Source organism: Sus scrofa, chromosome X (assembly GCF_054392235.1).
Source record: "Sus scrofa isolate SSC_HxYL_T2T_F1_AM1 chromosome X, Sscrofa_HxYL_maternal_Yorkshire_Landrace_v2.0, whole genome shotgun sequence".
In the NCBI taxonomy this organism is placed as follows: Eukaryota; Metazoa; Chordata; class Mammalia; order Artiodactyla; family Suidae; genus Sus; species Sus scrofa.
Genome location: NC_139401.1, coordinates 103,559,797 through 103,631,885, shown reverse-complemented (window position 1 = coordinate 103,631,885; position 72,089 = coordinate 103,559,797).

Here is a 72,089-nt window from a genome sequence, read left to right as displayed (position 1 = left end):
AGGAAAGCCTATATTAGTTGCTAATGTAAACAAAAAAAAACCAAGTAAATAAACACAATTAGTTTTATATGGAATTAAAATACGCTGTGATTTGAAGGGTGTCAGGAATGTTCCCTGACTCCAAATAACTTCCTATAATATCTTTACTTAATCCAGTAATATTTATTTTACTAGGTTTAACTATTACCAGTCCGGTAATTCTCTTTAACTCAAAAGTTCCTTTTCAAAGCAAGTCAATGATTATTTAGAGTAAATGATCCTATCAGACTATTATCACAGATGAGGCTGAGAGAGCATGAGAATACTGATTGCCTGTGGATGGACAGGATGTTTTTAAAAGGAGAAAAAAAAAAAAGAGGATTTATGGGAAAACACCTACTTTGCATGTTCATTTGACACACATTATTTAACTTTTAACTTTTGGTTAGAAGCTCATGCTTTAGTGTTAGTTCAGAGATTTATGACCTATTTCTAAGGTGATTGATTGTACTTCAAATGAGAAATGATTTGGAAGTCTGAAATTGCTGCGTGCCTAGACAAAATCATATATTATGGATTTGTTCATTTTTGCATTTTCGTTCATCTTTATATGAAGGATTCATAGAGGTATGTCACTTGATGATACTTTTAGTGAAGTTGCTGATAACTGTCTGTGCCACTACTATCTCGGTGGTCAAAACCAATGTATAATATGACTATTTGAAATGACTCAGCAGGTGCTTTATTGGTCCTGGTGGCTGGAATCTATCTGGTACAGCAAATCCCAAATACCAATTTCTAGATCCATATTTTTACAATAATTTGTCTACTGTATCAACAAGGCAAGTTTTACCCCTTCACAATCAAGAGGACTGAGACATGATGACTTAGCACCATTTTTTCACATTCTAGAGTAGAGACACCCCACTCAGTTTCCACTTGGTTCCGTATTCCATCAAAATGTCCTATTTCTTTTACAAAGTAGCCTCCCAACTACTAAAAGTAGCCTTAATAAGTATTAAAGACAGCCCTTTAAGACTAGTAATATCTTTAGAAGTAAGCATCTGCTAATATTTCAGCCAAGTCTTGGGTATTATTTTGATCAGTCATATCTCTTCAAGTATGACAAGTACCTAGGAGTATCAGAAGTCAAGTTGACATTTAAACAAAGTCTTAATTGGTCAAATATGTATTACACACCTTGAAAAATATTTTAGGATTTACTAAGTCTTCAAAAAAATCCTTTTTAATAGATAAAAAGTATACTCTCTGAGATATGCATGGATGAACACATATACAGAATTAAGCTTTTATGAAGAAAAGTTCTTGAGATGTATATTGACAACTGTTTACTTTTGCCAGTAAATCTGCAATTCACAACTTCCTCTCTAGAATTTTCGAATTTTGAAAATAGTAAAAAGCAAATAAATAATGTGATGGCTATTGAAATTACTCTTCAACTGAGTTTCTACCCATAGAAAAGGACATGGGAGAGATGAGTACTGAATTTCCAGTAACTGGAAAATAAGAGGTCCTGTGGATGCTAAACCACCTGAATATAGAGGAATAAATGTTGTAACACTTTGACCTCTTCTTACCTAGTGAAATGACTAAGTTACTACAAAAGACAGAAATTTGACCTCCACTGGGACTAGTTCAAACAATAGTTAACACTTCTGGAGGATGAGTCTCTTCGTCCCAAATAGGGAGAGATTGGAAATTAGAAATTCTTATGCAGTACTCCTGCAAGTTCCTTCAGATCTTATGTCTGCCTATTTATCTGCCTGCAGCTGCTTCCAGGGAGTAGTGCCTATCCTTCTCTTCTGCTTTCCAAACCTTATATTTCTTTCATTAACACATTTTAAAGAGTAAACAAATTGAAAGGCATTTCTAGTAAGTGTGATTCCCAGCTCCTCCTCTATATGACATGGGACACTTCATGAGGGTGTTTGATACAGAGTTAAAAATAGACAATATAACATACTTATTGAGATAGAGGCAAAGATGGATTTTTTTTCCCTATCAGCATAAGGGACAGCACTGATAATAGTCAGAGAGTCTCAGAATAAAACAGTAGGGATATCTGGGAGCTGAAAGATCATCATAAGGAAACAACATGGTCAGTAGAGGGGTAACATTCAGTTAAGTAGGGCATGGATTGTTGTGCTACTTGTTACCAAAAAAGAAAATAAAAGATTCCTCTTGTTGTCAGTGACATCCTAATATGCCATGGTGCCAAGGAATGTTTAACTTAGTACACACAGAGGCAACATCAAGTAACAAAAAAGATTTAAAGTAGAAAAAGAAATGAAAGAAGGTAGTAAACAGTAAGCTTTAGAAAAAAAAAATCCTATATGTCTGAGTGAGTTTATTATGTTCTCTGTATCTCAACCAATTTGTAACTGCAAGAGAAAAATTTAATTGTTCTGTTAGATTGAAAAAAAGACTTTGCTGCCCAAGTGTTTGAGTTTCTAAGATTAGAATTGAAAGCATTCATTCTATTTTTCTTCTCATTCATAAACCAGAAGCAACCTGTTGACCTATAGAGAGGAGGTGTTCATCACTTTTGGCTCCACTTTTTAGGAATGGGTCTCTTCCCTTAAAACACACAGAGAAGAGCAATGTTGTTGACAGGTAAATGGTTTAGGAGAATGTGTGTAGTTGTAACAGTTGTTGAGACTAAAAGGAAATATTTTGTTTTGGTTTCTCTATGCTCCAGCTGGCAATCCCAGGGCATATCTCCAAACATTGATTTCAGCATTATTTGGAAATTTTATTGTTACAGTATAACATTAGAGAAATTAACCAATATGTTGTCTAATTTTCTAGAATGTCCTTTTACCTTAAAATGCTCTCCATTTCAACAGAGACTTTATGACATTCATTGCCTAAGGACATAAAGGTTATGGAAGAAATGCAGAGGAAAAAAATAGCAATTTAAAATCTGTTTTGGAACTAGTGGCAGAGAAACCAGTTAAAGAAACTATTTTTGACTTCCAAAAGTCCAGGCATTGAGAATCAGAAGCCAAATCCATAAAATATTGATTTGGAAGAATGCATAATGATATACAAGCAAATTCTCTCACACCAAAGGAGATAAAAGATCCTCTGAACTAGAGGAGAGCAGAAACTATATGAAACAGAAGATAATGAAACTCTGGTTAGTCCCTCTAAAAAGTGATTCTGAGAATTCTTTTCCCCAAACTGTGTCCTTAGGCTGGGAAGAACAGAAACTGCAGATAGGTTTAGGGATCTGAGAGAAGAAAGGTTTGATGCTTTAACTTGAGTGAAGCCCAAGTAGGTCACAGACCCTGAAAAATTCTATGGCACAACCATGGTTCAGCAGCAGTACCTTAGAAATGGCAGTATGGTTCATCTAGGATAGAAGGCTTGAAATTGTTCCAGTGATTTCCTGAGGCTCAAAGAGGGATGAGAGGGTACACAGATATTTCCCATTTCCCGTGAGTGGAGAACATGGTAATAAAGGGATGACAAACCTGCAGCTAACAGAATTAGGAGGATACAGTGTCCAGAATGGACAATTAAGTGAATATTATATGGATTTCAGCAGATGCTAGAAAGAATATTTGCCAAGAACCAAGAAACAGATAGTCCTTTCCCAACAATGCCATGGCATAACATGAACTCAGAGATTTGATGTCACCCTGGGGAAGATGCAAGGTATGAGGAGAAAACGTAATTTGATTGAATAAAGCTTATATTTATTGAGTTTAGTTCGAATCATCTAAGATGAAGTGTTCAACCTCGGAGAGTATAAGGCCTCAGGAAACAAAATCTGTTTTAGGAAAAAAATCATTTTTCACATTGTAGTTTGTTTTATGATCTTCATACTGACTGCATCATATTCTACTCTATGAATAGAGGGTGTATGTGACACAAATTATGAGAGAGTATCAAAATGATTTCATCTAAAACCATCAAATATTGTGGAATTAACAAAACATTATCAATGACATCCAAGTAAACAGTGAAAGAAATGAATTACATTTTCAAGTTCAAATGACAGTAGTCAGTGTTCATTAATGGATATCTAATGGGCTCTTTTTTACCCAGTGCCTCAGAAATTAGGCTATAATGTGATATGACTTACCCTATTTCTCAGCATGGATTTTCTCCTTAAAATGTGACAGAATGTGACTTAGTGTTTTTAACATAATTTGGATAAATATGGAAGACTGTAAATTAAAACAGAAACTTTGAGAATATTTACCTGATATACCAATATGTGGTTATTATAATTATTAATAGTATTTTATATAATTAATATATTATAGTTTATATAATTAAATGTTATATCTGCCTTTGTCATTATAACTTGTACAACAACTTACATTTCCTACCATTTTTGCCAAGTGGCTCCAAAGCTGTAATACTGGCTCATCTAGAGACCAGACAATTGCTCTATTCTACCTAAGGAACAGGAGATACTAAGCTGTGAATTCAGGCCCAGGTTGGCCTAGGAATAGAAATATTTTATTACATGTGCGTACTATAATTTTTAAGCTTTGAATGCGATTAATGGATTTTTTTTGCCTTTTGTCTTTTTTAGGGTCACACCAGCAGCATATGGAGGGTCCCAGGCTAGGGGTCGAATCGGAGCTGTAGTCACCGGCCTACGCCAGAGCCACAGCAACTCGGGATCCGAGCCGCGTCTGCAACCTACACCACAGCTCACAGCAACATCGGATCCTTAACCCACTGAGAGAGGCCAGAGATCGAACCTGCATCCTCATGGATGCTAGTCGGGTTTGTTAACGATGGGAACTCCTGATTAATGCATTTTTAATAAAAGTTATTGTATGAATGAAGAGTTAGTTAAGCCTTGACTGTGTAAATTGGTTGGGAGGGACATTTTATATTTTTGGTTGATATAGCAAGGTATAAGCTTTTATATTTGTAGATAGCTCAGGAATTCTAGAACATGCATGCAAGTTATCAGGAGTCTCTTTTGCAAGAGTCCTGCAGGTCCCAAGGAAGAAAATGTGAAGGGGATTTTAATAACATATTTATCATGTCTTTGAACCCTCCAAATTAAGAACCTTGCACAAAAGAAAGGAGAAGGCCTCCAGAACCTTAAGCTACACTATAGGCATAGGTCTTTTATTTAATACACACACACACACACACGCACACGCACACGCACACACGCGCGCGCGCACACACACACCACAACAATAACGGCAACAACAATACTTTATACTACAATTTCAGGATTGGTTGAGAAATATTAGTGCTATTGCACAGTTAATGGATTTTGCAGGCACTTTCCAACAGAGGGTGCTGTAACCTAAAAGAGGAAGCTTAACTTCCAGGGTGTAAAAAAATTGTGGGCTCTTAGAAGCTGGGTCCTGATGGTTGATTGGAAAAGTTTCTTCTGCCCAGGACAGAAATCACTGTAAATCTTGCCTTAGCAGTTGGGATTTCGTGGCAGACTAAGAAGCCGCTTATAATACAACTAAGGCTACAGCACCAGCAAGGAGAAGTGGTCACGCTATGATCAAGCTCCTATAGGAAAATAGAAGACTGTGTCTTTTCTGGTCAATTCTCTTTCTAAAGGGAAATAAAAGGTAGGAGCAGGAAGGAGATTTCTCAGTCAGGGTTTCAGTAAAACTTAAAGGAGGTCGCATCCAGGACCAAATACATATGACAGTAATTCAAATCCTGATCTTTTTCAGTAATATGACCTTGGAAATCGATCTACATTTTTAAAAATATTAAAAGCAATTGGTTTCATAGTATGAAAAAAATCTGGGCAAAATAGATGCTTTGGAGAGGGTGATGGTAGGGTTTGAGAATGCCAGCAAAATTTGCTCAGCAAGTTCTTTCACATGCTCACACTTTATTTATTTTTTATTTATTTATTTATTTATTTATTTATTTATTTTTGCTTTTTAGGGCTATACCTGTGGCACAGGGAATTTCCCAGGCTAGAGGTTAAATCGGAGCCACAGCTGCCGGACTACGCCACAGTCCGGCATCTGAGCTGCTTTCACAATCGCAACTCACAGCAATGCCGGATCCCTGACCCACTGAGCGAGGCCAGGGATCAAACCCACATCCTCATGGATGCTAGTCAGATTCACTTCCGCTGCACCACAATGGGAACTCTCATATGCTCATACTTTAAATAAAGAAATAAAATCCAAATTAAGCAATTACTATCATTCCCTCATTCAATCATGTGCTAAGAAATTTTGGTGCATATGTACCACATTAGGCATCAGGAATATACCAATGACTTAGATGCTTTTTCTGCCTCCTCTAAAAACAAAACCAAATCTTGATATTATTAATTCTTCTCATTGCAGCCATTACCTGAAGTTTGACCTATAGTTAAGACATAGAGACATCAATATGCACACAAGATTTTCCTATTTATTTATGTTTGCATTTTGAGGAGGTGATATATACCAGCGAAACTCTGGAATTAGAGATTTTTCAGGTGCTTTAGAAAACTGTCTCAAGCATTCATGCACAATACCACAGGAAATTTAGGGAATTTTTTTATTGAAGACTCACAAACAGTAGAACTGAATCTCAGCTTTTCATGTTTATATATCCTCCCATTTGATCACTGGGAATGAGCAAAACTGTTCTCTAAAGCAAATAACTCCGTCTAGTAACAAACATCTATCTTGGTAGCTAGTAAAATTTCATTCTTTGCAATGTGTTTATCTCAAGAACAAAGTATAATATAGAAAAATACCCTCCTAACATAAATAAATAATATGGCACAAGTTAAAAGAGCACTTTTTCAGACCTGCTTTAAAGCCTTATGCTAAGAGAAAGGCTAGAAGGAAACTCAGGAATCTGGAAACTGGGAAACTCAGAAGAGATGTCAGTGGGCCACACAGAAAGCTGAAGCCACTGTCCTCTGTTAGATGTGCCTGCTGCTATGGAATGTGAACATGTTACCACTGACCTCACAGTAACATATTACTAGAAAACAACCTTGTACAGTCACCAGGCTGTTAACTGTTGCTCCTAAACTGGGAACAAATGGTTTTCTCTCCTGTTGGAAACATATTCAGGAGAGCATTCTAGGGTCCATCTCAGGACTGCAGGATCAAATTCACTTATTTTTCTTCACCATGTCTAATTCAGGCCACTCTGGCAGTACTTAAGTGTGTTCAGTTTACATTGGAACCTCCAGAAGGAACACCTAATCAAGACCTTTAATTAAAATAAAGATTTATAAACGATCTTGAAGGATATCCTTCAGTTATTCTTTGGCATTCTGTTTTTTAGGGAAAGTTACCTCAATTCATCTTACCTCCTAATACATATCTGTTGCCTCTCAGATTATTGCTACTTAAAGCAAGATTTTGTTGGTTGTTTTTCTGAAAAGCAGGAGACAAACTGAAGGCTGGATGTGCCCTGAGCCTTCTGGACAACCTTGAACAGAGTTATTTTCTTCTCTTGCTTCAGTGTCCTCATCTATTAAATGAAATGGTTGTACTAGATGATTTCCAGGGTCTTTATAAGTAGTAATATTTATATTTCAGTCTATAAACCTTTGAATTAACATATACACTCTAACCAGAGCTGTGTGGGGAATTTTGAGGCCCACAAACTTGTAGTAAAATGAATATTTAAATCCTCTCTCTTTTGATTTTTCCCTGGTCCTTTTTCCAAAACAAAAACCTAACACCTCATAGTGCTATGACCTGCTATGGAATCTGACCAAGTGGCAAGTGCAGAAAGCAGCAAAAAAAAAGCTACATGAGGACAGACACCAATTCTGCTGTGTTTTCAAAGATGGGGGCCCATGGAGCAGTACTACATCTAGCACCAACAAGGTGCTCTGAACAAGTTCCTTGAACAAACAAATTAGTGAATAAATGATATCATCAACTGAGAGAAAGGTAAATCTGATTAGAGAAAAGATTGAGCTGCTTGAAATGGACCTTGAAGGCCAGCTTAAAGGTCTAGAATCCAAAGCACTTTGATGACCTTGAATTGCCTTCTCCTCCAGGGAAATTCTCCTGGATTAAGTAAGAGTTTCCTGAGGTGCAAGAAGTGGGGAAGAGAAGACTTGTTACCTTCTGAGACTGGCTATACTCATCCACAGAATGTTCTTCAAGAAAGGTAGCTTTTTAATCCATTGTCAAGTAAGAGCTCTTTATTTTTCAATAATCATTGGGAAGTGAACTAACACTGCTGGAAAAGATGCAAATGAAGGTTTTCTGGTTCTATATTAAGTAGATGTTACTCATTTACAGGTAGCACAGTGCATTAAAAAAACAAGAAGCTTGAACATTGGAAAAAAAAGAAAAAAAAGCCCAATTTGTAATGACATATTTCAAGTGAAGGGCTAATTCCAGAGATAATTCCCAACCTGTATAACAAATCTGTTTTAATATTCTTAGGTATTTAGGTGAATGGAAATCCATAAACTGGTGATTAGATTGGAATGTTAACCTCCTACCACCTTAATCCATTTTAAGAAAACTAAACTCAAGAATAACAAAAGCACTCAACCCTACTCTTCTGATGTTTTAACTGCAAGGACATAAAATAAGAATGACGGAAGAGTTTATTATAGTTTTTCCTTGTCATTTCAATTTATACTTTTCTCAGCCTGGTAAATATATCCAAATGGGGAATGATCTATAGTTTATCAAAATCTCACAGTGGTGTCATGAGCAGAAGAAGTATATACATTTAAATAGGTTTGATTAATCTCTTATCCTACATACAGAGTTATAGCTTGAGTAAAGATTCACCAAACAGATACAATTTCCCTCAAAAATTCCATAACTTTTGTGGAGAAAATTTTTCCATATAGTAACAGAAGTGCATCATCTAGAGAGTGATGAAACTAATGTAGAGTATTTTAATCTGTTTTTTAGTTTCCGTCTCATAATTGTTTCAGAGACTGTATAAACAACAGAAGATATGAAATAGTTACTTCCATAATAATTGTCATGTCTTTAAAAATCTCACCCTTTTGATTCAATAGAGCTATAGTGGTGACCAGAACAAAGATGATGGCAATGGTCAAAACCAAACAAAGGTAGATTTGAAATTTTGGAGATAAGCCATTTCCAGTGCTCTTCCTTCTCTTCCTGACCACTGAATATTGGAATGTTACAGCACTCAGTTCTGGCATCTTTTTTTTTTTTTTTTTTTTTTTTTGTCTTTTTGCTATTTCTTGGGCTGCTCCCACAGCATATGGAGGTTCCCAGGCTAGGGGTCGAATCGGAGCTGTAGCCACCAGCCTATGTCAGAGCCACAGCAACGTGGGATCCCAGCCACGTCTGCAACCTACACCACAGCTCACAGCAACGCCGGATCGTTAACCCACTGAGCAAGGGCAGAGACCGAACCCGCAACCTCATGGTTCCTAGTCGGATTCGTTGACCACTGCGCCACGACGGGAACTCCCTGGCATCTCTTTATATTCTTTCTCTGGGAGGTCTCAGTCACCTTATGGCTGCAAATGCTATTTATAGCCCAAATTTCCCAAATTTCTATATCCATCTCTGACCTATCCTTGGAATTTATAGGTTTATATTCCTTAACATCTCTACTTGGATGTCTCATGAGCATAGCAAATTTAACTTTACCTCCTACCTTCACCTATCTTTTCAAAATCTTTAATATATACAAATGATGGAGTATAATGAAGGCCCTATGTTAAATATGAAATGAGGGAAGGTGTGTTTGAGAAAGTAACATTTAAGGTGAGACCTGAAGAATGATAGTGAGTCTGTCTTTCAAATCTCAGTAAATTCCAGTAAAATCTCCTAGTTTTTCAAACCTCATCCTACATACTTTCCTCCTCACTATTTTACATGTATAATCCATCAGTAAGTACTGCTATTTATAATTTCTAAATATATATCAAGCATATCCATTTCTCTTTCTCTCTACTACCACCAATATAGTTTTAGCCACCATCATGTATCTCAGAGGCCACTTCTAGAGTCTCTTAAATGGTCCTTGTACTTCTCTTGACCATTCTAATCATTACTGCATGTGAAAGTCAAGAGAGGTCTTTTAGAAATGCAATGGTATCATATTGCTTTATTGATTAAAACCCTTTCATGGCTTTTCTTCACCCTGAGGATAAAATCCAAATTAAAACTCATGGCCTACAAAGCCTTAAATGGTAACTCCCCTAAGTCCTTCTGCAACTCAGTGTGGGCCACTGTCTCCATCATTCATTTCTCTCTAGTAGGCTAGGCCTCTTTTAGTTAATTGAACATAACAGGCTTTTCCCAATTTCAGAGCTTTTATACATGCTCATCCTTTTATATAGAATATGCTTCCCTCTCTTGCTTCTATGAATAGGTCACTATCATCCTTCAGGTCTCACCTTAAATGTTAATGCCTCAAACACACCTTCCCTCATTTCATATCTAACATAGGGCACTCAGTATTCTCCATTATTTGTATATATTAATTTCCTTCACAGAACTTATTAATTTAATTATGCAATAAGTTGATTATTTAATTATTTATTTTCTGTCCCTACTACTGGAACATAAGCTCTATAACCTCAGGCACCATATTTCCTTCATTCACCAAGACATACTCATATAGCTTCTCAATAACTCAATAAATAAGTGAATGAACTAAGACTAGAATTCAATCCAGTATCCTTTGCACCTCATTATCTATATTTGAGTGCAGTCTGGCTCCACAGCATGGGCAATTAACTACCACATGATATTTTCTAAATGTTGATTTTGTAATATTCATAAGGCTTGGAGTTATCACTATAGTCCAGAATATTCAAGGTTAATTTCCTTGAAGTTTGGAGTTTCTCTCTCTGGGCCACTTGTGATGAACCTCATGTCACTATGACTAAGTCATCTGCCTTAGTGTTTTATTTGTCAACTTCATTATAACCCTCTTCTTAGTAGGGAGCCATGGCTCTGTGCTCATATCCAAGACAAAATATAGGTGTTCATTATTTTTATTCTGGAGAAGAGTGGAGTAAATAAAGGCCCATAAAAGTTTTTTGATAATTAGCGATATGACTGGTATTGTCCCAATTGAGTTGCTTAATTGTCTACTTTGAACAGATAGATATAGGTTTTTGTGGATATTAGAAACAAGTGTGTCATGCAGTACACTGACTCCAAGGAGTCTGAACATTTTTAAATGAGTGTTTAATGGCTGTCAAATAGAAGTGTTGAACTGGGAAACTCACCATTGTGGCAAGATGTCACAATTATTATCATTCCTTTATTAGAAGCATATGTTGGTGGACAAGGAGGTTAACGGCTCTGGCAAAGGCCACAAGAAGAATGAAAATTAGAAACCAAGAAAGACATCACATAATTTTCAGACTACCATAGCACAATTGCTAACTATGTGATATCTCAGGTACTTAGTTGACTTAAGCTGAACTACATTCAGGGGAGAATGAAAAATTGTTGAGATAAAAATCTATAAAGATCTCAGAACACCAGAAGACAGTGATTAACAATGGCTTGATATAAAGTCCACTTCAGGGCAATTATTGAAACCTATCCTTGGAGTTCCCATCATGGTGGATCAGAAATGAATCCGACTAGAAATCATGAGGTTGCGGGTTTGATCCCTGGGTTAAGGATCTGGCGTTGCCGTGAGCTATGGTGTAGGTCACAGATGTGGCTCAGATCTGGCGTTGCTGTGGCTGTGATACAGCAGCTGCAGCTCTGATATGACCCCTAGCCTGGGAACCTCCACATGCTGTGGATGCAGCCCTAAAATAGACAAAAAGACAAAAAAAAAGAAAAAAGAAAGAAACCTATCCAATTTGTCTGGGTTCAAAGAGTAGCCAAAAGATCTTATTAAGACATGGGCCACACCGTGACGTCTAAGTTTCAGATCCATTTTCCCAAGACATTTTTACTTAGTAGCTTTATAGGCACTTCTCACCAAAAATATCTAAAACCAATGTCAATAGCTTTTATTGCTCCCAAATATGTTCCTCATCCTGTTTCCTATACTAAAGTATGAAAAAAAAATCCAGTTTAAAACTTGAGATATCCTTTGTCTCCATACTGAAGATGCATCACAGTCATTTTGTTAAACAAATCCTTGAGTCCTCTTTCTCTTTCATTCTTATAGTCAATCAGTCAGCAAGCACTGCTGACTCTACTTCCTTAATATCTCTCTACTCCTTCCACTTATCTCCATCCCTTCGACACGACAATAGTCACTTAACAATTCTGCCTATTCTCAATAATTTACCATACTGCAGCCAAAGTATTTTACAATGCGGTATGATATCACTTATATGTGGAATCTAAAATATGACACAAATAACCTCAGCTACAAAACAGAAACAGACTCACAGACATAGAGAACAGACTTGTGGTTGCCAAAGAGGAGGTGGGAAAGAGTGGGATGGACTGGGAGTTTGGGGTTAGTAGATGCAAACTACTGCATTTGAAGTGGATGGGCAATGAGGTCCTACTGTGCAGCACAGGGAACTATATCTAATCTCTTGTGATAGAACCCGATGGAAGAGAGTATGAAAAGAAGTATATATGTGTGTGTGTGTGTATATATATATATATATGACTGAGTCATTATGCTGTACAGCATAAACTGGCACAACACTAAATCAACTATAATACTAAAAAAAAGAAAAAAATTAAAAATGATGATAAGAGTGACAATAATAATAAGGTAAGAGTAACAATAGCTTTAAAAAATGTGAATGCGGTAGTTTCCACAGTGGTGCAGTGGGTTAATAATGTGCCTGAAGTGGTTCAGTTTGCTACAGAGGCATGGGTTTGATCCCTAGACCAGTGCAGTGGGGTTAAAGGATCAGGCATTGCTGCAGCTGTGGCATAAGTCACAGCTGTGGCTTGGATTCAATCTCTGGCCCAGAAATGTCCATGTGCTGCAGCTGCAGCCAAAAAATAAATAAATAGATAAAATGCAAATGTTATCCAGTCACTCTTCTGCTTAAGACCTATGAAAATTTCCCACTGCCTACATGGTAAAATATAAATTTATTGGTATGTATTATAAGGACCTTTGTGATTTTCCCCCTGTAGTCATCATCCATATTGAACTTCTCTCAGTTCTTTGAATTCACCATATGCTCTCATGGCTGTTCTCTCTTTTTAAGAACACTGTTATTCCCATAACATGTCTTCACACTCTGCTTGGCTAAATCCTACTCATCTTCCATATCTAACTTTAGAATAATATCTTCAATGAAGCCATCCCTGATTCCCTTGAGAGCTAGCTAGTTACCTCAGTGATAACACAAGATGATAACTGCCTCCATTACTTAAAAATATTTTCAACTCTGTAATTTTCACTCCTACCAAAGGGCTTGACATCTAATCAAATTAACATCCATAGTAATAATAAATAACATCGATAACTTTTGTGTTCTGTTACATGTATTGTTTAATTCTCACAAAACCCACATGTAGTAGTTAGTTTCCTTATTTGGAAAACTGAAATAGTGGTGCTAAGACATGGAGCTGTTAAATTACATGTACCACATGGTTAAATTGCGGGAAGTGGAGCAAATATCTGAACCAGTCTAGCACAGTCTAGGCACTTAACACACTATATACTCTAAATTACAAAATAGATTTTATAACAGTCCTTACCTAGGTGAGGGATCCTGACTCCTCTTAAATTAGACACAGCTGGGCTTCCAGAACAAGGAAACAGCTATTGGTACGCATAGATAATTTTTATTAAATGATATGTTATATTTCTATAGTTCCCAACAAATGTTTATTGAACAAATGGAATGGTTAGGTTTTTGCCTACAGCATGGAACCAAAAAATATCATAAGAGAAAAAGGAGGCATTGGTTTAACATTCCAGGATCACAACAGATAGTTGAACCACTTCAACACAGGAAACATTCTCATCAGAACAAGTACCTCCTTTACACATCAAAGTGGTGTGATGGATGGTATGTCAAGTTCTGGTTTATAGACAAAAACTGAGCTGAAGATACAGCAGGCAAAGGAAAGTTGAAACATGTATAGCTAAGAAAGGAAAAAAGGTATAAGATATTATTGACTTCATGTCAGTTTAATCTTTTTCTTTCTTTTTTATTTAAAATTACTTTTGTTTTTTCCCATTATGGTTGGTTTACAGTGTTCCATAAATTTCCACTGTACAGCAAAGTGACCCAGTCACACATATATATGCATTTTTTGAAGCTGTCAATTCAAAGAACTGTCCAGTTTTAGCCTATACAGACAGAATTTAGCATAATTTGTAGCAAGGTTAGATTTGAAATCCTCAGGGTACTGTATTATGCTGAGAATGATATAATAGACTTTCAATGGGTTGAAACTCTCTCCATGTTGCACCGTTAGTTTCTCAATGATGTGCGACTACTTGCCCCACAGAATAATAAACCAGGAAAATTGGTCCTAGTTAAGAACTCTGAATATTAGATCTTTCATTGTCTTTATTTATGAGCTTCAGCAGACTTTGATACCTTTATAAACAGAAACTACAGAGTATGTTTGAACACAGAGAGGAGCTATCTTTGAAGATCGGAGCTATTGTATGTAGGGCTTTTAAAGTTCTTTGTCCTTCAAACTCATATTGTTTACCTGCAAACACAAAATACTGTGAATAGAGCTGGCACACCATGGAGCCCAACACAAAGTCCTCTACAAAGAAAACACCCAATAAATGCCAGCCATCCTCTGCTTGCATCACTGCTTTCCTTCCCTCTGGAACTTTTTACAAAACCATAGCAGACTCTTAGCAAAATGTAAACAGTTTTCAGCTCATTTTTGTCACTTCAATATACCACATTCACATCCAAAATTATGCAACCCTATAGTTGTCCAATTGCTACCTGGAGTTCCTTAATGTAGCACCTGGTATTACCCTTATCAACAATGCCTCATGCTCTACACAATGTTTCATTTCTCCATGAAACTTTACCTTGCTGCTTATCCATGCCTATGGGACCTGCTATCAACTAACTGGACCACTGGGAAGCAATCCAACGAATCAAGACTTTTCTTTTTACGGCTGCACCTGAGGCATATGGAAGGTCCCAGGCCAGGAACTGAATTCAAGCCATAGCTGTGACCTACACCATAGCTGTGGTAACGGCGGATCCTTAAGTAACTGGGCTAGGCTGGGGATCAAACCCACACCTCCACAGGGACCAGAGCCACTGCAATCAGATTCTTAACCCATTGCACCAAAGAGCAAGTCCAAAACCATTTTTTTTAAATTGATGCTTTTTAAACTGAGAACTTTTAGAGACACAAAGAAATACTTTTCTGATAGTGGAATTTCAAATATAATGGGAAAAACTGGAGTGGAATGATATCAACAAGATAGCTAAATATTTTTCTATTGTCATTCCACACATAAGATCAATTTTGACAATCACTCATGAATCAGAGTGTCTTAGTAGGAGTTGCAGAGTCCAGCTGAGAGAGTCAAGCACACTGAAACAGTAAAACCCTGAAATTGGATACACTGAAGAGAATAAGGAACAGTTTCATTTTGCTTGTATCACCCCTACCCCAAGGTGGGGGAGATAAAGAACATATAATGGAATATTATTCAGCCATAAAATGAAGGGTATCCTGGCATTTAGGACAATTAGGGTGAACCTAAAGGGCATTATGTTAAGACAGAAATTCTGAATGATCTTACTGATATGTGGGATCTAAAAACATTTTTTTTAAGTTGAACTCATAGAAACAGAGAGTTGAATGGTGGTTGCCAAGAGTTGGGGGGGGGAGAAATGGACAGATATTTGTCAAAAGGTACACACTTATTTTTTTTTTTAGGGCTGCACTTGTAGCATATGGAAGTTCCTAGGCTAGGGGTCAAATCAGAGTTGCAGCTGCTGGCCTACACCACAGCCACTGCGATGTGGGATCCAAGTCACAACTGCAACCTAAACTGCAGCTCATAGCAAGGCTGGCTCCTTAACCCACTGAGCGGGTCCAGGGATTGAACCCTCATCCTCATGGATACTAGTTGGGTTCTTAACCTGCTGAGCCACAATGGGAACTCCCATACACTGTTATTTTTAAAATGAATAAGTTCTGAGTATCCAATGTACATTATGGTTACTATAATTAGTAATAGTGTAATATATAGTTGAAATTGGCTAAGAGAGTAGATCTTAAGTGATCTGACCACACACAAAGAGGTAAGTATGTGAGGTGATGGATATGTTAATTAACTTGATTGTGATAATAATTTTATAATATATATATAAGATCATCATGTCATATACTTCAGATATATACAATTTTATTTTTCAATTATACCTCAGTGATGCTTGGGGGAAAATGGGAAAGATTGATGAATGAGATATTGCAAGGCAACTTTTATGCTCTCTGTCCCTGATGCCTATCCTTTCATCTTTAACACTATTTTTATTGTAAGTGACTTTTCAACCTGTGTTAATACTAAGGAATACACCTTCTTTCAAGATGTATAGCAAGTTGTATATCTTGTCTGAGTACTCCTGCCTGTTCTGTGCTTTTAGAAGTCTAGGAGACCAGGTTTATTTCAGAGCATATGGCTTATGTTATCAAGAGGAAGTGATGTATACTTTCCTGTTACATAAAGAACTTTAATTTAGCAAGTTCATACTGATACTTCCTCTATAGCAAAATTATAAGATCATTTTGGTATAGGGGAGGAAATACTGATCTGGGACTTAAGCCACTCCTCCTTACTATTTCTTCCTCTATAATGTAAAGGGTTTGCATTAGGGAATCTCTGAAGCTTCTTCCTGCTCCAGTATTTTTCTAAATGGTGAGGGCTTATACCAATATTTCATTAAACAAATGTGTTCACATATATAGTTACATTAAGTTTCAAAAAAAATTAAAAGTGAGAGATGTTGGGGTTTAAGTTCCTCTACCCAAGTGTATTTAAATAGGAGAATCTAAAAGACAAAAATGTGTTTAAAATCCAAAGGAATTTATATCTAAAGGTGTACTCTTAAACACTACAACAAATGTATGTGTGTGTGTGTGTGTGTACACATTCTGGAGAAACTGAGCCCCTCAAATTTGACCACATAGTAGCTTTTGTCCATCTATAAAGACAGCTCTGGCTTCATACAAGTTCTTCAAAATATATAATGTACAATGTAGGAGTAACTTTTCTATAGAAAATACTGCACATGTACTTCTTATCATTTAAATGGTATGTATGTGCCTTTGGAGAATAATATATTTGGGATAGAATTATTAACTTTGCTATTGAAAAGCTCTACATTATTAGCAAACCAAGAGACACGAGAGGACCCAGAGATGGATTGAAGGAGTAAGTCTTAGAGAGTTAGGGAATACCTCTTATTATGATTTTTGAATTAATCTTTGTAATGTGTACCCAGAGACTCATTGAATACATGATAAATTAATAAGCAGAATTGAGGCAGGTCACAGTTTTCTGTAAGGAAAAATGAGATTTGAACAAGGAAGAGAATAAATGAACACAAAAAAGAACATTTCTATGAAAGGTGCTTTTTTATTAAAAAAAAAAACAATACCAAATATTTTCTTTTCATGTGCTCCTTTTCAAAGCATTGTTAGGAAAGTGGGAAGAAAATGAAAAAGCTCTATAGCCATCAAGATCAAAGCATCTGGGTACACCATTATCTAAACTGTTGCAGAGATTTATGTTAGCTGGTAGAAAGAAGAACTGTTGAAATCTCTTTCCTTGGTAGCACCTACTACCCCCTTAAAACTGAATTGGAACATTTAAGAGAAGATAATGAGCAGACGTGAATTTCCTAGTAATCCCTGATGTCTATGGTATAACCTTCTTTTGGCATTAGTACACAAATCAATGAGAGGTTCTTTAATGAGTGAAGGAGTTAAATAATCCTCTGTGGATAGTTAATGCAGGTGGTAGAAAACCCAGAGAATTTCCCCTACTTCACTGTACTTTCTGTGAGTGTGTGAACAGAAAAAATACCCTCTGCTAAATACAGCTTCTCACTTTCCTGGACAAAGCTGGAGAGACACTAATTTAATATTACTCTGGACCTACACTTTTCCTAAGCTCTGCAGACAGTTCCACAACCAAAGTTTTACAACACTATGTGTCATAGTTTGATGGACATTTACATTTTACTCCTCTTAATGACGTAGGGTGACAGTGTCTAAGATCAACTTCTAGGAGAAACCCTAGACAAAATAACATTTATAATTCATCTCTTATGGTAGAAGACTTCTGCATATGACCAGTCTAATTTATTATACATTGATCTTAAACAGTGAAAGATTTGAAGGATGATGTTTTTCTGACCTTCTCTCATAATTTCAGAGCTATATCTTAATTAGAGTCTGTAGCCTACATGTGCAATAATTATCCAGTAAACACTTGAGCAGGTGCTTTGAGCTATATTTTAGATGGTGAGGACTGATTTTTTTTTTCAGAATCTGTCATATCCTTTAGCCAAATTCCTCCAGACAGTGTTGGTTACAGCTAGCTTTCCGTATGGCAGACTTCTAAAAATCATTAATCAACAGAAAACCTAAGACTACAAGTAAATTGACAACTTAGACTTCACAAATGATTAGAACTTAAATTTGTAATGCCTGACAATTGAGTGAACATCTGTACAAATGGCAGGGCAATGTTATCCACTCCCCCATGTCTGCTCTTACATCTATTGATTTAAGGTAGAAGTAGAAAAAGAAGAGATCATTTATTAGGAACTGTATCAATTCAGTTCCATAACCACTGCTTTTTAAGTGAGACCTATAAACTCTTTAGAAGTATTCCTACTTAATACCATTACTAAAAACTAATTAAATTTATTCATTAATTAAGCATAGATTTTTAAATATAGCATCTACTGTATATCAGTAATAATTTTAGGTATTAGAGCTATGGAATGAACAAAGGAAACAAAAGGTGCCTACCTTGTAGTTGTACATAATTCAGTTGGACAAAGAGCAAACATTAGATCACTTACAAGGGCTGGAAATAATAAAAGGTAGGTTAAAGTACATAAAGTGTGATGTGTAATGGTGGAGGATAGCCACCTAACCCAGGTTTGGAGGATAAGATATAACTTCTAGGGAATAAGGGTCTAAATTGAGATCTGAAGAATGTCACATTTGATGAAGGAAATTCATTTATTTGAAGAAATTTACTGGATACTTTAGTCAATCTAATGATGATACCTGTAGCCTCACATAGACATAGTTGCAGGAATTATTCACTCAATATGGAGTAGATATTTTAGAGAAACAATGTGGTTGAACGAAAAGAGGAATGGAGTGTGAGACAAAAGACTTGCTTTCAAATGCTAGATAGTTCACATGGATCATCTCTAAAACTCAAAACTAGTTTGCTATTTTAATATGAGTTTGGGTAAGATACAACTCATTCCGACACTGTCTCTTCTATAAACTGGGAATAATATTACTATTGCTAGTAATCACTTTGTAAAATTTAAATTGCAGCTCAGTTTTTAGGTCTTATTAATATTTGTGAAGTTTTCCGTAATACTAACTAAAGAACCAAGTGATACATGTTTTTATTTGTTTGCCTTGAAGCTGTATCTTTTACAAATCCTATATAGAAGAATTATCTCAAGAGGGAAACAAAAATGTCCACTTCTAGGAGACTAAAATGAAATTTACAAACAGATTGAGGTGATTGAGGTTTAGTTCAAAGGCTAGTGAATGAATATAAATTAACATTCAGAATTCTTTCCAACACATGGACCTTATAATGTTTAGTTATCCTTTGAAACTTCCCAACATACTTTATCACCATCATCAAGGAATGTATTCTAAGTAGTTATTTGCTGATACAATAATACTGACACTTGTCAGGCAAGGAAAGTGACAAAATAGCTATAATCTGTTTTTCACAACATGAAACTATGTTGAATGCCAAAACATTGAAGTAAAACAAATGGCATCTTTGGAAATTCTAGTTCTAATGTGCCCTTTGAAAAATTATCTTGTATCAGAAGATTATACACCACCTGGTGGACTAATGCCCCAAATGATGATTGAGTGGTTATCTATCAACAGATGTGCAAATAATATGTTACTAGAGAGTATCTGGTCAGAATAAATGATGATTATAATTTGACAATCATAAGTTGGTTCACTGATTAATAGCATCTACCAGCCAATGTACTTGAATTTATATTTTCTGGGTTTTAAAATTAGTTCCAGAGTTTTCACAGTGGAGAACTGCGTTTGAAAAATCAGAGTTATTCCTTTGCTCTTCCGACTGAATAATCGTTTCCTTTTTCATATTTAAGAAAATTATCAATACTGATTCTTGTGAGCATAAACACATTTGAGAAGTTATATTAAGTCTACATTCATCCAGAAATATAATCTTCTTTTAATTTTATATTATAGTACAGTAATAATTATCTCTCCACATGTAAAATATAATTTACTGCCATTTACTTTTGCATCCGAATAAATGCAAATCTGTTAGTGCAATCATATAAGAATTGTTTGTTTTAAAGGTGAAATAATTGGTAAGTAGGCTGTGAGAAGATTAAATTTCTATTGCATTTTAGATGGATGTCTTGCTTGTTTATGTTCAATAGCTGTCTGAAATACATACATTATAACTGGAGTCACCAGTGTGTGTCCTAAAAATTCCAACTGATGTATCTGAAGCAAAGCTTTGAGAGGTAAAGCAGAGAGTGAGATATCCAAAGAAGATGATGGTATACAAAGGGGAGGGGACCTGATGCAGCTGAAATAGTCACAGGCTGAGTGTAAGGAAGATTGACTTCTCATCCAGATTACGGTTAACACATGCTTGACGTGGCTTTAAATGAGAAATTTAGATGAGATTTCTAATATAATTTCTGTAATTGTATTCTGTATTTCAACTGCTAGAAACTTTTTTGCCAATGGCCCATATTTTCCAATGGTGAGGCCAAGAAAACCATGTACATAGTATTTTAAGTCTCTATAAACTGACAGAGCTGCATCAGGGGGAAAAAATTTCTTAGATAGGAAAATGACTAATATATGGAGATCTTAACAGAAACCAAAATTTATTTTAAAAAAAAGAAAACTACAGAACTCAAAAGAGATGGGCACACACGATTTTTTAAAATTTGAAATACACTCTCTGGGAAGATAGATAGACAATGTTTTTGAGCATAGTTAGGTTTTTTGGTTTAATATGATGGAAATCACTTCAAATTTGAAATAAGCTAGATCTTACTCCTAGTTACAACAGACATCAGACAAGTAAATGGTTCTTCACTTTTCCTTTTTGTAGTATAAAGGAGAACTTCAAACTCCATAGGTTGTATAAACATTGTACATTCCAACATATAAGCTATCAGACTGAAAAACTTATTCTACATTATAGTTTAACCTCTGTTTCAATCTTCCTTGCATAGGTACATAATAAATATCTGATGGTGAGAGATATTCTCTTCCAATGAACTCAAATAAACCAACCAAATCTCAGTTTTTCTTACATGGGGGAGAAACTACTGGGAGTATAAACTAATATTTACAGGTCACTGAAATTCAGGGAAAAGTAAATTGAAATCAAGTTCAATGTAGAAGAAAGGAGCAGATAAGGCATATCTTAGTGTAGAGTCCATTCAGTCTATTATTTAAAAAATAAACTCACCACTGACTAGGTAGCTTATAAACAACAACAATCAATTTCTACAGTTCTTTAGGACAGAATTCTCAGATCAGAGTACCTGCATAGTTGGGTATGGGCTTTCTTCCTGGGTGTAAACTTCTCCTTATATCCTCACATGGCAGAAGGGGCTAGGCAGCTTAGTTGGATCTTTTATAAGAGTACTAATTGCACTCATGAGGGTTCTGCTCCCATAACCTAATCACCACCCAAAGGACTCACCTACTAATGCCATCACCTTTAAGGGTTAGGATTTCAAACATATAAATTTGGGGATGGGGAGAACACAAACATTCAGACATTAGCACGGGGGGGTGGGGAGTCACATTATTTTAACACTTCATGAAAACAACAAAGAAGGAATCTTAGAGTTGAGAAGATAGGAAAGCATCTATCTTCCTCTTCTAAGAGTATAAGAAAATCATCTCACTTAAAGAGAATACGTCTACATGGCAGTAGACTTCTCTTTGGGAAAAGCCAAGGTAGAAGGTTATAGAACATCATGTTAAAGTACTAAAATATAAAAAATTTCCTGATAAACTTTAAGCTGTGAAAATATATTTCAAAAATGATAATGAACAACTTTTATCAGGCATACAAAAGCTGAAAGATTTCATCACCAGCAGGCCTAATCATAGGAAATAATAAAAGAGGTCCTTCAGGCAAAAAGAAACTGAAACCAGATAGAAATCTGAAGTAATGGAAAGCATCAAAACGATAAATATATGAGTCTATATATAAAGTGATTTGCTTTAAATATCTAATTGATTATTTTAAGCAAAATAATAACAATGTATTACAGGGGTTATGAGAAATGAAGACATAAATTGTATAACAACAATTGCCCAAAAGCCACAAGGTGAAAATGGAAAGCTATTATAAGATTCTTTCACAAAGTAGTAAACGTCACTCGAAGATAAGTTAAAAAAAGTATAGTGTAAACTCTGAAACAACCGCAAGATACCAATAAAACAAATAATTGGAAACCCTTATGTCTACCACTTTTGCCTTACACCATACACAAAAATTAACTCAAAATGCATCACAGATCTAAATGTAAGACTTCTTGAGAGATGAAAACAAAAACCCTCACATACTTTAAAAGGAAAAAAAAAATCAACAAATTGAGCACTTCCTTATTTAGAAAAAACTCCTTATTCTTTGAAAGAAATGGTTAGAAAATATTAGAGTATGAAAAATATTTGCAAAACTTATATCTGACAAAGAACAGTATCTGAAATATATAAAGAACTCCAACTCAGTTATGAAAATAATCTAATGAAAAATAGGCTAAAATTTCAACAGTTAATCAAAGATATATAGATGGCAAATAAACTCATGAAAAGAGATTTTATGTCATTAGTAATTTAGGAAATGTAAATTAAAACCATAAGGAGGAAACATTATATTCAAACTTGAGTGGTTTATATTTAAAAGTGTTACTATAGTAAGAGTCAGCAAGAATGTGGAGCAATTAGAACACTCTTGCAATGCTGGTAGGAATGTAAAATGCTACAAATACGGGAAAATAATTTGGTAGTTTTTTAAAAAAATTTGAATATATACCTACCATAAATCTTAGCCACTTCACCCCTAGGTGTTTATTCAAAAAAGATGAAAGCCTGGACAAAGATATATTTTTGCATTGATATGAATGACTAGAAAACCAAGTGTAGCAAAAGTAATAATCAACTTAAAATAGTTGGTATTTTGGAGCTTACAACATATGTAAAAGTGAAATTCTCACAACATCACAATGAACTGGAGAGTAGTAAATGCTGTTATAATCTTTTAATTTTCTTACATTATAAGCAAAATAGCATAATAAAGATTAAATGCATATTGAAGTAAATTAAGGATGTCTATTTTAATAAACAAATCAATCACAAAAATGGAGTTATAGCTAAAAACCAATGACAGAGTTAAAATTGAATTCAAGAAAGCCTAAAAAAATGGAGAGATATATTTTCATGGGTAGGAGAAATTAATAGTTTAAAGATATTATTATCCCTACATTTATCGTTAAAGTCAACATACTCCCCTCAAAATTCCTGCATGCTTCTTCTTTTTAAAAATTCACAACTTGATTCTAAAGTTTATCTTAAAATAGAAATTATTTGAAATAGTTAGAAAAACATATTGTATAAGTGCAAATTTTGATGACTTAGCACTATCTGCTTTCAAGATATCTATAAGGCTGTAATAATTAGAACATTGTGGTATTGGAGCAAAGGAACTAAATTGAATATCAGAAATAAATTCATACATATTATCTCATTTTCAATTAGGTTACCAATTCAATACAATGGAGAAACAAAATATTTTGCAACAAATTGTTCCTCTCTCAGGAACTCTACCTTCCACTATTTACCAAAATTATTTTGCTGAAATATTATACATCCAAATGTAAAAAAAACTACTATTTTAGCATAGAACATAAGAAAAAAAACTTTCCAATAAAAGATGTTTGAATGGAAATTTAAAGGTTCTCAGCACCAACATTCACCAAAGAAATGCAAATTAAAACACAGGGATATTCCACAATTAACTAGAATTTCAAAAGTCGAAAAGACTAAACAAAGCAAGGATGTTCACTCTCACTACTTTTACTCAGCATAGTACTGTAAGCCCTTGCCCTAGCAATAAGTTAAGAAAAGACACAGAGATTAGAAACAGCAAAATAAAACTGTCCTTATTTACAAATGACACAATTATCTATGAAAAAAATCCCATGGAAATGACAAAAAAATTCCTAGGTGAGTTCAGCAAAGTCACATTGTATAAGATCAATTCATAGACATTTATCTTATTTCTATACTCTAGCAATGAACATGTAAAAACTAAAATTGAAAGTACAGTACCATTTACAATTGAGTTAAAAAGCAAAACATTCTCTGACATCAACCTGACTAATGTTTTCTCAGGTCAGTCTCTCAAAGCAACAGAAATAAGAGCAAAAATAAACCAATGGGACCTAATCGAACTGACAAACTTTTGCACAGCAAAGGAAACCAAAAAGAAAACAAAAAGACAACTTACAGAATGGGAGAAAAGAGTTTCGAATGATGCAACTGACAAAGGCTTAATCTCTAAAGTATACAAGCAACTTATACAACTCAACAGCAAAAAATCCAACAACCCAATTGAAAAACGGGTAAAAGACCTGAATAGACAATTCTCCAAGGAAGATATACAGATGGCCAACGAACACATGAAAAAATGTTGAATATCCCCAATTATTAGAGAAATGCAAATTAAAACTACCATGAGATACCACCTCACACCAGTCAGAATGGCCATCATTAATAAATCCACAAATAACAAGTGCTGGAGGGGGTATGGAGAAAAAGGAACCCTCCTGCACTGTTGGGGGGAATGTAAGCTGGTACAACCACTATGGAGAACAGTATGGAGGTACCTTAGAAAACTATACATAAAACTCCCATGTGACCCAGCAATTGCACTCTTGGGCATATATCCAAACAAAACTTTCCTTGAAAAAGACACATGCACCCGCATGTTCATTGCAGCACTATTCACAATAGCCAAGACATGGAAACAACCCAAATGTCCATCGACAGATGATTGGATTAGGAAGATGTGGCATATATACACAATGCAATACTACTCAGCCATAACAAAGAATGAAATAATGCCATTTACAGCAACATGGATGGAACTAGAGACTCTCATCCTAAGTGAAGTAAGTTAGAAAGGGAAAGACAAATACCATATGATATCACTTATATCTGGAATGTAATATACAGCACAAATGAACCTTTCCACAGAAAAGAAACTCATGGACTTGGAGAATAGACTTGTGGTTGCCTGGGTGGAAGGGGAGGGAGTGGGATGGACTGGGAATCTGGGGTTAATAGATGCAAACTATTGCTTTTGTAGTGGATTAGCATTGAGATGCTGCTGTGTAGCACTGAGAACGATGTCTAATCACTTATGACAGAGCATGATAATGGGAGAAAAAGAATGTATTCATATATGTGTAACTGGGTCACTATGCTGGACAGTAGAAAGAAATTGCATTGGGGAAATAACAATAATATATATATAATATACATATATAATTGGCAAGTAAAAATAAAAATAAAAAATAAAAAATAAAAATTAAGTACTTTGGTATAAAGTTAACAAAATTATGAGAATTCTGTGCTATAATCAACAAAATACTGATGAAATAAATCAAAGAAGATTTAAATAAATGGATATACATAGTATGTCCTTGGATTGGAAAACTCAACATAGTAAAGATGCCAATTTTCTCCAAATTGATATATAGGTTTAATGAAAATCTTATCCAAATTCCATCAAGATTTCAAGGTGGATATTGACAAGCTTAATCTAAAATTTATATGAAGAGTCTGTAAGAAGAATATAGTGGGATGAATCATTCTACCTGATGTCAAAACTTACCATATAGCTATATAATTGAAAGAGTGTGTTACTGGCTGAGGTATGGCTACACAGATCAATGCAACATGAAAGAGAGCACAGAAGTAGACTCACACAAATACCCGCAGCTGATTTTACAAAGATGAAAAAACTACCCAGTGGAGGAAATAAAATCTTTTCAACAAATGCTACTGGAACAATTAAAAATCCACAGCAAAAATAAACCTCAACGTAAAGCTCCTATATTATGCACAAATTATTTCAAAATTGATTATGAATTTAAATGTAAAATGTGTAACTATAAAACATTTGGAAGAATTCTTAGAAAAAATATGTTCAGAAGCTAAGGCTGGATGATGTGTTTGTAAACATGACACAAAAGTGCGATCTAAAAAAAAGTCACATGATAGATTGGACTTCATCAAATTTAAAAAAAATGCTCTGAAAAAGATTCCGTTGAGAGGATGAAAAGACAAGCTACAGATTTAGGGAAATATTTGCAAACCACATATCTAGCAACGGACTTAAAGCATAGTCTATAGCATATATAAAGGACTCTCAAAACCTAGCAATAAAAAAACCAAAAAGATCCAATTAGATACTGTGCAAAAGATGTGAAAATACATTTAACTGAAGAGAATGTATAGATGGCAAATAAGCATGTGAAAAGATATTCAACATCACCTATTAAACTAGCTAGAGTAAAAAAAGGTGATGATATCAAATGCTGGTGAGAATTCAGAGAAACAATTGTGCATATATTGTTGGTGGGAATATAAAATGGTACAGCCAATCTGAAAAATAGTTTCATGGTTTCTTATAAAACTAAATATATAGTTACCATACAAATTAGTAATTGTACCCTTGGGCATTCATTTCAGGGAAATGAAAGCTAAACTCACATTCACATATAAATCTGTATATGAAGTTTCATGTGTCTATTTATGACACAAAACTGGAACCAGGCCAGGTCATATACTGGAACCATACAGAGGAGGTATATGGTTTTTTGGCTGGGCCTGAGAATTAAATTGACATAAGACAGATTAACAGGAGAAAAGTATACAAATTAATGTAAGTTTTACATGACATGGCATCCTTCATAAGAAATGAAGACCCAAAGAAATGGCAAAACCTATGTGCTTTTATATTGGGTTGAACAAAGAGAAGCAACTGTGGAAAAGTAAACTATGTGGATAAGCTAAAGGTAGATAGGAATTATTTTAGCAAGGTCTGTTTGTACAGAATTTTATTGGATTTATCTCCCTGTCAAAGAATGCTTCGTTTTTCTTGGGATAGGGAGTGCATCTTTCACATGGGAATTTCTATCTCCTGTTTTCAGGAAGAAAAGGGAAGATTAGAGTGCTGTTCTTGGCATCTGCTGTTTTTCAAGCACTTTTAACTCAAAATAACCCTTATGTCAAAGAAGCATATTTCAGGGTAGCATATCTTGCTACCCTTCATTGGTTAAAAAAAAAAATGTCATATCTAAATTATGGAATACTACACATCAGTAATATAAAATGAACTATTGATATATGCAATAACTTAAATGCACCTCAGGAGCATGATGTTTACTGAAAAAGCCAATCTCAAAAGGTCACCATTTATATAATATATTCAAAATGACAAAATTATAGAGATTGAAAGCAGATAAGTGGTTGCTAAAGCATAGCACAGGGGAGTTCCTCCATGGTTATGGTACAGTTTTGAATCTTGACTGTGGTTGTCATTACACATGGGATATAATTGTACAGAACTTTGCACACACACACACACACACACATTCAAGTGAGTGCATGTAAAACTTGTGAAATTGATTAAGGTCTATAGTCTACTTAGTATTGTACCAATGTTAATTTACAATTTTGATATATAATACACTGTGTAAGATATCACCTTTTGGGGAAGCTGGGTGAAAGGTCCACAGCATCGTATTTACTCTTTGCAAATTCTTGTGAGTTTATAGTTATTTCAAAATGAAAAGTTAAAGAACAAAAGACAAAAACAAATGTCAGTAAAGATGTAGAGCAAGTTGAACTCTCAAACCTTGCTAGTTATGTTAAGAACACCACAAACAGTTTGGAATAAAATATTGGCAGTTTCTAAAAAGTTCAGTTCTCCAAGAGAAATGAAAATACATTTGCACAAAAAACCCCAGTTTTACAATGATATTCAAAGTAGCCTTGCTCTTAACAGCCAAAAACTACAAACAACCCAACTGTCTATCACGTGGAAAATGGGTAACCAAATTGTGAAGTAGTCACACATTGGAATACTATTCAGCTATAAAAAAGAATTAACTACTGATACACCCAACAACATGGATTAATCTTCAAAATATGTTAATTGTGAAAAGCCAGACACAATGGAGCATGAACTGCATTATTCCATTTTTGCTTCTGAAGGGAAGCAAAATCAATCTGTGGTGAAAAAAATTCAGAACAAAGGTTGTCCTGGGTGGGGAATTTTAATTTTAAAGGGGGTACAGGGCAACTTTCAAGGAAATGTAAATTTCTTTATCTTGTTTTGGTTGATAGTTACATGAACGAATATTATCAAAACTCGAGAACTGTATAATTAGAATCTAAGCATGTTAATGTATGTATCAAGCATAAACCATAGTAAAGGAGAAGAAAAAAAAAGTTGGTTCAATGTAATGGTAGTAACACTGAAAATGCTTTTTATTTTAAATTTATGTGGGAAAAAAACAGGAAAAATGTTATATTTCAGATGCATATAAATACATTAGAAACAAGTGAAGAAAACATACCTAAAATAACTGAAAGGAAATACGTCAAAATATTAACAAAGGGTTTGGACCTGTGTAATATTTTCCTTCTATCTTTTTATGAATCAAAAAAATTGAAGAGTATATATTAGTATAAACATTAAAATGCATCTTAAATGTATTTCTAAAGGAAAATATAGAAATCAAATATGTTTTAGTATAAGACTTTTCATAAAAAATTAGTTCACAACTTAAACACAAACACATAAGAAATACTTAATAACCATATGTCAGATCAGGTGTTCTGATTTTTTTTGACTTTTTAATTGAAAGACCAAGATTTAATCAATAGGTCATAAGCGGAAGTCAACTTTATCATATTTTCTATTGCCCATTAAAACCTGCTTTGAGATTATTTCTTTTTTTCTCACTCCTGGTTGGAAATTCACACATGTCCCAGCATTTTGTTTTGTTTTTTTGTTCCTCTTAAATCATAAGCAAATATTCCCTTTGTTTTAACATTAAGGATCTAATCCAATATAATAGTTACATTATGTTAGTTTGGTCCAGTGTAATAGTGAAAATTCTAAGTTCTAATTTAAAGTTTCTCCCTTCTCCCAGGTAGGACCTGACCCAAAGTAGAAGCCTGGAATTAGGAAAGATGGGCAGGGTAGATCACTACTCTATTTTCTTTATTTTTTTTAATTTTTATTTATTTATTTATTTATTTATTTATTTATTTATTTTTATTTTCCCACTGTACAGCAAGGGGATCAAGTTATCCTTACATGTATACATTACAATTACATTTTTCCCCCACCCTTTGTTCTGTTGCAACATGAGTATCTAGACAAAGTTCTCAATACTACTCAGCAGGATCTCCTTGTAAATCTATTCTAAGTTGTGTCTGATAAGCCCAACTTAGTGTCTGATCCCTCCCACTCCCTCCCCCTCCCATCAGGCAGCCACAAGTCTTTTCTCCAAGTCCATGATTTTCTTTTCTGAGGAGATGTTCATTTGTGCTGGATATTAGATTCCACACAGCAAAGGAACCAAAAAGAAAACAAAAAGACAACTTACAGAATGGGAGAAAATAGTTTCAAATGATGCAATGGACAAGGGCTTAATCTCTAGAATATATAAACAACTTATACAACCCAACAGCAAAAAAGCCAATCAATCAATGGAAAAATGGGCAAAAGACCTGAATAGACATTTCTCCAAAGAAGATATAGAGATGGCCAGCAAACACATGAAAAAATGCTCAACATCGCTGATTATAAGAGAAATGCAAATCCAAACTACCATGAGATACCACCTCATACCAGTCAGAATGGCCATCATTAATAAATCCACAAATAACAAGTGCTGGAGGGGCTGTGGAGAAAAGGGAACCCTCCTGCACTGCTGGTGGGAATGTAAACTGGTACAGCCACTATGGAGAACAGTTTGGAGATACCTTAGAAATCTATACATAGAACTTCCATATGACCCTGCAATCCCACTCTTGGGCATCTATCCGGACAAAACTCTACTTAAAAGAGACACATGCACCTGCATGTTCATTGCAGCCCTATTCACAATAGCCAGGACCTGGAAACAACCCAAATGCCCATCAACAGATGATTGGATTCCAAAGAGTGGTATATATACACAATGGAATACTACTCAGCCATAAAAGAGAATGACATAATGCCATTTGCAGCAACATGGATGGAGCTAGGGAATCTCATACTGAGTGAAATGAGCCAGAAAGACAAAGACAAATACCATATGATATCACTACTCTATTTTCTAATTCATCTCCTCCTTCCTTACTAAGGTTTCTGTTCTCTATAAAGTTAGGAAGAAACATAAAGTGCAGAAAAACGGTAAACAAGCACTGTGGTCTTCTGAATACCTAAATATAATATTATTTGTTTTTCACTCGTGTGGTTCTTTTTGGAGGTTCCATACAAAGAACCTTTCAATGTAGATCTTTTAATGAGAAACTGCCTCTTTTTAACTGACTTATTAAAAATTTCCCCTTTATTTGATGAGCTTTGGATTTCATTGCAATATTGGACTCAGATAATCCCACATGACCCTTCTAAGATTTTCCAGACTGATTTTCTTTAAAAAGGTCCATATTTGCTTAAAAATATGTACCTTTGGGGGTTACCTTGTGGCACAATGGGTTAAGGATTGGGTGTTTTCACTGCAGTGGCCTGGGTTGCTGCTGTTACATGGGTTTGATCCCTGGCCTGGGAACTTCCACATGGCACAGGCACAGCCAAAAAAAAAAAAAAAAAAAATGTACCTTCGCCCCACTTTCAGAGAAAGTTCAGCTGTCCTAAATGAAGCACTCCTGTTTGTTTTACTGCCTTGGGCCAGTGGTAATAGTTTCTTACCTTTAGCTTGCTCAGGCATGTAAAAGTCTTATGTTTCACGAACATCATAAACACTTTTCAAACTCTCCCAGTGGTACACTGAAGCCTCTCTCTAACTTCCTAAAGACTTAGGAGTCCCCCTCTGTGCCCTGCTATAGCATGCACAAGATAATGCAAATCTCTCTAAAGATAGATTAATTTCCCTATCCATTTCTATATTAAGTCTTAAATACTCTACAAGTAGATGAAAATATAATGTTGAGAGAGCCTGTTTAATGATCCCATAGCATTTGTTGAACATGAGGTCTGGTTCTAGAGCCACTGTGTCTAGTCAAGAAAGTTGTCCTGCACAAACAGACACCTCGCAGAGAGGTTGTTTGGCTTACCAAGCCTTGGTCTAAACCCCCAGGCTGGGTTCCTCTGTGCTTCCATAGCACAGTAGGCAAGCCTTTTATCAAGACACTAGAGTACTATCATTTTTGGTTGACTTATATCTCTCCTCATTAGATAGGAGAGTCTGTGTTTTCTCTGTGTAAAAAATTTTTATTATAGTTGATTTACAGTGTTGTGTCAATTTCTGCTATATAGCATAGCGACCGAGTCATATATATGAAATATATATACATATATATATGTATATAATATAATGTTCTCATATTATCTTCCATCATGGTCTATTCCAAGAGACTGGATATTTATAGTTCCTGAAAATGCTTGGCACATTATTAAATGATCAATAAATGTTTACTAAATAAATGAATAAACATAGCGTTTTTTTGTTTGTTATGTTTTGTTTGTTTGTTTTTTTTTTTTTTTTGCTTTATGGCTTAATTGAAAGCAGACCACAGTGTCCTATTCCAATATTTCAGCTGTTTTTGTATTATTACTTTAATATTTGACTTCTCTTGTGCACTGAAAACATAGCAAGGACTTTCAAGATGGGAAGCTAAAACATGGCCTCAGAGAAGGCATACAAATTAATTGAGTTCATTGTGTTGTAAAAAGCAGAACAAATATAAATTTCAGGTTGCTCACAATCGTTGCATTAAGGGAATCTTTAAAATGATTTCCACAGAGTTAATTAAAAATGTCCCTTGTTATCTAGGTTCTTAATTGACTTACACCGTTTTCTTAGTTAGTGAGAAACTTCAGGAGAGACTCAGCAGACAAATACTGAATAAATTATCATATATTAAGCAAAACTGTGTAAATGTTCTGAAGTGAACAAGCTGATGGTAAAGGCAGTTAAAAAGGAACATGGACTTTGCAATGGAATCTTAAGAAGAGCTCAGAGACCCTTTGCACTTTTTATGATCTGCTGAGAACAGATGGCTGCATAAAATGCCTAGTACTAACAAAATATAGATTATTTCCTTCTCAATATGTAAGTTCCACATAATTAAAATTTAACAGATTTGTCATAAAACATGATGAAGTTTAAAAATGGTTTTGCTATATAAATTTTACATTTTAATTATCCTATAAAAGAATAGAATAATAAACATAATGTTTTAGAAATATTGTTCTCTTCCACCTGGAAATGAAAGATACTATAATAAAATTTCCTTTTTGATAAGTCCATTGCAATGAGAGTTGATTACATTTGAGCAGTGTTAATTTTTCCTTAACAGAGGGTAGTGAAATATTCAAATATGACCATATTATAATAATAAAATAATGTTACATATCATTTAACAAAATGAAAAATGTCAAGATAAAGATATTTTCACAGGCATGTTACTGCATTTCACATATTATCAAAAAAGAACAGTTAAGGAATATCTGAGTTCCCATAGGATAAATCCAGCTATCAATATCTGAATCTTTATATTACCATCAGAAAACCACATAAACAAAAAGAACAAGCTAAATTCTCCATATCTCCTGCCTACAACTTAATTAAGATTTAGAGACTAGTAAAGTTTTAAAATACTTGTAAGTATGAACTAAGCATTCCAAACCAGTCAACTATGTCCAGGGCCCAAACCAGAGTAGAATATCAGATAGACTATACAGAGAACAGGAGAAAGGGGCTGGGAGCTAAGAATGGTAGAACTAGAAAAAAAAATCACTTCTGGGAAAAAAAGTTCCTTTGTGAGAGAAAAAATGATTATAAAATTCTGAAAACTCAGGTGTCAAAGAACTAGATAATGGTGGATTTCAAGAAATGGTCATCAAAATATGCAGAACCAGAAGTTATAGTCTTAGGAAGACACCACTTCATTGCTTCTGCAAGAAAAAGATGCAATTTGGAAGAGGGATGAATTCTTTGGATGATTTTAGAGAGAGGAAAAAATTAAAACAGTGATGGGGAGTGAGAAATTAACAGATGGGGGAATTTAAGGATCCTAGAGAAACAAGGGTAAATTATAAAATCAAGCCCTTCCACCTGCATAAAAACATACCATTCATTTTTTAAAAGCACTTCATTTAAAAGTAGAAAACTAATGCATAAACAAAATGCCTTAAAATTATAAAATATTGCTGGTAAGAAGTAAGACATTTAAAAGAAAAAACATAAAAATAAAAACACAGATATATTCATATGAAACTATCTTAAAAAGGAGAAAGTGACAATCAAATTATTACAGGAAACAAAAACAAGACAAAACATGAGGTACTAAAAGATATAATGAGTACTCTAACATGAACTTAGTATTCAGAAAAGTAAATTTCAGATATGAAATAAAACCTCTAATCAGAAATCCAAAGCCTCAGTTGCCAACATACATACAAAAATAAATGATAGGTGATCCAACTCAGGAATGAAGTTGAAGAAAAAAGAATAAGAAATAAACATTAGTATACAAGCTGCCTAAAGGAGAATGGATCCAAATAAATATCTAATAAGAGAAAAAAAGAAATAAAAATGACCAAGTACCTGATAATGATTAATAACCTCTCCAATAAAAATTATAAACTTTGGAAGAAATCAAATTCACAGAGGAGGAACAAAAGATTTTGCTAGAGGGTCCATGACCTGAGAAAGGCAGGTGTACAGAGTAAGTTTCCTGTTTTCACTATTTCTAGCATTAGAGTTGGTGCAGTTGGTGATTTATAGGACAAACCCCAGGTTTTCTGACCTTGGGAAGAAGACTGAGTCTGGAGCAACCATTGTAAAGAGAGATGAGGGAACCAAGAAAGCAAACATCCAGAGAGCAAATCTTTAAATTATATCTCCTCAAGGAGTTCCCGTCGTGGCGCAGTGGTTAACGAATCCGACTAGGAACCATGAGGTTGCGGGTTCGGTCCCTGCCCTTGCTCAGTGGGTTCACGATCCGGCGTTGCCGTGAGCTGTGGTGTAGGTTGCAGACGCTGCTCGGATCCTGCGTTGCTGTGCCTCTGGCGTAGGCCGGTGGCTACAGCTCCGATTCGACCCCTAGCCTGGGAACCTCCATATGCCGCGAGAGCGGCCCAAGAAATAGCAAGAACAACAACAACTAAAGACAAAAAGACAAAAAATAAATAAATAAAATAAATAAATAAATTATATCTCCTCATATCTCTGGATGTTGTTGCAACCATGCACGTGCAGAGTATACTTAAACTAATAAGAACTGACATTAATAACTGTTATATGAACTAATAAATGAACTCATTTGCCATGTTAAGAAACAGTTTTCAGTTTGAACCCAGTAAATGTAATTGCCTACTAAAACAAAAGAAAACACTCATCGGAGAAAAACAAAGAATACAGAGTCCTCAGACCTTAGCATTCATAATATCCTGGATACAACTCAAAATAATATAGGATAGGAAGAACTAAAAAATATGATTCATTTTCAAGAGAAGAAAATAATCAGCTGGCATAAACCCCAAGTTCTACCAATGATGAAATTGGTAAACAAATATTTTGAATCAGCTATTATAATTATTCTCAACAATATAAAACTGCATACTCACAAATAAAGAAAAATAGTAAAACTTATTAGATAAATAGAAAATTTTAAATGGAAATTTTAGATTTAAAAAACAATATTAGAGATTAAAAGTCATATTCTTTTGATGGACTTAATAGCAGAATGGCAGTAACAAAAGAAACAATCTTGAACTTGAAAATACATTGATAGGAATTACATAATCTGAAGAATGAGGGAAAGATTTTAAAAAATGAACACAAGAGAAAGAGAAGACAAATCATACTGGGAAGAGATATTTGCAAAAGAAATATCTTATAAAGGATTATTATAAAAATATACAAAGTCTTACAACTCAACAATAAAAAATAAACAACCCAAATTTTAAAAATGAGCCAAAGACCCTAACGGACACTTCACCAAAGATATACATATGTCAAATGAGCATATGAAAAGATGCTCCACATCTTATGTCATCAGGGAAATGCAGATTTAAACAAAAATGATATGCAGTCACACACCAATTAGAAAGGCCAAAACCTGCACAAAGATGTTTTATAGTAGTTTCATATTATTTTATGAATAATAGCTAGATCTTGGGAGCAATCACATGTTGTAGTTAAATGGCATATCAAGACCATGGAATATTATTCAACACTAACAAAAAAGAGCTATCAGGCCATGAAAAGACAAGGAGGAAACTTACATGCATATTACTAAGTGGCACAAGCCAATATGAAAAGGCTATATACTGAATGATTCCAACCATATGACATTCTGGAAAAGGTAAAACTAAAAGTAAAAAATGATCAGTTACCAGGGTTGAGGGGAAGGAGGAATTAATAAGTAAAGCAAAGAAGACTTTTAGGGCAGTGACACTATTTTGTATACTATATTGGCAGTTACATGTCATTATACGTTTGTCTAAACCCATGGATTGTACTCCACCAAGAGTAAACCCTAATGGAAACCATGATTTTTTTCTGGTTCCTTGTTAAAATTTTCACTATGTACATCTATGATTCTTCCAAATTCAGTTAATAATTTTATTACCAATGCTTTGAATTCTTTACCTGGTAAATTTTTAATTTCTGTTTCATTATTTTTTCAGAGATTTTCTCTTGCTCTTTGATCTGAGACCAGTTCCTCTGCCTTTTTATTTCGCTTAACTTTTTCTGCCTCTATGAATTTAGGTAAAAGACTTACATATTGTAGTCCTGAAGGGGTATTCTTATGTGGTAGTGCCCCTATATAGACTGCTTGTACATAATGCCCTTGATAGGAGGGCTAAATTTCATGTGAACTCAAGTCACATTTTTCCTCAGGATTTGCTGTCAGTTATCACTTTTGTAGGGGGTGGGGCTGAAGATGCAGGTAGAGCTGGAGCTGCGTATGAGGTGGTTCTACCCCTCTGCTCTGTGGTCATCACCATCCTATCAGAGGTAGAGTCTGACCCCAAATTGCTGGAGCAGAAGCCTGAGGGTTGGGCCCAAGCTGGCTGTGTTCCCTTTAAGTATGTGTTTTCCTCTCTCTCCTCAATGGGACCCTTGCTCCAGAGTGGAGAAGTACTAACATCAGTGGGACCCTTATGGTCTTTTTGCTCAAGTCAACCACAGAAAGAGGTACAAGCTGTTTCTGACGTGCTGCCTATGTAGGCGCCCCCATTATTTCCCTCACTCAGTTCAGATGCAGACTCAGGTGCAAGCCCCCTTAGTCTCTTACAGCCAATCACTGCTTCGAGCCTCCATCACCCTGACCCTGCTATGGAGCCACACTGCAGGGCAGGTGGAGCCCATGTGAATTTCGGCATGTGTTGGGAGGTGAATAATAGTGGAATAGCTGCCATTAGAAATCTGGACTGCTTCTGAGGTGCTGCTTGACTAAGTACCAACAATGGTCATCGCTATATCACCCTGACTATGCCCCGGGACCAGGTCACCTCTGCATACCAGATCTAGTGGGTTTTCGCCCCAGCTGTGGTGACATGATATGATATGGAGTGAGCAGGGCTGAAATATTTGCTTAGCTTGGGCTGTGATGCATCATGAAGCAGTCATGGCAAATCCAACAGCTATTAAAGCAGACTTCTCTGCATCCTGTTCCAGGGGCAAGCCAAAGGGGAATGCGTGTCTCAGGAGTGGAGTCCAAGCTTCTCATTGCTCTCATTTTAGTCCCACAGGTCCTCCAACTAGCCAAGGGGGCTTATCTCCTCTGTACCCAATTGGACTGGGGCACCCAATCTGTAGCTCTCCCCACTCACTCCTCAGGGCAAGTGTCCTCCTGTGTACTCCCCCTTTTCCTCTAAGTCCCCTCCCAGGGCACAGGTCCTGACCAAATAGTTTCTCTTCCCTTCCTGATTACCTATGTATTTTTCTTGTAGCCTTGATTGTACAAGTGTCCTTCTGCCAGTTTCCATCAGTTTTCAGCGAGAATTGTTCCACATGTAGATGTATTTTTGATGCATTCATCGGGGGGAGGTGGAAGTAAACTTCACATCTGCCATCTTGATCAATCTTCCCTAATATAAACCATGAACTTTGGGTGATAATAATGTTTTAATGTAGAGCCATCGATTGTAACAAATGCAACACTTTGGTTTAGGATGCTGGTAGCTAGTACATTGTTTACATTTTTCATTTTCCGTGTATATATGATGTTTTGAAATCTTAAAAACCTTTCTCCCTGGGGAGAGACTGCCACTCCCTGGTGTAGTCAGTTCTCAGAAATAGTGAAAAGCTCAACCAACAGTATGTCTTTGGTATGCAAATTAACCAATACAGAGCCACATCTCTTCTGTCTGGACTGTACACCTCAGGAAGAAATATTCCTCTGTCTTAATCATCCCAGAGACAGGTACCAGGCAACCAGGGACCATCTCCATGGCTTAGTGTCTGCAAAAATTATTTAATTAGCTAATCCTAAACTGTTTTCCTTGCCCTACTTGCCTTTCCTATGGAAATGCCAGTAAAGCCTGTGTGTTACGCTATCCTCTCAGTCTTGTACTTTCTGCCTCCTGATTTACACTGGTGCTTTCCCATGTGGCCCTGAGTTATGTACTATTTCTAGGGCCTTTGAGTATAATAAATTTTTTTCCTGAGCCTCTCCTCTATTTCCTCTTGTGCCACAGATGACTGAACATTACCCAAAAGAACACAGAATAGTGAGGGAGACTCTGCATGTGTGGGCAAAGAGATAAATAGAAACTCTCTGCACTTTCCACTCAATTTTGTTGTGAATCTAACACTACTCTAAGAAAGAGGTGTTTTTTTTTTTTTTAATGAACAGATTCTCAGAGACTTGGTAGTTAATATCAATTTGACTTAAGTATATGTAATTGGGTCCCAGAAGGAGAAGAAAGAGAAAATATGTCAGAAAATAAATTTGAATTAAAATGGCTATAATATTCCAAATTTGATGAAACACATACATTTACAGAATCTGGATGCTCAAGGAACTCCAATCAGAATAAACACTAAGTAGTCCCTGTCTGGGCATTTTGAAATTTAACAGTTGAAAACTGAAATAAAGAAAATTTTGAAAGTAGCAACAGGAAAATGGTGTATTATGTCATAAAAGCCATGATTCATCTAAAATTCATTTAATTACTCATCAGGAAGTACAGAGGTTAGAAGAGAATTAAGAAACATATTTAAATTACTGAATGAAAAAATAAACCTGTCAACCATATTTTCTTTGTCCAATGAAAACATACTTTAATAATGAAGGGAAAATAAAGACATTTTCAAATAAAAGGAAACTAAGGAATGCATTGTCATTAGTGCCTACATTATAGGAAGTAGCAAAGGAAGTTATTCAGGCAGAAAGACGTTGATACCAAGTGGAAACTTGGATCCTCAGAAAGGAATAAAGAGCACTGAAAATGGTAAATACAAAAAGATAATGTTTCCTTTAAATTCCTTCTAAACATGTATGACAGTTTAAAGCAAAGTTTAGGACAGCTCTTAAGGTATATAATCTGTGGTAATGTAATACATGTAATAACTATAACATAAAAGATGGGAAGGAGATAAATTGACCTTTATAGTTGCAAGGTTTCTACATTTTATTCAAAGTCATGCAACATTAACTCTAAGTGGCTTGTGAAATATTAAGGATATAGCTATAATCTTGTAATATAGTTTTTAAAATGCTATCTTGGCCCAGTTTTGGGCCCCTGGTTAGAGACAGATCAGTTCCTCTTCTTGAGAAGCCAATTAACTTCACACTCCCAACCACCTCCTTTATCAGTTTCACATTTCAGACAATATACCTGCACTAATTGCCCCAGGGCTAGATATTAGACAACCAGGGACAACCTCTATGCCTCAGAGCCTAGTGAAATGATTCAAAATAGCCAACCTAAATCCAATTGCCCTAACTCACTCTTGCCTTCCCAAGGAAACAATCAAGGTGCTTTCCCACGGTTTCCCTCTGCTTCTTGTGCTTCCTAAATGGTCCTGGGTAGTGTGCTATGTTCTTCTCAGGGAACTATAACAAACTGCAAAACCTTCTAGTTTAACTCTCTTTATGTGCATCTGACTTTGCCATACCTCACCCACGGTAATACAGTTAAGATAAATCTATAGAGAATTCACAGAAAAAAAGGAAACAAATAATATAGCAAAAAAATAGTAGAATGAAAGCCAATGAAAAGTTTTAAATGAAATACTAAAACTGAATCAAATAATATAAAAAGATAGAAAAAATAAAAGAGATAAAAAGCAGACAGGATAAATTAAACAAAAATGTTAAATTGGTAAACATGAACCAATATCAATAATTAAACTTTAATGAGCCAAACACTATAATAAAAAGATAGATATTATAAGAATTCATGAAAAAGCAAGACTCAACTACATGCTGTATACAGAAGACATATATAAAAACATAGATTGAATGAAAGTAAATGGGTTAAAAATGTATATCAGGCATGCAGTATGCATAAAAAGGCTGAAACAACTACTTAATATAAAATAGGTCTAAAACTATGAGTATTATCAAACTAAAATGGGAAATTTCCTAAGGATTAAGAGGATGATTCATCCCTAAGACTTAATTCATATATATGCATTTGACTAATAATGCTATGAAGTATATAAAGCAAAGACTGATAGAACTAGAGAAATAAAAAGAGACAATATTACAATTATAGTAGGAGATGCTGTCAAGAGTAAGAAGATCTAGCTGACAATCCCAAGTTAGGATTCTCACCGCATGAAGGATATCAAAGATTATAACGATGTCAACACCCAGAAGTAGAAGTCCACAGGCCTCAGCCCACTGCATCTTTTATGGGTTTGGATTCACCAAGGAAGACTCCAGACCAAGGTACTGGTTGGAAAAAACACTTTACCCACAAAAAGAAGCATCACAGAAACATCGGTGTCTGTAGTGTGTGCTGGACTTCCATGGCCAGTTGGTCTCTCACAGTACCCTACACAGGGCACACCCAGACCCCTTTCATACTGCAGGCAAAGACTCTTTCTTTCCTAAATGGATTGGAGCTGGCTACGTACCCTATGACACACATGCTTAAGCAATGTTAGGAAATTCACTTCATACCCAGGACAGAGGAGAGGTTTTTCCTAATAGGAAGGAAGAATCTGGGGCAAAGTGACAATTCCTCACTCATCTTCCATAGAGGGGAATGTTTCAGGTCTAGGGCACTGTTTGGGCAGTTCAGAGTGGTGTGCCTGGTCATGAAATGACTACTTCCCTAACAAAAATATATCTACTCCAATAAGAATAAAAACTGCCTCTTCTTTGATGGAAGCACTCCACTGCAATCATCCTGCCACCAAGCAGCTGGCTAATGATCACCCAGAGGGATTGTGCCATGTTGAACACTCAATATTGTTCTTTGCTCCTGGCAGATTGGGCATTCAAGTGGCCATAGCCATGGCAGGTCACAGGATAGCTGGCTCCCCAACAGATACTAACACTACTTTCCCAGAAATTGGTAGAGCAACTAGATAAAATTAGCAAAGATGTGAAAAATGTGAAAAACACTATCAACCATTTTGAACTATTGCCAACAATTGTAGAATACATTGTTTTTATGTGCACACAGTGTCATGATTAAAAGTATAAAGCCAATATCAATGTATTTTAAATCATTGATACAGTACAGCATATGCTTTCTGACCAGAATGGAATTAAAGAATAAATCAACAGCAGTAAAATATATATGTACGAAAACCCCCAAATTTTGGAAATTAAAAAAAAACACACTTCTAAATAATCCTGAATGGAAAAAGAAATAAAAAGGAAAATTAGGAAATACTTTAAATTAAATGTAATAAAAACATGATATGGAAACTTGTGAGATGCATCTAAAGAAGTACTTAGGGTAACATAGTTATAGCCTTAAATACTTATATTAGAAGCAAACAAAAAAAAAAATCCCAAACCAATGATCTAAGGATTTATCTAAAGAAACTACACAAAGAAGAACAAAATTAAATCAAAATAAATGGAAGGAAACTATAACGATAAGGGCAGATATCAACTGAACAGAAAATAAACAAAAATTATAGAAAATAAATGAAACCAAAAGCAGGTTCTCAGAAAAGATTAATAAATTTGATCAAGACAAAAGAAGATAATATACTTATTACTAGTATCAGAAATAAAAGTGGGAAGATAATTATAGATACTGCAAACATTAAAAGAATAATAAGGGGATATTACAAATATTTTCCTGCCAAGAAATTTGACAATTTACATAAGTTGTCAACTCCTTAAAAAACACAAATTACCAATACTGACACAAGAAAAAACAAAATAATGCCTTGCCCCATACAAATTAAGAAATTCAGTTCATACTTAAAACCCTTCTTTCAAAGAAACTTGAGACTCAGGTGGCTTCATTAGTGAATATCATCAAACATTTTAAGAGAAATAGTAGCAATCCTACACAAACACTTTCAGAATACAGAAGAAAAATGAATATATACCAACTCACTTGAGAAGATCATTAGCTCATTAACACTAAGACCACACACAGACACCACCAAAAAAGAAAACTACAGAACAGTACTCCAATGAATATAAATACAAATATTTTTCAGAAAAAAAAATTATGAAACCAACAGGTTTGAATCTAGGATTTCACCACTTGATTTATTATCCAAAAAAAATCAGTCAATACTAATCACCATATTGATAAAATAAAAGACAAGAAAACAGTAATTTCAGTAGATGTAGGAAAAGCACTTTATATCCAGCCGCCACTATAAGTAATAACTCTCAAAAAACTGCAAATAGAAACATTCTCACATTGATAAAATTTATATAAAAATTACCAATAGCTTTTATATTCAATTATAAAAACTGACGGTTCTTACCTTAAGATGGGGAACAAGGCAGAGATGTCTGCTCTAAGCACTGCTATTCAACATCACACTAAGAGTCCCAGGAACTGGAATAAAGTAAGAAAAATAAATAGAAGACATTAACAAGGAAAAGTTAGTTCCGTTCACAGAAGACATGACTGTTTACATAGAAGTCCCTGAGGAATATACATGGCATGTTCTTATGAATAAAATCCTAAGGAAATTGCAACCGAACCATTAGAACTAATAATGTAATTTAGTAAGCTTATAGGATACAAGGTCAGTATAACCTCTATTGAAATTAAACATTTTTGCTCTTTGGAAAATGGAAGAACATGAAAAGACAAGCCACAGATTGGGAAAAAATATTTGCAAACATATCTTGTCAGGTTTGGCATCATCTAGCAAAGACTTGTAAATAGACTATATAAAGAAATATTAAGAATATTTTAATGGACACTTCATCCAAGAAGATATATGAATGGACAGGACAGTGAGAAAATACAGATGCCACCACTAGACGTCAGGGAAAAATAACTTGAAAGTACAATACTAAAATACTACATATCCACTATAATGACTAAAATTTTAATAACTGACAAAACTCAGTATTGACAAAGATGTTAAGGAACTGGTGGCAGAATTGCAAAATGGTAAAATCTCATTGGAAAACAGTTTGGCAGTTGTTTATGAAATTAAATTATATATATTTATTATATAATTCAGCAATCCCAGTCCTATAGATTTACCCAAGTGAAATATACACATGTATTCACAAAATACTTATATGTAAATTAAGACTTCATCATTCTTAGCTGCACTATTCATAATATACATTTAAAATAATGGCCATGTCCATCAACTGGTAAATACATTTTAAAAAATTGAGTAAATCTGTGCTATTGATATCTACTTAACGATAAGAAGAAATGAACCACTGACACATGAAACAATATGAGGTGAATCTTAAAAACATTCTGAGGGGTAAAAATATATCTGTTGGCATGGAATTCTATAGAAGATAAAAAGACAATGTCAGAAAACATATCATATATTAGTTGGCATCTGGGGTTGTGGTTTTAGGGATGAAATTTAGTACAAATGGGAATAATGTAACTTCATGGTATGATGGTAATATTTTCCATTTTTATTATGCTCATTAGCCATTATATGACTGTATAAAACTATATACCTAAAAACTGAGCAATTTATTTTATAATGTGTTTTGTGTAAAATTTACCTCAATAAAAATAGGCAAAAAAATCAGCCAAGAAAACAAAAACATAATAATGAAGAGATAATATGAATGTGTGTGTGTCTATATGCATACCTGTACAGCAGAAATTGACAGAGAATGTAAATCAATTATAATATAAAAATAAAAATCTTAAAAAATAAATAAAAGAAAAGCAAAATATAAAATAACAAATGCATCAAAGCAAAATTCAAGGAATAAGTAGATATTATGATCCTGATATTATAAAAAGTGAATTCAATCCAAAATACACTAAATTAGAAAATTGACACTTTATAATGCCAAAGGCCACAATTCCTAATGAATATATGACAAGAATATAAATATATATCAAATAACATACACCTTCATAAAGCAGAAATGCCTGGAAAAACAAGAGCTATATGGTGAGATGGAGTACTACTAGTAATAGATTTCTTTGACATGTAATGCAAAGATAGGATCAAGGACAGACAAATAGTAAAGAATGGAAAAGACTTTAAGTAATAAATAAGTGTATAATAATAGGGAGTACATCTTTTTCTCAAATTGCCAAACTACATCTTAAAATTGGCCATATATCAGGTCACAAAGGAAATCCCAATAAGTTTTCATAAAGAAACATAAATCAACATTATAAGGCCACAATAAAATCCAGCAATCCCACCCTTGGGCATATATCCAGACAAAACTTTCCTTGAAAAAGACACATGCACCCAAATATTTACTTCAGCACTATTCACAATAGCCAAGACATGGAAACAACCTAAATGTTCATTGACAGATGATTGGATTAGGAAGATGTGCTATGTATACACAATGGAATACTACTCAGCCATAAAAAAGAACAAAATAATGCCATTTGCAGCACCATGAATGGAACTAGAGACTCTCAGACTGAGTGAAGTAAGTCAGAAAGAGAAAGACAAATACCATATGATATCGCTTATATCTGGAATCTAATGCACAAATGAACATTTCCACAGAAAAGAAAATCATGGACTTGGAAAATAGACTTGTGGCTGCCAAGGGGGCGGGGGAGGGAGTGGGGTGGTTGGGGAGCCTGGGGTTAATAGATGCAGACTGTTGCCTTTGGAATGGATTAGCAATGAGATCCTGCTGTGTAGCACTGGGAACTATGTCTAGTCCCTTACGACGGAGCATGATAATGCGAGAAAAAAAAATGTATGCATGTATGTGTAACTTGGTCACCATGCTGTACAGTAGAAAATTGACAGAACACTATAAACCAGCTATAATGGAAAAAAATAAAAATCATTATATAAAAAAATAAAAAATAAAAAAATAATAAAATGTAAAGTTAAAGTCTCTTCTACCTGGACTTTTACTTTCCTCCTTTGGGGACACATTTTCCTGCTTCTTTGTATGCCTTATAACATTTGATTGGATGACAGGTATTGTAAATTTTACCTTGTTGGATGCTATATATTTTATATTCCAATAGATATTCATAGATTTATTTTTAGAGGGGAATCATTTTGATCCTTTTGAATCTCATTTTTAAGATTTCAAAAGTAGAGTGAGAGCAGCAATTACTCTGGGGATTATTTGTCCCACTGCAGAGTCAAACCCAACTGAGCATGCTACCTAAGGCTTTGTGAGTCATGAGGTTGAAAACAGCTCTGGTTATCTCCAGCCCTACGTGATTCCCAAAGATTATTGCTTTTTATTCTTTCTGGTATTTCTTCCACAGCCTTAGGTGATTTCCTCATACACCCGTAATTATCAGTATTCAACCTGAAAGGGGCTTTATGCAGATCTTCAGAATTCTCTCTCTTTACAGTTCTATCTCTTCCAGGAATCTGCCCTGAGAATCCAACTGCCTTGTACTCCCTGGAGTCTCAGTTCCATTTATCAATACAATGAGACTGCCAGGCTCTACCTGAATTCTTCTTCCTTGTGCTATGGCCTCAAAACTGTCTCTAACACATTAAACTGAAAAAATCATAAAACTCATTTTGCTCATTCCTTACCTTTCAGTGTCTTTCATTCTCTGAAGCCCAGTAACTTGAAAACCATCATTTCATGTATTTTAATGATTTGTAAAAACTATTTCAGTTGGGAGGGCAAATACAACCACTGCTGTGAATGCACTTTTAAAATAATTTTTATTTATGATCATGTGACTGTTTTACATATTCAAAAAGTGACATGAATAAAAAAGAATGGAAAAAGCCCAGATGAAAATTAAATGGACACAAAAATAAGTGAACACAACTATATAAAATTGATAACCATAGGAAAAAAAACAAATGTGTTAAGTTTTGAACACAGTCCCCTGTACACTCATAGAAGGGTATATTCTAAGCACCAAAATAACTATAAAGAGATCTTAGACTTTTTAGTAGCTTTATTATTAGTATTGGTATTGAAGAATAATTTTGCAAATGAGAAAATAAATTTCTTGGGAATGAGGGCTTTTACCACGTGAGAAAGGAGATACAAAAATAAAGTGTGGAACTCTCTCTATAGAGAAAAATAAACATCTTTATTTTGTAAAAAGCATATATGTAATAAAAGCCAAGTCTATATTCTTTGATATTTTCTGCCTTATTTAATATTGTTCATACTGGCTTCTTATAGTCTCTATATTAAATTTTTAGACTTCAAAGATTCAATAATTTTAAATATTCCACTTGATTCAATTGTTTACAATTATTATTTTTTTTGATGCTCAAATGATCACAAACCAACATTTGAGGTGCTTTAATCTGGATATTTTGCCCTTTTACCACTTGCCTAGACACTTACATTACTTTTTCTTTCTGGAATAAAGATATTCAGGACCATATTTATTTTTCCATTATGCAAAACAGAATCAGAAACTCTCTTCACTTCTTTTTGTGGAAAACTGTATTTGAGACCAAAATTTGGTCAGTTGCTTAGGAATGAGATGGTCTCAGACCTGCAGTGGAGGTAGAGAGGGTGACAGCAATATGGGTTATTGTAGTGGCTGAGATGGAAAATATCTTATTTTTAAAGTTATAAGTACCCATCTATTTTTAAATTTTAAATCTAATGTTATCTTGCCACTTAAATTTTCTTCCTATATAAAAAGTAATTTCCTCTATAACTTCTTTGTTTAGATTTTTGGGCCTTCAGCTAAGCTATAATCATATCCCTTTCTTTTTAAGAGTCCTTGGTACAGACTGAATGTCTCTGTCTCTCCATTGTTCATATGTGGAGATTTAATCCTCAATGAGATGGTATTTGAAGTGGGAGTTTTTGGGAGTTTATTAGGTTATGAGAGTGGAGTCCTCATGACGGATTTAGTGCCCTTATAAAAGAGGTACCTAAGAACACTTTACAATTTTCCACCTTGTAAAGACACAGCAAGTAGATGGCTGTCTATGAACAAGCAGGCTGTCATTAGACACCAAATATATAAGTGCCTTAATTTTAGACTTCTCAGGCTCCAGAACTATGAGAAATAAATTTCTGTTGTTTATAAGCCATCTACTATGTGGTATTTTGTTATAGCAACCCAAATGGACTAAGTCAGTCTTTTGGCTCATTGATCACAATTTTGTAATCACTTACTGACATATTTCAGATGTTATTATATTCCTATATTACGTTGGGCTTCTAAAAGATCTTCATTTCCCAACTTACTTTGAATAGTTTTATAAAAAAAAAAAATACCGTATTGCTAATTGTATCAGGCAGCGTTCCAGCAGAGAATAGCCACAGTCAAACGGGAAACTGAGAAGAATTTAACAAGGAGATTATTTACACAGACGTAGGGAAAGGTTAACAGGAACCAGCTACAGATGGCACAGTATCCTGTGGTAGCAGTAGGAGAAAGCTCGTACAACTTCTAGACTAGAAAGGAAAAGAAGGGACCACAATTAGCAACATCCAGAGCTTATAGTTGAAGCTACTGAAGGGAGAAATAGGAATGTACTTCAACAGAGGACAAAAGCCAGATCATGACCTTGCAGGAAGAGATCAGGGAAATAAATACCCCAAACACTTCTTCATCTGCCCTCTTGTCTCCTGAGGATTCCTCTCATTGACTAACTCCAAGGGTAAGATGAGGGTAACAGAGTCCAACAATTCAATCCATAAAGCTTAGCTTCCTAGAGCAAGAGCTGGGCAGAGAGTGAATTTGAAGAGTGAAACAATAGAAAATGTCTACTTCCCTCTCTCCTATTTCTAAGCTCCAAATCATTTCTTTAATTGCCAAATTCTTTATTCCATGCTATTTCAAATCTATTATCTTCAAAACAAAATTTATTTTCAAAGATCCACCCAAAACTCATTTTTCTCTCCTACTAGGTAAATGAAGTCATCAACCATGTGCTCAAGCCAGAATGTGACTGTCATCCTTGACCTTTTTTTTTCCTCTCTTCTAAAAAAAAATCACCCTCAGACAACATGATCTGGAAATTACATCTTTAAATCATTTTTAAAATATATCTCTTCCTTATAGTGCTGACTGCCATAGTCTTAGTTCAGGTACTTAGAATCTTCTTCATGAACTATTGTAATAGATTCCTAACTGGTCCTTCTAACACTACATTTGCCCCCATCCATTTTGGCCTTTATATTTCTGTTTTCAAATTATTCTCTTCATCAGGTCATATTTTCTCTTACTAGGCCTACTTGTAGAACCTACTCATTTGACTTTTCAGTTCCACTATTGCTCTGCTCAAATCAGTCAACATTATACTATAAACTGGTTATGTCTTTGATATGATCATTATATAAAGATCAAATACCTTAACCTGGTATTAATGCTCTTTTGTAATCTATCGCCAACCTGTTTTTTAGCCACATTCTCACCACTCCTTCATATTAATATTATGGTCTAATCAAACTAAAGTATTTATAATACCCTATACACAGTATTTTTACAACAGGCATTTATTGATTGCCTATAATATGCCAGACACTGAGCTAGATTCCATGTATTAAAAGATGGATGAGGCTAAGTTCATGCCCCCAATAGCTGCCTTTAATCACATCTCTGCTATCTGCAATACAATTCCCCTTTTGTCAGTCTGGAAAACTATTCACCCATCTAGATTTAGCTTAAACATGGATTCCTATATGAAGCCTTTCCTAATCATAATAATTAGAGACAGTTACTCCTTCTTTAGTGTCCACTAATACCATAGGCACATTTTTATTTTAGTACTTAATACCCTACTGCTTTTAGTTACTTCTATGTCTGGCTCTCTGACTAGACTCTGAGTTATGTCAACATATTTTGCAAATATGTGTGTCCCCAGCAACTTGCAGCAATCTCAATAAATGTTCATAAATTAAAGTGAATAAGTGAATGATGAAGTCAATGAATTAGAGTAATAGAGATAGGATGAGAGAAGAGGAAAGCAGAGAAGAGTGGAAGGAGGGGTAAAATAAGAAAACATCCTCCACAAACTCATTTTTAACCTGTTTTGGGGCCATAATACTTTTGGGGTTGATAAAAAAAAAGCGGGGGGGGGGGGTAGGGCGCTGAGGTGCTTGATTTGTCATGTCCAACTATTTTACACTGAACAATTATCTTTACAGTAGGCTTAATTTAAGGGCTATATTTTGTGCCTACATTTCAACTAGTCAAAAGTGATTCTGCCTGTCAAGAATTAGTTTACAGAGTGACCTAATTAAAGGCAACAAGAAAGGTCATGTAGAGAAATGTTCACATGTACAATCATACCTAGAAGCAGCTCAAACAATAAATCATATTTACCAACTTTGAATTATAGTAAATATTTCATACAGTGTTTGTATGTGTAAAGCATAGTATAGAAACAAATTTAATCCCTGGAATGGCTAGAAGGTGCTTGATTTCCAGATGGGTTATTTAGAGTGTTCCCCTTCACATGAGTTTTTCTGGAGTCTCAGTTCTGTTTTGCTATTTCTTTCAATGTAGTATGCCTTTCCTATTTATGTAATTTTTGTTATAATTTTAAGGAATATAAATACAACTTTAAATATATTTCCATTTAACTCTAGTGCCAAAAAGTATTTTATTTATAGTTAGGAAATTACTATTATTCAAAATATAATAACAAGTAAAGAAAGGTCTTTTAGACTAGAGGAATAAGCAATAGATGGGGCTTTATGTGACCTAGGCTCCAACACTTACTTTGTTAGGCAATCAATCTGGTTGGTCTTAGGCTAAGTCGCCTTCCTCTTGGATTCCAATTTTCTCTTCTGGAAAATTCTGTGCAAAACTAGATCAGATATGGCAAACTAGAACATTACTATTTGAAGATTTTTTTGGGGGGTGTTGGTTTTTGCCATGCTCACAGCATGTGGAATTTCCTGGGCCAAGGACTGAACCCATGCCACAACAATGACTCGAGCCACTGCCATGACAATGCCTGATCCTTAACTTGCCATGCCACAAGGGAACTCCCAAAGTTTGAATTTTTTTATGAAATGGGTTTTGCAAAAAATGTTTTGCTCTGTGTAGCATTAAAACATGAAAAAAATATAACTATGTTTGGTGATGGCTGCTGATTAGACTAATTGTGGTGATCTTTTCACAAGTATATACAAATACTGGATCATTATGTTGCACACCAGAAACTATAATGTTATGTCAATTATATCTCTATAAAATTATTGAAAGATTGAATAGCATTTCAATCTCAGATTTGCTAAAGTCCTTCTCCTTCCTACACTTCTAAACTGGTCAAGACAGTGGCCAGTTAGCTCAGTTGTTTACAGTGTAGTGCTAATAATAAACTAGTCATGTACAGAGTAAGCATAAAGGATAGCAAAGGCTTTGAGAACTTTCAAAAGCTTTGAGAATGTCCAAGGGCCAGACCAAACCTTTCTCTAGGAACCACTCCGATCTTTCTATCTTCATATACCAGTCCCATTACACATCTGTTACATACTCACAGACATGTGAGAAATAAATTCATAGGCTTTAAGATGAATTATCATTAATGATCTTCCCTATATTAAAATGTAAAATTTTCAGAGAAATCTAGACATTGTTAGTAGGAAGGATTTTTTTTTTTTTTTGGTCTCTGGGAAAGTCTATCACTACTTGTGCATTCTTTAATTGGTTTGCGAAGGTAGTTTTGATTTGAAGCTTAGCAGTCTGATACCTTCTAGAATATTTGTCCTTTTTTTTGGTGTTTCCTGAAAAGAGGATCTTGTGCATCAACATTTTATATTCTTGTGTTTGGATCTTTATTCTTGACTCTACTCTCACATGACACACAATACATCATCAATAATGTTTTGAATGAATAAATATGCTACAAGATATAAGGCAGACCAAAATTTGCCAATAGGTAGAATTATGGAATAATTTCAAAGCTTCTTAAATGTACAAACAAATATATACCCAACTTATCTAAGTTCAAAGATATAGGATATTTTACAAGCTAAATTAAAAAAAATTATTAATGGGAGTTCCCATTGTGGCTCAGTGGGTTAAGAACCCGACTAGTATCCACAAGGATGTGGGTTTGATCCCTGGTCTCACTCAGTGGGTTAAGGATCTGGTGTGGCCAGAAGCTACAGCATAGGTGGCAGACATGGCTTGGATGCCACATTGCTGTGGCTGTGGTATAGGCTGGCAGATACAGCTCTGATTGGACTCCTAGCCCAGGAACTTCTATACGCCTCAGTTGTGGCCCTAAAAAATGAAAAAAAAAATACTAAAAGGGTCAATCCAATTGGAAACAAAAGGAAAGAGAAAGTTCTGATAAATCAATTTAGGTCACCATATAATTATGTATTTCCAATTCCCTGAAGAAACTACTTTTCTGAATTTTAACACTATTACCTTTTGTTTTATTTTTGGAGCGGGGGTAAACTAAATAGTCTTAGGGGAGCATTAGTATCTTCTATAAGACAGAGATTGAAGGCTATCTTTTCCTTTTTATCACATCTTATACATTGGCCAATCGGTATTCATTCATAGAGTACAGTTTCAAGTATTTTTTTTTTAATCTGTGAATTTTGCACTCTTTTAATTAAAATTTATAAATTGTATCTTTTTTTGCAGAAACTTGGAGTTGAATTTAAAACTAAATATAATAGGGTTAGTTAGTTACTCTTGTTTACTTGTAATTTTCACTCTTTAAAATAAAGATGACTTTACTACCCAAGGCAATCTACCGATTCAATGCAATCCCTATCACATAACCAAGGACATTCTTCACAGAACTACAACAGAACATTTTGAAATTTGTATGGAAACACCAAAGACCCCAAATAGCCAAAGCAATATTAAAAAAGAAAAACATAAATGGAAGAATCAGGCTCTTTGTCTTCAGACAATATTAGAAATCTACAGTTATCAAAACAATATGGTACTGGCACAAAAACAGAAATATAGATCATGGAACAGGATAGAAAGCCCAGATATAAACCCAAGCACCTATGGTCAACTAATCTATGACAAAGGAGGTAAGAACATACAGTCGAGGAAAGATAGTCACTTCAATAAGTGGTGCTGGGAAAACTGGTCAGCTGCACATAAAAGAATGAAATTTGAACACTCTCTAACAACATACACAAAAATAAACTCAAAATGGATTAAAGACTAAATATAAGGCCAGATACTATAATACTCCAGAGGAAAACATAGGCAGAACGCATTTTGACATAAATCATAGCAATATTGTGTTTGATCCACCTCTTAGAGGAATGACAATAAAGACAAAAATAAACCAAGAGGACCTAACTAAACTCAAAGCTTTTTCACAGCAAGGGAAACCATTAAAAAAATAAAAGACAACCCACGGAATTGGTGAAAATCTTTGCAAACAATGCAAGAGATAAGGGCCTAATTTTCAAAATATACAAACAACTTATACAACTCAACAACAAAAAAACAAACAACCTAATTGAAAAATGGGCGGAAGACCTAAATAGGCATATCTCCAAAGAAGACGTATGGATGGCCAACAGGCACATGAAAAAATGCTCAACATCACTAATTATTAGAGAAATGCAAACCAAAACTACCATGGGATACCACCTCACACCAGTCAGAATGGCCGTCATTAACAAGTCAACAAATAACACATGCTGGAGAAGGTGTGGAGAAAAGGATACCCTGCTTCACTGTTGGTGGGAATGTAAATTGGTACAACAACTATGGAAAACTGTATGGAGGTACCTCATAAAACTAAATATAGAACTACCATATGATCTAGCAATCCCACACCTGGGCACATATCTGGACAAAACTTTCATTGAAAAAGATACATGTACCCCTATGTTCATCACAGCACTATTCGTGACAGCCAAGACATGGAAACAACTCTAATGTCCATCGACAGATGAACTGATTAAGAAAATGCAGTGTATATATATACAATGGAATACTACTCAGCCATAAAAAAGACAAACTAATGCCATTTGCAGCAACATGGATGGAACTAGATCTTCTTATACTAAGTGAGGTAAGTCAGAAAGAAGAAGACAAGTACCATATGATATCACTTATATGTAGAATTTAAAATATGGCACAAATAAACCTATCTACAAAATAGAAACAGACTCACAGACATAGAGAACAGACTTGTCATTGCCAAGGGGGAGAGGCAATGGAATGGGATGGATGGAGAGTTTGAGGTTTTTGGATTCAAACTGTTACATGTGGAATGGATGGGCAATGGGCCCTACTGCACAGCACAGGAACTGTGTGTAATTGGATCACTTTTCTGTACAATAGAAATTGAATAAACATAAATCAAATATACTTTAATAAAAATATGAATTTTAACCTAGACTCTTTTAAAAAAATCTTTTTTTTTTTTTTAGGGCCACATCCATGGTATATGGAAGTTCCTGGGCTAGGGGTCAAATCGGAGCTGTAGCTGCTGGCCTATGCCATAGCCACAGCTGCATGGGATCCGAGCTATGTCTGTGACCTACACCACAGCTTACAGTAACAACGGATCCTTAACCCACTGAGTGAGGCCAGGGATCGAACGCACATCCTCATGGATACCAGTTGGGTTAGTTAACCCCCGAGCCACAACCAGAACTCCTAACTCAGAATCTTGAATGATCATGTTTGCAGGTAAAACAAATGAGTCATAATATGGGTTTTATTAGAATAGATACTTGAGTAATTGGACCTACTAAAATGGAGTTTTATCTATTTATATAAACTGGTATATGATGAAAATAAGTTCAGGATTATTATGTAGTTTTACTTTCAGAGTTCTAAAGAAAATTTTTATTGATCTCTGATGATCGTCAAAAAACAGCAGGCACACAGTTTAGATTATGTGGCCATTTGCAGAAATTACCTGCTAAGAAAAATATATATAGTTATATTTTGAAAATCAGAATATGATTACCTGCTACTTTGGCTATCTGAAACTTCACTATGTCTGCTGATGTGTGTCTTTTCCATTATGAGATCTCCAGTTTAACAGAAATTGCATCTTGCCTGTGTTCCCATCAGATCATTGAGGATACATTGTATAAACAATTGTTTAGAAAAGTATTTTTTCTTTATAAAAATGATGATAACCTGACAACTTAAAAGTCACTGCTAACTTTGGAAACAAATTATCAGAACTTTCTTCTTCCTTGGCCAGACTGTTGACTGTGATTTATCTTAAGATAAAAAATTCTTATTTTGTTTTATATTCAGGTTGCAATAAAGTGAGATCTTATCTCTCATTCAAAAGGGAAACTAGAAAGCAGAGTGAGAAATGGAGTTGAAAATTTTCCCTGCAACTTTAGGTGTTGATGATTTTTACTAATGAATTGCTGACAGCAAAGATAATTAGATTTCATTCACAAAATAATAATCTGGGGAAAATTGTTGGGTTTCATGTTGTTTGTGAAGTTAATCTATAAAATAGCTTTCTACTTAAAACTAAGGTATATGACAATGGTTCTAGCCACAATGAGTATGCCTACTACACTACACTTATTACATCTAAAAAGTAGTCAAAATACAAAAAAAAAAAAAAAAACCCAAAAAAACCCAAAAACAAAAAACACAAAACCGAAAAAGTCCAAAGAGCCCTCTCAACTTCCTGAGAACTCTACAAAGGCCAATATGGAAGAAGTAGCTTTGTTTTTGTTTTTGTTTTCCTCCCTTTATCTTCTAGCTTTAGCTTCAAGACAGGCCAAATCAATAACTAGATAGCATGAAAGTTAGTAAATACTCCAAGAGAAGCCTATCTTTTAGAGCCAGAAAAACATACATTTTCATTTATTTTCTTTTTTCCTCTCAGCCATGCCTTAAACCAGTCTGATTTGAGGCATGGTGACTGATGTTTGAGCACCTAGGAGAAAAAGGTCATCTCTCTGAATAGAGGAACTGAGGAAAAGGTCCCCCGTTATGCAAATAGTAAGGATAAACCTCATAATTTGCATATTTCTTTTCTCTTGCCCCTTCTCTCCAAGTGCAGCCCAAGTGGCATGGACCTGCACAGCATCATGAGAAACAACATTTTTGAGAGAATTCCATCTTTCTGATCAGAAGAATGGGAAAATGGGCCCTTCACAGCTAAAGACTGTGGGGGAAATCTCCAAGAGAAAAAAGAAGTGAATTCTGAGTATGAACACACTAAAGGTCAGGACTGACTCCCAAGCTGTGCATATGTGGGAGACATGCCCCAAAAGTAACAGAACATTTGAAAACTGGAGTTCCCGTCGTGGCGCAGTGGTTAACGAATTCGACTAAGAACCATGAGGTTGCGGGTTCGATCCCTGCCCTTGCTCAGTGGGTTAAGGATCCGGCGTTGCCGTGAGCTGTGGTGTAGGTTGCAGACTTGGCTCGGATCCTGCGTTGCTGTGGCTCTGGCGTAGGCTGGCAGCTACAGCTCCGATTAGACCCCTAGCCTGGGAACCTCCATATGCCATGGGAGCGGCCCAAGAAATGGCAAAAAAAGACAAAAAAAAAAAAAAAAAAAAAAAAAAAAAAAAAAAAAAAAAAAAAAGACAAAAAAAAGAAAACTAAGCTACCACATAAAAGTTTTCCAAGGTCCAGACTAAAACCTGAGTGGCATATGCAAAGGACACACAGGAATGGTACTGAAAAGGTTTTGAAAAATGAACTGGCTTTGGAACCACCTTCCTGTCTCTGGAAGGTAAAAAAGAACTTGGAGGCTGAACCATACCAGGTTGATGTCTACTAAAATAACAACAACAGCGAGAACAATAAAAACAGTAACAAATCATCATTCTCCAAAGGAATTTTAAAGGAATGAGATTCATCATAATATTAAAACTTCCAGGATACAACACAGAATTACTGAACATACCAAGAAATACGAAGATCTGACAAAAATCTCAAAAACAAAAGACAGTAGATGTCAATTCTGAGATAAAATAGAGGTAAGTATTGTCAACCAAAGACCTTAAATTAGTTGCTATTATTATGTGTAATTAACTAAAAGTGAATACTCCTAAAACAAATGAAAAGAGATTAAATTCTCTGCAAAGTATAAACTATATGAACAAAAACAAATATAAATTTTGACCTTCAAAATACAATATTTAAAGTAAAAAGTGTACTGGAATATGCTCAATAACCAAATGGAGATGATGAAGAAATCAGTGAATTTGAAATTAGATAAACAGAAATTATCCAAACTGAAGAACAGAGAGGGGAAAAAACAATGAAAAAATTGAATAGAATTTCAGGGATTTCTAGAATGATATCAAAACATCTATTACTCATGCCACTGGAGTCTCTGAAAGAGAGGAAAATGAGATTAGTGCAGAAAACAATATTTGATAAACCAATGATGAAAACTTCCAAGAAATATAACTAGATAAACTCAGAGAAAATCATCTCCAGACACAGCATGAACTGAATCCCAAAGGTAAAGAAAAAATTCATTTCTTACATATAAGGAAACAACAATTGGAATAGCTGCAGGTTTCTCATCAGAACCCAGAGACTATAAGATACTGAATATCTTTAAAATGCTAAAAGAAAAAGAACTGCCAATGCAGAATTGTATAATGAGTGATAATAAAGTTCAGGAATGAAGGCAAAATAAAGGCATTTTCAGATGAAGGAAAACTAGGAGAACTGAAGACTAGTATAACTATTCTAAAAGACTATCAGTGAACTTTTTCTGGCTGAAAGAAATGATGCCATAAGTAAGCTTAGTGTGGGAGTATTAAAGGAAGAGTAACAGGTTTGGTAAATATTTGGGTAAAACATATGATCTTTCTCCTCTCAAGGTCTGTATAATAAGCAGGGCTACTGAATGAAAAATTATGAATTTTCTGGAGAACATTTTAATATACCTTTATATAACATATATAACAACTGTAACATAAAGGGGAGAGATTAAATGGACCTATGTGGTTATAAGACACTCGATATACTCTAAGTAGACTGTGAGAATGCATATTAAAGAGTGTAGTAGAACTGGAGTTCTCGCTGTGGCCCAGGGAAAACAAATCTGACTAGTATCCGTGAGGATGTGGGTTTGATCCCTGGTCTCACTCGGTGGGTTGGGGATCCGGCGTTGCCGTGAGCTCGGATCCAGTGGCTATGGTATAGGCCAGAAGCTGTAGCTCTGATTCAACCCCTAGCCTGGGAACTTTCATATACTGCAGGTGCAATCCTAAAAAGCAAGAAATAGATAAATAAAAATGTATAGTGGAACAACTAAAAAAAATACAGACAAAAAACATAAAAGCCAATAGATAAAATAAACTGGAATATTAACATATATCCAAATAACCAAAAAGAACAGTTATTAATGAATGAATGAATCAGGACAATCTCTTGATAGTGTCTTTCATACAAGAAAATTTTAAATTTAAATCCAATTGATTGCTTTTTTCTTTTTGTCTTTTTAGGTATGAATAGAGAGAAAACATTTTCTAGTCTCATATTTCATATATTGACAAAGAACTTTAAACCAAATATGTGAGAAACATTGAAAATTTGGTTATAAGAAAAAAAAACAAAACAAAAACAATGAAAAAAATGGACAAATTATCTAAACCGATACTTCACATCAATAAACAAACAAACCAAAATAATGACAAATAAGCAAACAAAAAAATGTATGTATAGGGTATGTACAGTTAAATAAATTCCCAAGGTCTCATATTTTTAATATGTAAAATTTTCATTCCTCGAATAGCCCTTATATATTTTAAGTCTACTATTTACAAATAAATATAAGGCTTGAAAAAATGGGTGATTTGACAGTGGCAAATTACATCATGGAAAGTATGATCAAAGATATATTAAGGAGTGGTAGCCATTTTTCCCTTTACTGCCTAGCATTATTTCTTCATTCCCTTCTTTTTTTTTGTTTATTTCTTTGTAATTTCTTTTTTCCCCCCTCTTCTTGTAACACCTTTCATCTCCTTTTTCTTTTGGGAAATGGCTCTTACCTGGTTTCATAATAGCTGCCTCATTCAGGCCAATCATATAACATATTCCCATGGGTTCTCTAACAGTTTTGTGATTAGTTCTGGAAAATTATATATAGACCCATGTGCAAAGTTCTTTTTTGAAATTGTATTTATTTATTTTGATTTTGTTTTTGTTTTTTTAGGGCCGCAGCTGTGGGATATGGAAGTTCCCAGGCTAGGGGTCAAACTAGAGCTGTGTCTGCCGGACTACAAAACAGCCACAACAGCCACAACTCAGGATCCAAGCCACGTCGGCAACCTACACCACAGCTCACAGCAATGCTGGATCCTTAACCCACTGAGCAAAGCCAGGAATACTAGTCAAGTTTGCAACCTGCTGAGCCACGATGGGAACTCCCTGCAATTGGGTTTACAATACTGGGTTGACATTCACCTGAGTCTAGCAGTAAACAGCATTCCAAGTTACATGGCACACGCCTATCTGCAGTGAGAAAGAATGAAACAGAAAGCTAGAAGTAAGAAAATAAAATTTCTGGATATTTGAGTGAGGGTGAAGAGGGAGAAAGTTGATGACATCATTCAATATGAACCAATAATCTCCTTTTTCAATTTACGATTGATTGGGTCAGGTCCTTGTAACTTTAAAGGAAATGAGAATGGCAATAGCAGAATTAAAATCAGCATTACAAACAGCAACATGGCAAGATTTATATCACTCAGAAATGATCACATAAGAGGGGAAGACAACCTTGAGAAATTTTCAAAATGTAGTATGTAGAGACAAAGGAAACAATGAAAAGATGCTTAAGTGTGGAAGAGAAAGGAGTGAAATAACCTAAGACATATAGGTATTCCTAAAGATGAAATGAGAGTAACTGGAATTGGAGAAAAAATAAATGTTACTTTTTTTTTAGAATGAGTGTAATTCTTCCAGTGCCCAAGGGAAGCCAGAAGTATTTTTAAGACTCTTAGGAGTTAGTCTTAGGACTCTCAGGAGTTGGCATATAAGGATTTGAGTGCAAGTACTGGCTGTCTTCCCTTTCCACAATCACTCCCCTACTGCTGTGTCCAGTGCCTCTCAAATAATCTACTTGCACTCAAATCCTTATATCAAGGTTTCCTTTAAGAGGAAACTGCAAAGTAGAACAGCTAATTTTTTCGTTTCTTATCTAATAAAATAGAATCAATCAGAAAGGTGTTCCACATACTCCCTCCTTCACATTTACCATCCTACATGTATGGTTCTTTTTGTGATACCCTGAAAAACTAAAAGTGGAGTCCCACTCAATACAGTTGATGATCTATTCTCAGACCTTATATTGCTTGACATATTAGAAGCCTTCAACATGTGATAACTCTCTCCTTTAGCAAAAAACTTCCTTCAGCTCCTCAGATATCACATTCTATGGGTTTTCCTTCTACCTCACTAGCTGCTACTTCACAGTTTCCTTTTTTAGTCCCTCTTCTTACACTTAAAACATTGGAATGCTCCAAATTCAATCATTTACCATCTTATATTGTATGTCTACATGTGGTCACTTGGTCATCTCAACCAGATTTATCACTTTAATCTTCATCTATAAGATATACATTCAGCCCATATCACTAACTAATTGTATACTATTTTATCCAGTTATATTTTAGAATCAACTGCTCAGTGTTGACTATAAAATTAACACCAGGTCCACCCCTCCAAATGAGCTCCTTATGCAGTGTTCCACACCTTGGAAACAGGTATCCTCATTATTCCAGTTACTCAGGCCAATCCTGGTGTGGTTCTTGACTTTTACTTTCCTTTATGCCCCATATATTGCCCTTCAGAAAATTAAGTCATTCTGGCTCATTTCACTCAGTATGAGATTCTCTAGTTCCATCCATGTTGCTGCAAATGGCATTATGTCATCCTTTTTTATGGCTGAGTAGTATTCCATTGTGTATATATACCACATCTTCCGAATCCAATCATCTGACAATGGACATTTCAAATACCATATGATATCACTTATAACTGGAATCTAATATCCAGCACAAATGAACATCTCCTCAGAAAAGAAAATCATGGACTTGGAGAAGAGACTTGTGGTTGCCTGATGGGAGGGGGAGGGAGTGGGAGGGATCGGGAGCTTGGGCTTATCAGACACAACTTAGAATAGATTTACAAGGAGATCCTGCTGAATAGCATTGAGAACTATGTCTAGATACTCATGTTGCAACAGAAGAAAGGGTGGGGGAAAAACTGTAATTGTAATGTATACATGTAAGGATAACCTGACCCCCTTGCTGTACAGTGGGAAAATAAAAATAAAAAATAAAAAAAAAGAAAATTAAGTTAATTCTGCCTTTAAAATATATCTAAAACAAAGCTGTTTGTGATATTTTACCCAGGGCTAAATTTTTTGTTAGCCTATGAACCATATGTTGTATTTATGCTCATTTTTGAGGTATTCTCCAAATAGTATTGACTACACTATTTGCATCATCAGATTTTCAGTGAAACTTGTCTATTTTGGGAAAACCTGTCTATTCTAACTGGCCTGTTAGAAGATCCATCAAAAAGGAAGGTGTAATAGAATTTGAAAATTTCAAAATATCACTTAAACTCCTGGGAGGAGACCGTAAATCTTTTTTTTTCTTTTTTGGGCCACACCTTCAGCATGTGGAAGTGCCCAGGCTAGGGGCTGAATCAGAGCTGAAGCTGCAGGCCTATGCAAAGTCACAGCCATGCCAGATCTGAGCTGCAACTTGCTGCACCACCAGACCCTTAACACACTGAGCAAGGCCGACACCCTCATGGACACCATGTCGGATTCTTAACCTGCTGAGCCTCAACGGGAACTCCAAGACTATAAATTTAAACTCCTCCTTGTAACTCTGGACTTAAAAAATGATTATAAGACTAGGAATCTAACTTTCTCATAAGTACAGTAACAAAATCAAGAGACTTCTAACAATGCTTAACTCTGAGTTGGGAGTAGAAATTAAAAGAGGGGATCATTTCTTTTTTCATTATATATAATTATGCTAATGTTTAAATTGCTGATTTTATACATGTGTTACTTTCACAACCAGAAAATGAATAAAGTTATTTAAATAATCATTGTAAAAGAGTGCTATTTAGGAAGGGATTTACACTAAAAGATATAGATGATTATTACAAAGAAATTTGATTAAATAATGTTCTTCTAGTGGAATAACTGAAAGGCCAATGGAATATAATAGCAATAACAAGAAAAAACCTTAGTAGTTAAAATAATTTAGAAGATGACAAATGCATACAATAATGATTAAGAACACAGATTCTGAAGTCAGAATACTTGGGTCCAAGTTCTGGATATGCTCCTTATTAGCTGTGTGACCTTAGGCAAATTACTAAACCTCTCTATGTGGCAGTTTCTTCATCAGTAAGGGAGAAATGATAATCAAACTTAACTCATAGGATAATTGGGAGAATTAAGTGAATTAATATATAGGTATAAGATAGAATAGTGACTACCAAATAATAAGCATTATATAAGATTTAGCTATTAACAGAAATCAGAGGCCTATATATGAAAATTATATATATCACTACTTAGTAAAATGTGTTTCTCATGAATGTACGTGTGAGCAATTCTGAAATTATGTCTAAAATAGGATAGCATAAGTAAGTATATTATCAAAAATGAGAGTCAGATATTAATGGTAATTTCTTGGTTTTATTGATTGCACTGCAGCTATGTAAGATTTTAATATTTGAAGAAATAAGGGAAAGGAAAAATTTACACAGGAATTCTGTCTAAAGTTTTTGCAAATGAATTTGTAAATCAAATGAATGATACGGCAATAAATAATATTAAGTCATGTTAGCTATTTGAGAAAAATACTTATGTTTACTCATTACAAAATAAAATGTATTCCAGATGGATGAAAGAGGTTTTATATATGTTTTTAAAACACTGGAAGAGCATACAGAAGAATAACCATATGAGCTCTGGGTTGAAAAATGCTCTATGAGTGTACAACTAGTATAAGAAGTCAAAAAGAAATATAGATATTACTTCATAAAAATAAATGTCATATAAAGATATCATATTAATAATTAGATGTACAAATTGGGTTAAACATTTTTATCAAAATACTTAGAAAAAGAATTAGTATTTAGGCAGTATACAAAGGTTTCCTACAATACAATAATGGATTTCCTATCATCCCAATATAAAAGAAAATTGATGTGGCTAAAGTATATCTGACAAATAGATTTTAAGCTAAAAAGCATTACTAGAATAAGTGATTTTTTGGGGGGAGTTCCTGTGGTGGCTCAGTGGTTACAAACCTGACTAGTGTCCATAAGGATGCAGGTTAAATCCCTGGCCTTGCTCAATGGGTTAAGGATCCAGCGTTGCCGTGAACTGTGGTGTAGGTGGCAGATCTGGCTCAGATCCCATGTTGCTGTGACTGTGGCATAGGCTGGCAGCTACTGCTCCAATTCAACCCATAGCCTAGGAACTTTGATATACCATAGGTGCATCCCTAAAAAGCAAAAAAAAAAAAAGTGTTTGATAACACATGATTCAATTCAATAGAAAGAAATAATAGCATTACATTTATATGTTGTTAATGATAAAAATCTCAAAATGTCTTAAGCAAAATTTGACAGAAATTCAGAGAAATAAAATATTCCACAACTATAATAGGAGACTTTATCATACCTCTTTTAGTGATAAGACAAGCAGACAAAAACTTGAAAAGAAAAGCTTAATAATTTTAAAGAAGTAAGTTGATTTAATTAACACTTAGGAATATTTAGTGAAACAACTCTGGAGTGAACTTTCTTTCAAATATACACATAACATTTATGAAAATTGAACATTACCAGCATCAGAGAGCAGATCTTAATAAACTTCAAAAATAACAAAAATATAATGAGTATATAAGAGGAAATTAGGCCAGAAATCAATAACTCATACACACACATATATAATACAAGTTAAAAAATACACTTTTAAGTAATCAATTGGTTAAGGATGAAATAATAATGAAAGTTAGAAAATATTTTGGGCTGACCAAAATAAATGTTACATATCAAAACTTGGGATCTACAGCTTAGGCACTACATACAGATAAATATATAAATACAAAAGAGGATAAGATAAAATTCATTATCTAGGAGTTCCTGCCGTGGTAAAGTGGTTAACAAATCTGACTAGGAACCATGAGGTTGCGGGTTCGATCCCTGCCCTTGCTCAGTGGGTTAACGATCCGGCGTTGCCATGAGCTGTGGTGTAGGTCGCAGACGCGGCTCGGATCTGGTATTGCTGTGACTCTGGCATAGGCCGGTGGCTACAGCTCCGGTTAGACCCCTAGCCTGGGAATCTCCATATGCCTCAGGAGTGGTCCTAGAAAAGGTAAAAAAAAAAAAAAAAAAAAAAAAAAAGTTCATTATCTAAATACACAATTTAAGAAGTTAGAAAAATATGCATATTTCCTATTTGCCAATTCTCTTAGCCCGTGTTTCTCTCTTCTCTTCAGTCTCTTTCCTGTGAAGTTGCATATGTATGTGTTTCATGGATCTCTTATAAAAATGTACTTCTTATTGTAGGATAGAATCAAAAAATTTGAAAACTACTGGTCTAGTAGCTGAATTGGAAACTGGCATGGCAAACTAAGTACCTAGACCAGGCTTTCTGCTGAAAACATCCTAAAATGCTGGATAAAATGCAGCAGTGCTCTGGCACAAAAGTAAAGAATATTTAGACTGAACACTAATTGGAAATGCAGTGAGTTTATTTTAAGAATTTTTGGGGGGGTTAGGACGGCAGAGCAGGAGGACAGGAAGCTCTCCTCCTCCAACAAACACATCAAAAATACATCTACATCCTGTTTAGCAGATCTTAATAAACTTCAAAAATACCAAAAATACAAAAACTATATCTAGTCACTTGTGATGGAACATGATGGAGGATAATGTAAGAAAAAGAATATGTATGACTGGGTCACTTTGCTGTACAGTAGAAATCAACAGAACACTGTAAATCAACTATAACAGAAAAAATAAAAATCATTAAAAAAATACATCTATAGGACTTCCCATTGTGGCTTAGCGGTAATGAACCCAAATGGTATCCATGAGGATGCAGGTTTGATCCCTGGCCTAGCTCAGTGGGTTAAAGATCTGGTGTTGCCGTGAGCTATGGTGTAGGCTGGCAGCTGCAGCTCCAATTTGACGCCTCGCCTGGGAATGTCCATATGCCACACGTGCAGCCATAAAAAGCCAAAAAAAAAAAAATCTACACATGGAGCAATTCTCATGGAAAACTAAATGGAAATTTGCAGATGAATTCACACACAACCAAATCTGTGAGAAAGATCTCTATGTAATAGGTAGAACAGGAAAAAAAAAAGGCATAGGGTTGGGATCTGCCACCCTGGGAGGGATCTATAAGGAAAATAAGGTCTGCATGGGTGGGCTCTTGCCCTGAAGAGTGAGCACGCTGAGACACAATCTGTACATCCCAGTCCTAGGGTCCTGTGTGGAGGAAAAGAAGCCCTCTTGTGTGCTGGGAAATCTGCTAAGACAGACAGCAGGGCTCAGAACTAGACTAGACTAGACTATTGCAAGGAGTGTGAATGTTCTGGCTTGTCAACAATAAGGGCAGAGAGTCATACACTGGCGGCTGCCACTTCATAGCACTTTCCAATTCAAAGAGGCACATACCACAGTCCTGCTCACTTCACACCACAGCATGTTGCAAGATCTGGACAAAGACTCAGATTGGGGCACCTGTGGTGTGATGTGAGTGCAGCTGTGGAGCCCACTGTCAGCATGTACACCAGGTGGTGCTACAAGTGGCCATAGATGCTAAGCACTGAATTTTGGGCAGATAGGCCCTAGGAGAGGACTCAAACTAGCTATGGAGATACAGCCTGGAGGGCCTCTGATGTGGTTTGGGGTAGGGCAGCAATGGCCATTATTAGCATGCTCAGGAATATGCAATGGTTCAAATTCCAATGAGAGTGCTCTGGTTTTCTCAACTTCACACAGTAACTTAGTGCTAGATCTGAAGCAGACAAGTCCTGGGTGAAGATGGCCACAGAGGCAGTCCAGATCTTAGGCAGCAGCACAATTACCTTAACTCTTACAGCCAGGACACCCCAACCCCAAGTCCCTGTCTATTTCATACCACAGCCTTGCACTAGATCTGAGACAAACACACCAGAGAAAGGTATGCAAACTTGAGCTGCTACTAAGTGGAAATGCAGATGTCTACACTGGTGGTGCTTAAGTCCACTGTGACTACATAGGCCTTACTTGCTTTAGAAATCACCTGCTTTGCAGCAGGGCAAACACTTAAGGGCAATGGAACCTGACTGAATGCCACCCTCAGGGCTTCTACTTCAACAACTGGGGAACAGACTCAGCCCCTGACATGGCATTGACAACCACTGCAGCAGAGAGGAAATCTCACATCACATCCTGTGAAGGCTCTAGATATTCCAATACAAACCACACTCCCTATTAAGGGAATAACAGCCAGCATACCCTGAGGAAAGATGTGGCTAGCAGCCATGAAAAACCAGCCTTTGCACCAAAAACACTGGACACATACCATCTATACAGGGACACTCCCACATAAAAACACCTCTCCAAGACCACAAGAGATAAATGTTTCTCCTACAATGAAAAGGTAGAGGGATTACACTCAATTAAAAGAACAAGAGAAATCCCCTGAAAGTACAAATAATGAAACAGACTTCACCAATCTACTAGAACCCAAGTTAAAAAAAAGGCGACAAACCTCTTGCCATACTCATCAAAAAAAGAGAGAGAACCCAAATAAACAAAATAATAAATGAAAGGGGAGAAATAACCACTGACATCACAGAAATACAAAAAATCATAACTGAATACTATCAACAGTTATATGCTAAAAATTTAACAATGTAGAAGAAATAGACAAGTTTCTAGAAATACACAGACTGCCAAAGTGAGTCAAGAAGAAACATAATTTGAACAGACTTATCACTCAAAGTGTAATAGAATATGTAATAATAATAATTTTTAAAAAACTCCCTGAAAACAAAAGTCCAGGAACAGACATCTTAACTCAGGAAGTCTACCAAACATACAAAGAAGAATTTATACCTATCCTTCAAGAGCTATTCCAAAAGACTGAAGAGGAGGGGGAGTTCCCATCATGGCTCAGTGGTTAACAGATCTGACTAGGAACCATGAGGTTGTGGGTTTGATGCGTGGCATTGCTTAGTGGGTTAAGGATCCCATGTTGCCAGGATCTGTGGTGGAGGCTGCAGATGCGGCTCAGATCTGGCATTGCTGTGGCTGTGGTGTAGGCCAGCAGCTGTAGCTCTGATTAGAACCCTAGCCTGGGTACCTCCATGTGCCGTGGGTGTGGCCGTAGAAAAAGACAAAAAAAAAAAAAAAAAAAAAAAAAGACAAAAAAAAAAGATTGAAAAGGAGGGAACAAATTCATTCTATTAATTTACTAAATACTAATTTATGTGATACTAAAACCATATAAAGACAGCACAAAAAAAGAAAATTACAGGCCAATATCTTTGATGAATATAGATATAATCCTCAACAAAATATGAGCAAACAAAATCCAACAATACTGGAGTTCCCTCACAGCTCAGCGAGTAAAGGATCCAGTGTTGTCAGTGCTGTGGCTCTGGTTACTGCTATGGCCTGGGAACCTCTGCATGCTTCAGGCATGGCCAAAGAAAAATAAATAAATAAACAATATATGTCTGTGAGGATACGCATTCGATCCCTGGCCTTGCTCATTGGGTTAAGGGTCTGGGGTTGCCACAAGCTGTAGTGTATGTCACAGATATGGCTGGGATCTGATGTTGCCGTGGCTGTGGCATAGACCTCAGCTGCAGCTCCAATTCAGCTCCTAGCCTGGGAACTTCCATATGCCATAGGTGCAGCCATAAAAAGAAGAAAAAAAAATTAAAATCACATAAAAAAGTAGCTAGTAGTAGCATTAACCTAGAGAATGAAAGACCTATATACTGAAAACTGTAACACACTGATAAAAGAAACTGAATATAATTCAAAGATATGATAAGATATCCCCTGCTATTGGATTTGAAGAATTAATATTTTTAAAACTGACATACTACCTGAAGCAATCTGTGGATTTAATGTAATCCCTATCAAAATACCCATAACATTTTTCACAGAATTAGAACAAATAATCCTAAAATTTATATGGAACAACAAAAGATTCAGAGTTGCCAAAACAAACCTGAGGAAAAAGAACAAAGGTGGAGGTATAACCATTCAGGCTATATTACTATCCACGGTAATCAAAACATCATGGTATTGGCACAAAAATAGACATAGAGATCGATGGGGGCAGATTAGATAACCTAGAGATAAACCCACACACCTATGGTCAATTAATCACCAACAAAGGAGGCAAGAATATACAATGGAGAATAGATAGTCTCTTCAGCAAGTTGTGTTATGTAAGCTAGACAGCTATATGCAAATCAACGAAAATTAGAGAACTCCTTCACACCATACACAAAAATAAACTCAAAATGGCTTAAAGACCTGAACATAAGATCATAAAACTCTTAGCATAAAACAGGCAAAATATTCTCTAACATAAATTGTAAAAATATTTTCAGCCTCCCAAGGCAAAGCAGATAAAAGCAAAAATAAACAAATGTGACCTAATAAAATTAAAAGCGTTTGCACAGAAAAGGAAACCATTAACAAAACGAAAACCAACAGAATGGGAGAAAAATTTGCAAATGATTCAACCAACAAGGAGTTAATATCCAATATGTATAAATAGCTTATACAATTCAATATAAAGAAAAAACAACCTGATAAAAATGGGCAGAAGACCCAAATAGACATTTTCCAAATAAAACATACTGATGGCCAACAGGCACATGAAAAGATGCTCAATATACTAATTTGAGAAATGCAAATCAAAACCTCAATGAGGTACCACGTCACATTGGTCAGAATGACTATCATCAAAAAGTCTGCAAATAATAAACACTGGAGAAGGTGTGGAGAAAAAGGAACCCCCTTGCACTATTGGTGGGAATGTAAATTGGTACAGCCAGTATGGAAAACAGCAGTATGGAAGTTCCTTAAAAAACTAAAAATAGAGCTACCACATGATCTAGCAATTTATATCTAGAAGTAAAATTTATATCTAGAAGTAAAATTTTAAATATTTGAAATGATACATTCACCCAATGTTTACAGGAGCACTATTTACAGTAGCCAAGACATGTAAACAACCCAAGTGTCCATGAACAGACAATTGGCTTAAGGGCATATCACACACACACGCACACACCCACGTGAACGCGTGTGTGTAAAATTACTCAGCCATAAAAAAGAATGAAATATTGCCATTTGCAGCAACATGGATGGAGCTAGAGAATATTATACTTAGTGAAGTCAGTCAGACAGAGAAAAAAAATACTATGTGATATCTCTTATACATGGATTCAAAAATAATACAAATGAAATTATATATACATTTTTACATAAATTTTATACATTATATAATATGTATAAAACGGAAAGAGTCAAGGATATTAGAAAACAAACTTACAACTACTAAAGGGGAAGGAGAGGGATAAATTAGGATAAACAGATACAAACTACTATGTATAAAGCAGATAAGCAACAATATTTAATATATAGCACAGGGAATGATATTCAATATCTTGTAACAACCTATAATGGAATATAGTCAGAAAAATAAATAATTGAATCACTATGCTCGATACCTGAAACTAACACAATATTGGAAATCAACTATACTTCAATAAAAGTAGTTTTTTATAATATGAGAATTTTCTAAATGAATAAAACTAAAAGTTTAAAACTAAAAGTAGAAAAAGATTAACATAATGTACTAATTAAACAAGAGCAGGTAAATAACAAAATCAAGAACACAAATTAATGACATAAAAAATCTAATAGAGAGATCAACAGAACCACATTTTTAATGTAGTAATAACATTTAGAAACCTCTGGCAGTTTAATGCAGGAAAAAAAAACCAAGGAGTACACAAACACAATAAACTTAGTAATTATATATTGGACTACAGCATAGGTAGAATGTTCACAATTACCAAGTGGTTACACACTTTAAATGAAAGGCAAATACAGTCCACCCAATGAGAGAAGACAATATGCACTAAAAAAAAAAGGTCCATGATATAGAAACATATAGAAATATAAAATAAAGATAATCTAATAGAGTTAAAAGGTCAGAAGACTTGAACAGACATTTCACAGAACAGGGAGAAGAAGTAGAAAATAAAATTCTCTGAATAGATGCATCCACTTCTAGAAAGTGTATAATAAAATCATATTATTCCACACCCATCAGATAGGCAAAGATTAAATATCTGACAATGCTGTTGATTTGTGTGTAGAATTTTTAGAACTACAACAGACTGATAGTGAAAGTATAAATTATTAGAACCATTTTGGAAAAAATGAAACTTAACATTGTCTAGTAAAGTTTATTGTGCACATATCTTTTGATGTAATAGGTCCATTTGCAGATATAGACCTTAGAGAAACTCTCACATATGTGGCATATATAAGAATGTGCATAGCAGTGATGTTTGAAACAAAACACTAGAGACATTGAAATTTACATTAAGGGCAACATTGATAAATACATTGTACTGTATTCATACAATGGAAAACAACATAGAAGTGAAACTGAAAGACCTGCAGCTATATGTGTCAGTGTGGGTAAATCCCATAAGGTTGAATGAACAAAGTGAGGGGCAGAGAATTCATATAGTGTGATCCTAATTCTACAATTTATATACCTGAAAAATCAGAGTATAATGTTTCAGGATACATATCTACATAGTAAAACTAAAATAAATTATGAACAATATTAAGGACAGATGTTACCTCTGAGAGAGAAGGAGGAAGAGAAGTATGATCAAAGACTATACAAAGGGATTAAAAGATACTCATGATTTGGAATTTTGTTTACTGCATGTTGGGTAAATAGTACTCTTTTTAGACTTTTTAAAAAAAATTATAAGAAAATGTTTCACATATTTCATACTAAAATACAAATAGAGCATCACAAAATGTATTATCTGAAATTGTCCGGAGTGCACTTTAAATTTCTTAATGTTTGGTAGAGGCTATTTACTAGCAAGTCCATATTAAAAGAAGGTTGGGAAACTAAGAGATTATTGTATGAGTTTATTATTGTATGACTTTGATTCATCCACTTTAGCTAATAAGTTCATCTGTCAGGCCGGTTCAATAGATGTGTCTGTAATTACCATGCATGTGCTGTTGTTTCCAAGTTGAAAAGAAAGGTGACTCTGGTTACACTGTTCCACAAAAGTAACTATCTATCTGCTTTTTCCTTTTCATTCTGACCTAAAATGGAAATTTTTTTTGAGATGAATTTTCTTTTAGATTAAGGATAAAATGCTATTGTCACAAAGTCACTGAACCAAAACTGCTAAGGATCCAACCATATAGATGCTAAGTAAAAGCCATATTTATTTGATATGCTCAGGTTTTCTCTGTATTTCAAGGCATTTATAAATACTTGCACTAATAATTACCACCCATTATTAAGAACTGCTTACCCCTTTTTTTTCTCAGTGAGCTGAAATCGTTTTAAAAAGATATTATGCGAGAAAAATATCCCTTAGAAGCTGTTCCCAAAAATTAACTTTAGTGATTCTGAGATCTTTTTGGATACTAAATTGTAACAACAGCTCTAAAAGCATGCCTCTAAATTCCCCCACTAATGTACCTGATATTAAATCAAATGAATCATGATTTCTCTGATATTTATAATATTTTAGGAAGATTAACCTTTAAGTAAAAAAGAATTAGTAATTATTGTTGCTGTTATCTTCTATGAAATAATCATTTTAAGAACTCAAAGATGAATCTTGCCATTTAAAAAATCCTATGCGATTTAATAAAACAATATTTCTAGTATTCCTATTTTTGCTCATGATTTCTAGAAGGTAAAGTAAGTGGCTTTCTTTGGAAAAACTTCAAATATAAAATAAATCCACATTCCAATCTGCTATAAATTCGAAACTAATTTACCAGGAAACAAGAAGTCAAATATTATAATTTAGTAAGGGAAGGAAACTGCGAATGTGAGCAAATTATAAATAGAAGGTATTCATATTCATGAAGCCTGTTGCTTTCTTCTAGTCAGGCTGTTGAAGAATTTCAGATATCTCTTGGGCGGTGTTTTCTCCTTAATGTCCGCAATTTTGTCTCTCATTCCATCTATGTCTCATCATTTCATTCAGTACATCTAGGGACCTAAATATCATGTATACCTTACACATTGTCAATGTATCATGTTGACATTGAAAATCAATTTTGGTGATAGAAATTAGAAAGGTATTTGTCTGCATGGTGGTGAAGGGTAGCAGGACAAGATCGAAAATATTTGTGAGGGACCTTTCTGAGGTAATAGATATGTTCTTTATTTGAGCTGAATGAGAATAAGGCAATTATATTTGTAAATATTCAATGCTACGTATATTTAAGATATGTGTATTTCACCCTCCATAAATTTTGCCTTAATTATTAGCAAAAAAGAAGAAAAGAATATAAACTTACAGAATATCTTGATTCATAATTTACCTTAATATTTAGAATAAAATCCAAATATCTTACCATGGTTTGTGAAATTCTACGTAATCTCATTCCTATAATATCTCTCCATCTTCCTTTCCTGACACTTTTTCCACTGCTACTTTGTTCGCGCCATGTGGTTCTTGCTGTTCTTTTAAACTAAATACCAACCCAGCAGCCGGGAGCAGAGCCTCCTGACAGCGCGCGGCAGTGTCCTGACAGCTGGCGGGCACCACCCCCATGGCACCCCCTACACTCAGAAGTGGAGCGGTCCCAGTCAGAGCGCCACTGGCCTGGGACTCAGATTCCAGGTGGAGGAGGAGGGGATGGAGCCGGGGCTGTAGGAGGAGGAAGAGGTGGACCCCTGAATCCAAGCAGAACTGGGGAAGTTAAATTGATCCGTGGCAAACAGGAAACTGAACTTGAAGACGTGTCAAAAGTTCTGCTTTTTTTTTTTTTTTTTTTTTCTATTTGAAGCTACTGGTGAAACTGGACAAGCTGGGAAGACAATAGGAAGAGGCATGAAAGATTAAGCCCTCCCAGAAGGTGCTGAAGTGAGGCAGGGTTAGCTGGAAGTCCAGAGAGCCCCTTGGGACTTCTAATGGGCCACTAAGGTGCCCCAT